Here is a 71520-nt window from a genome sequence, read left to right on the forward strand (position 1 = left end):
CATAGTGGGATGAAGCGGCTCGGGCTAACTTTACATGACCGCGTTCATGAGATTTGCTCCACGCTCGACATGCAACTTGTATTGCATAAGTGGCTTTGCGGGTGTCTCGTCTCTCCTACTATAGTGAAGATTCAATTTACTCTTCTATTGACAACACTAGTATCACCGTTGTGGTTCATGTTCGTAGGTAGATTAGATCTTACTCGAAAACCCTAAACCACGTAAAATATGCAAACCAAATTAGAGACGTCTAACTTGTTTTTGCAGTGGTTTGGTGATGTGATATGGCCATAATGTGATGATGAATATGTATGAGATGATCATTATTGTATTGTGGCAATCGGCAGGAGCCTTATGGTTGTCTTTAAATTTCATGTTGAGTAGTACTTCAAAGTAGTTGTAATAGTTGCTACATGAGGTGAACAACCATGAAGACGGCGCCATGGACCTTGACGCTACGCCGATGATGATGGAGATCATGCCCGTTGATGATGGAGATCATGTTCGTGCTTTGGAGATAAAGATAGAAGGCGCAAAGACATAAGGGCCATATCATATCACATATGAACTGCATGTGATGTTAATCCTTTATGCATCTTATTTTGCTTAGATCGCGACGGTAGCATTATAAGATGATCCCTCACATTAATATCAAGATAATAAAGTGTTCTCCCCTCGTATGCACCGTTGTACAGTTCGTCGTTTCGAAGCATCTCGTGATGATCGGATGTGATAGATTCAACGTTCACATACAACGGGTGTAAGCCATGTTGCACACGCGGAATACTTGGGTTTGCTTGACGAGCCTAGCATGTATAGACATGGCCTCGGGACAACGGAAACCGAAAGGTTGAACACGAGTCATATGGATGATATGATCAACATGTTGATGTTCACCATTGAAGCTACATCATCTCACGTGATGATCGGTTTTGGTGTAGTGGATTTGGATCGTGTACCACTTAACAACTATGAGGGATGTTGTATTAAGTGGGAGTTCATTAGTAATTAGATTAAAACATGAACTAATTATCATAAACATAGTCTGAGTAGTATTTTGAATTAATTTTGTAGAATTGGCATCCGTTTTCTACCATGCGTTAGTCTTGTTATTGAGATTGAAATACTGTTAAATCTGACAAATAACTTTACTGACCGGTACCGTATTGTTAAAGAATCAAGAAATGATTAAGTCCTATTGCAAACTTTTAGTAAACCTCACATTGTTGATTCAAAGAACAATGGTTTCAATTAGTACTTAAAATCATCTTGTCTCCATGAAACTTGAAGTTCAAATCCGTTTGAAATTAAAGTAAGGAGCTGGAAATTTTGTTTTCAGAAATAAGCGAGGTATGAGATATATGTGATATCTAAGACCTTATTGCAAGGTGATAGAATATAATTTGGTGAGAGTACATAAACTCATAATTTTTATGGGAATATACGAAGGTTGAAGACGCCAGGCGTCCCAATCCTCCAACTATTGGGGCACTAACAATATTCGCATATCCATGAAGTTATCGTCCTTAGTATGCACCGTTGCTAAGACTCGTCGTTTCGAAGCATCTCGTGATGATCGGATGTCATAGATTCCACGAGTGCATACAACGGGTGCAAGCCGATTTGCACATGCGAATACTAAGGTTAAACTTTACGAGCCTAGTATGTACAGACATGGTCTCGGAAAGTCATCATGATATGATAAAATTATGAGTGAAATTGTTCATCATATTACAAAGTTACTAATAGTGAAATCAGGAACACTTGTCATATGATGATCAACTTCAAAGTAAGAACCTCAAGGTTATTGGTATTTGACCAACAAATCTAGAAGTCTATGATGTTGAAGTGTTTTTCCGAATAATGAGGAAAGCTAAAAGAGAAACTATAAAAGATATTTTGGCGAGATAGAAAGAAAAGAAAAGACTAGAAAGTCTAGCTCGTGTGTATATACATGATATACATGTTATGGATGTATTCCTTGTTTTGTCACACAATGAAATTCTTGGGTATTTGTACCGGATTGGTTGGTATGAGATGTCATACAATACAACACAATACAAGAATACAATGGCCTAAGTGACTGATAAGGAATATGGTAATAATGCACGTCTGGAACATAATAAAGTGTTATTATGTTTGTCGTTGGTATTATACCTAGCCCTTAGAATTTATAATAAAGAACTTAATAATTGTTATTTTGCTCTAGTCAAATGAAAAACAATGAGTTGTTCAAATTATGACATTACTCCATGTACGATGGATAAGTTATTATAAATCTTAATGATGAAACACACATACATAACACTGACGCTAAAATGCCATAAGGCAAATGATTTGAATTCCACTTATTTGTGGAACCGTGATGTCTACGTTCCCCCTCCTTTCCTGTAGACAGTGTTGGGCCTCCAAGTGCAGAGGTTTGTAGAACAGCAGCAAGTTTTCCCTTAAGTGGATCACCCAAGGTTTATCGAACTCAGGGAGGAAGAGGTCAAAGATATCCCTCTCATGCAACCCCGCAACCACAAAGCAAGAAGTCTCTTGTGTCCCCAACACACCAAATAGGTGCACTAGTTCGGCGAAGAGATAGTGAAATACAGGTGGTATGAATATATATGAGCAGTAGCAATGGTGCCGGAAAATAGCTTGTCTGGCGTGTAGTTGATGGTGGTAGTATTGCAGCAGTAGTAACACAAGAAAAACAAGAAACAAGCAGTAGTAACTCAGCAGTATTTAGGAACAAGGCCTAGGGAATAGACTTTCACTAGTGGACACTCTCAACATTGATCACATAACAGAATAGATAAATGCATACTCTACACTTTTGTTGGATGATGAACACATTGCGTAGGATTACACGAACCCTCAATGCCGGAGTTAACAAGCTCCACAATAATGCTCATATTTTAGTAACCTTTAGTGTAAGATAGATCAAAAGACTAAACCAAGTACTAGCATAGCATGCACACTCGTCACCTTCATGCATATGTAGGAGGAATAGATCACATCAATATTATCATAGCAATAGTTAACTTCGCAATCTACAAGAGATCATGATCATAGCATAAACCAAGTACTAACACGGTGCACGCACCGTCACCTTTGCACACATGCAGGAGGAATAAAACTACTTTAATAACACATCACTAGAGTAGCACATAGATAAATTGTGATACGATGCACATTGCAATCATAAAGAGATATAAATAAGCACTTCACTACGCTCTTCAACCGTGAATAAGTACTTCGTGAAATATAGCCTAAGAGACCCACACGGTGCACACACTGTCACCTTTACACACGTGGGACAAGGAGTCTCCGGAGATCACATAAGTAAAACCCACTTGACTAGCATAATGACATCTAGATTACAAGCATCATCATATGAATCTCAATCATGTAAGGCAGCTCATGAGATTATTGTATTAAAGTACATAGGAGAGAGATGAACCACATAGCTACCGGTACAGCCCCGAGCCTCGATGGAGAACTACTCCCTCCTCATGGGAGCAGCAGCGGTGATGAAGATGGCGGTGGAGATGGCAGCGGTGTCGATGGAGAAGCCTTCGGGGGCACTTCCCCGCTCCGGCAGGGTGCCGGAACGGAGACTCCTGTCCCCCGGATCTTGGCTTCGCGATGGCGGCGGCTCTCGGGTGTTCCGGATGCTTCCGGGCAAAATAGGAACCCGGGCGTTGATTTCGTCCAATTCCGAGAATATTTCGTTACTAGGATTTCGAAACCAAAAACAGCGAGAAAACGAGAACCGGCACTTCGGCATCTTGTTAATAGGTTAGTTCCAGAAAATGCATAAATATGACATATAATGTGTATAAAACATGTAGGTATCATCAATAAAGTAGCATGGAACATAAGAAATTATCGATACGTTGGAGACGTATCAGCATCCCCAAGCTTAGTTCTGCTCGTCCCGAGCAGGTAAAACGATAACAAAGATAATTTCCGAAGTGACATGCCATCATAACCTTGATCATACTATTTGTAAACATATGTAATGAATGCAGCGATCAAAACAATGGTAATGACATGAGTAAACAAGTGAATCATAAAGCAATGACTTTTCATGAATAGCACTTTCAAGACAAGCATCAATAAGTCTTGCATAAGAGTTAACTCATAAAGCAATAATTCAAAGTAGAGGTATTGAAGCAACACAAAGGAATATTAAGTTTCAGCGGTTGCTTTCAACTTGTAACATGTATATCTCATGGATAGTTGTCAATGCAAAGTAATATAATAAGTGCAATATGCAAGTATGTAGGAATCAATGCACAGTTCACACAAGTGTTTGCTTCTTAAGGTGGAGAGAAATAGGTGAACTGACTCAACATAAAGGTAAAAGAATGGTCCTTCAAAGAGGAAAGCATCGATTGCTATATTTGTGCTAGAGCTTTGGTTTTGAAAACATAAAGAGAGCATAAAAAGTAAAATTTTGAGAGGTGTTTGTTGTTGTCAACGAATGGTAGTGGGTACTCTAACCCCCTTGCCAGACAAACCTTCAAAGAGCGGCTCCCATTTTATTTTATTTTTGGGTGGCACTCCTTCCAACCTTTCTTTCACAAACCATGGCTAACCGAATCCTCGGGTGCCCGCCAACAATCTCATACCATGAAGGAGTGCCTTTTTATTTTAGTTTTATTATGATGACACTCCTCCCCACCTTTGCTTTCTCAAGCCATGGCTAACCGAATCCTTCGGGTGCCGTCCAACAATCACATACCATGGAGGAGTGTCTATTTTTGTTAATTAATTTGGGACTGGGAATCCCATTGCCGGCTCTTTTTGCAAAATTATTGGATAAGCGGATGAAGCCACTAGTCCACTCGGTGAAAGTTGCCCAACAAGATTGAAAGATAAACACCACATACTTCCTCATGAGCTATAAAACATTGACACAAATAAGAGGTAATAACTTTTGAATTGTTTAAAGGTAGCACTCAAGCAATTTACTTTGAAATGGCGGAGAAATACCATGTAGTAGGTAGGTATGGTGGACACAAATGGCATAGTAGTTGGCTCAAGGATTTTGGATGCATGAGAAGTATTCCCTCTCGATACAAGGTTTAGGCTAGCAAGGTTATTTGAAGCAAACTCAAGGATGAACCGGTGCAGCAAAACTCACATAAAAGACATATTGTAAACATTATAAGACTCTACACCGTCTTCCTTGTTGTTCAAAACTCAATACTAGATATTATCTAGACCTTAGAGAGACCAATCATGCAAACCAAATTTTAACAAGCTCTATGTAATTATTCATTAATGGGTACAAGGTACATGATGAAAGAGCTTAAACAAAATCTATATGAGCACAACAATTGCCAAGCTTCACATTATTCAAGACATTATACCAATTACTACATGTAGCATTTCCCGTTTCCAACCATATAACAATTAACGAAGCAGTTTCAACCTTCGCCATGAAAATTAAAAGCTAAGAACACATGTGTTCATACGAACCAGCGGAGCGTGTCTCTCTCCCAAACAATCATTTATTCAAACAAAAACAAAAACAAAAACATACGGACGCTCCAAGTAAAGTACATAAGATGTGACCGAATAAAAATATAGTTTCAAGAGAAGGAACTCGATACTTTGTCGATGAAGAAGGAGATGCCTTGGGCATCCCCAAGCTTAGATGCTTGAGTCTTCTTGAAATATGCAGGGATGAACCACCGGGGCATCCCCAAGCTTAGACTTTTCATTCTTCTTGATCGTAGTATATCATCCTCCTCTCTTGACCCTTGAAAACTTCCTTCACACCAAACTTCAAGCAAACTCATTAGAGGGTTAGTGCATAATCAAAAATTCACATGTTCAGAGGTGACACAAACATTCTTTTCACTTCTGGACATTGCACATAACTTCTGAAAGTTAATGGAACAAAGAAACTCATTCAACTTAACAAAAGCGGCAATGCGAAATAAAAGGCAGAATCTGTCAAAAACAGAACAGTCCGTAAAGACGAATTTTAAGATGGCACCAGACTTGCTCAAATGGAAAAACTCAAAACTAATGAAAGTTGCGTACATATCTGAGGATCGCGCTCGTAAATTGGCAGATTTTTTCGAATTTTCTACAGAGAACTGTGCCCAGATTCGTGACAGACAGCAATGATGTTTCTGCGCAGCGATCCCAAATATAACATCAACTTTGACATAGAAACTTTACTTGGCACAAAAACATGATAATGAGAGGTTGCTACAGTAGTAAGCAACTTCCAAGACTCAACAAAACAAAAATTGCTGTAGTAAAATAAACACATGGGTTATCTCCCAAGAAGTTCTTTCTTTATAGCCATTAAGATGGGCTCAGCAGTTTTAATGATGCACTTGCAAGAAATAGTATTTGAGGCAAAAGAGAGCATCAAGAGGCAAATTAAAAACACATTTAAGTCTAACATGCTTCCTATGCATAGGAATCTTGTAAATAAACAAGTTCATGAAGAGCAAAGTAACAAGCATAGGAAGATAAAACAAGTGTAGCTTCAAAAATTTCAGCACATAGAAAGGTGTTTTAGTAACATGAAAATTTCTACAACCATATTTTCCTCTCTCATAATAACTTTCAGTTGCATCATGAGCAAACTCAACAATATAACTATCACATAAAGCATTCTTATCATGAGTCTCATGCATAAAATAATTACTACTCCCAACATAAGCATAGTCATTCTTATTAATTGTAGTGGGAGCAAATTCAACAAAGTAGCTATCAAATATAGGAGGTATATTGTAATCATAATCAAATTTATCCTCCATAACAGGTGGTAATAAAAGACTACTATCATTATAATCATCATAAATAGGAGGCAAAGTATCATCAAAGTAAATTTTCTCCTCAATGCTTGGGGGACTAAAAATATCATGCTCATCAAAACCGACCTCCCCAAGCTTAGAATTTTCCATAGCATTAGCAACAATGGTGTTCAAAGCATTCATAGTAATAACATTCCCATTATCATGCATATAAAGTTCCATGGGTTTTTTAATTCTCTCTTCAAACACATCATGTCCTAATTCAAGATAAAGTTCATAAAGATCTCTCATATTTTTGTTGTTTTCCATTATGCCTAACTAGTGTAAACAAGAAACCAAATGTCGCAATTGCAGAGTCTAAAGGAAATAGCTTCGAGTACTTACAACGGCGCCGGAAAATAGCTTAGTAGCCGAGGTCCGGAGTGTGAGTACCTTTTACCTTTCCTCCCCGGCAACGGCGCCGGAAAAGTGCTTGATGTCTACGTTCCCCTCCTTTCCCGTAGACGGTGTTGGGCCTCCAAGTGCAGAGGTTTGTAGAACAGCAGCAAGTTTTCCCTTAAGTGGATCACCCAAGGTTTATCGAACTCGGGGAGGAAGAGGTCAAAGATATCCCTCTCATGCAACCCCGCAACCACAAAGCAAGAAGTCTCTTGTGTCCCCAACACACCAAATAGGTGCACTAGTTCGGCGAAGAGATAGTGAAATACAGGTGGTATGAATATATATGAGCAAGTAGCAATGGTGCCGGAAAATAGCTTGCTTGGCGTGTAGTTGATGGTGGTAGTATTGCAGCAGTAGTAACACGAGTAAAACAAGTAAACAAGCAGTAGTAACTCAGCAGTATTTAGGAACAAGGCCTAGGGAATAGACTTTCACTAGTGGACACTCTCAACATTGATCACATAACGGAATAGATAAATGCATACTCTACACTTTTGTTGGATGATGAACACATTGCGTAGGATTACACGAACCCTCAATGCCGGAGTTAACAAGCTCCACAATAATGCTCATATTTTAGTAACCTTTAGTGTAAGATAGATCAAAAGACTAAACCAAGTACTAGCATAGCATGCACACTGTCACCTTCATGCATATGTAGGAGGAATAGATCACATCAATATTATCATAGCAATAGTTAACTTCGCAATCTACAAGAGATCATGATCATAGCATAAACCAAGTACTAACACGGTGCACGCATCGTCACCTTTGCACACATGCGGGAGGAATAAAACTACTTTAATAACACATCACTAGAGTAGCACATAGATAAATTGTGATACGATGCACATTGCAATCATAAAGAGATATAAATAAGCACTTCACTACGCTCTTCAACGAGTGAATAAGTACTTCGTGAAATATAGCCTAAGAGACCCACACGGTGCACACACTCGTCACCTTTACACACGTGGGACAAGGAGTCTCCGGAGATCACATAAGTAAAACCCACTTGACTAGCATAATGACATCTAGATTACAAGCATCATCATATGAATCTCAATCATGTAAGGCAGCTCATGAGATTATTGTATTGAAGTACATAGGAGAGAGATGAACCACATAGCTACCGGTACAGCCCCGAGCCTCGATGGAGAACTACTCCCTCCTCATGGGAGCAGCAGCGGTGATGAAGATGGCGGTGGAGATGGCAGCGGTGTCGATGGAGAAGCCTTCTGGGGGCACTTCCCCGCTCCGGCAGGGTGCCGGAACAGAGACTCCTGTCCCCCAGATCTTGGCTTCGCGATGGCGGCGGCTCTCGGGTGTTCTGGATGCTTCCGGGCAAAATAGGAACCTGGGCGTTGATTTCGTCCAATTCCGAGAATATTTCGTTACTAGGATTTCTGAAACCAAAAACAGCAGAAAACAGGAACTGGCACTTCGGCATCTTGTTAATAGGTTAGTTCCAGAAAATGCATAAATATGACATATAATGTGTATAAAACATGTAGGTATCATCAATAAAGTAGCATGGAACATAAGAAATTATCGATACGTTGGAGACGTATCAAACCGCCATTTAGGTCATGTTAGAAAGGAACGCATGAAGAAACTCCATGCAGATGGATTTTTGGAGTCACATGATTTTTGAATCATTTGGCGCTTGCAAATCTCTTCTAAAGAGAATGACTTAAATACCGTTCATAGGCCAAAAGTTGAACGGGCAACTAACTTAGGTGAAAAATACATGATGATGTATGTGGTTCACTGGGCATAGTTGTGTGCGGGAGATTCTTCTACTTCATGAAAACTTTCAACAATGAATTGAGTATATATATGTGGATATATTCAATAAGGAAGAAGTTTGAAACATTTGAATGGATTCAAATAAATTTCAGCATGAAGTGGAAATCATCGTAATAGAAAAGTCAAATATCTATGATTGGATCATGGTAGAAATATTTGAATTACGAGTTTTAGCGAACATCTAAGAGAGTTATGAAATTGTTCTACAACTCACATTTCTTGGAGTATCATAATGATGATATAGTATCCGAGATATGTATCCAAACCTTGTTGGATTAATGATGAGATAAAATATTATGACGCCATTATATTTTTGTGGATTATGCTTTAGTGACTACCGCTTTTACACTCAATAGAGCATCATCATGATCCGTTGAAATGACACCATACGAGTTATGGTATGGGTATAAACCCTAATAGTCTTTCTTTAAATTTTGGTCTAAAAGTTTACAACCAAAATCGGATGAATGTCTTTGTTGGTTATCCCAGAGATTTAATTGGGAATTCTTCCCACGAGACAAAGACAAAAGTGTTTGTCAATGTTTCTTATTTCCGAGAAATTGTTTCTAGTGAAGTATTTGAGTGGGAGGACAATATAATTTGATAAGGTTTATGAACCCGAGCATAATGATCGAGTAGCGCAGCATCGGAATTTGTTTCGGAAGCGGCCACGACGATCATGGCTCCCATGACTACAAAGTGTTTTAGCCATGGAGATCGAAGTACATATTGAACCTTGTAGGTATGGTTTACTTTGTGATCAAATAAATGATTTGTGAACAAAGGATTGATTTTGAATAATGATAAACCAACTACAAACAAAGAAGTTATGATGGGCCCTGACTCCGTTAAAATAGCCATGCGCCATGAAATCCATAATAGATGAATACTTTTTGAAAGTAAATGGATCTATAGACTTGGATGAAATATCTTTAAAGAAGCTCGACTTGTCGAAAAATTGTTTACGACAAAGTTCAAAGAGTTGACTACGATAAGATTAGATCTTCCGTAGCAATGCTTATAGTCTATGTGGTTTATTCTAGTAATCACTACATATTTCTTTTATGAGATATGCTAGTAGGATGGCAAAATACATTACTTATCAGAAGTATGTATTAAAGGTGTATACAAAGTACAACCAAGAGTTTTGCCTGTCCGTAGAATACTAGATAGGTATACAAACTTCAATTGGATGAAGTGAGTATCGCGGAGTTGGAATCTTCACCAGATGAAATAGTCAAAGAGTTTTTGATTTCATCAAGAGACGATGAAGAGGCTTGTATTTGCAAGAAATTAAGTGGGAGCGCTGAGACATATTTATAATACTTTATGTAGGTGACATATAGTTGGTTATAAATGATGTAATTATATACTTGATTAAAAGGTTTCATTGAGAAATTAATTTCAATGAAAGGATATGGACTCGAAACATATTTAGTGTCAAGATCTATGCGAGATAGATTGAAACACATAATAAGTTTAAGTCAAAGTACATAGAATGGATATTGAAGTAGTTCAATATATAAATATTAAGAAAATGTTCTTATCATGTTAAGTTTTAACAAGACTTGAATGTATCTGACACTCAATGAGTAAAAACACATGAGTGATTATAGATCACGAATAAAATGTACACAATCAGATGTCATGTGCTATAAAGTGTTATGAGCATATACCAGAATGATTCATATGATGATCATTGGACGACAGTAAGAATATCCTTGAGTACTTTAGAAGAACTAAGGATATATATATATAGTTTTATATGAGGAAATGACAAACAAGTCGCTGTAAGGTGTTACACCGATATTGGTTTTGTCACATATAAAATATAATTTCAATATCAAATTAGACTAAGTGTTGTTTAAAAGGTAGCACAATGAGCTAGAAGTTGTCTATGCTAGATTTAGAAGAGTTCTAAATATTGTGATGGATTCTACAAAAGAAGGCGAGTATGTCATTGTTTTGACAATGACAAAGGATGTTAAGTCAAGAGGTTCTTTGAGAACTTGGTGTAGTTCCGACAGAGTCAGAACTTTGAAGCTATATTGTGTGTGACAATATTAGTGACATATTTCAGACCGCGGAATTAAGGTTCCACCAGAAGACCAAACATATTTAATACCGAATCATTTGGAAATGAGTGATGCGTTGAGACGCAAATGAATTACAAAATACATACGTTTCCGAGCGTGTCAGATCCGTTGACTAAAACCTCTCCCGTGAGCAAAACATGATAAAGCACCAGAAGGCCAAGGTGTTATATCTTTACATATGTAAACTAGATTATTGACTCTAGTGCAAGTGGGAGACTGAAGGAGATATGCCCTAGAGGCAATAATAAAATGGTTATTATTTATATCTCTATGTTTATGATAAATTTTTATATATCATGCTACAATTGTATTAACTGAAACATTAGTACATGTGTGATATATAGACAACAAGAAGTCCCTAGTATGCCTCTTAAACTAGCTTGTTGATTAATGGATGATTAGTTTCATAATCATGAACATTGGATGATATTAATAACAAGGTTATATCATTATATGAATGATGTAATGGACACACCCAATTAAGCGTAGCATAAGATCTCGTCATTAAGTTATTTGCTATAAGCTTTCGATACATAGTTACCTAGTCCTTATGACCATGAGATCATGTAAATCACTTATACCGGAAAGGTACTTTGATTACACCAAACGCCACTCGCGTAAATGGGTGGTTATAAAGGTGGGATTAAGTATCCGGAAAGTATGAGTTGAGGCATATGGATCAACAGTGGGATTTGTCCATCCCGATAACGGATAGATATACTCCGGGCCCTCTCGGTGGAATGTCGTCTAATGTCTTGCAAGCATATGAATAAGTTCATAAGAGACCACATACCACGGTACGAGTAAAGAGTACTTGTCAGGAGACGAGGTTGAACAAGGTATAGTGTGATACCGATGATCAAACCTCGGACAAGTAAAATATCGCGTGACAAAGGGAATTGGTATCGTATGTGAATGGTTCATTCGATCACTAAAGTCATCGTTGAATATGTGGGAGCCATTATGGATCTCCGGATCCCGCTATTGGTTATTGGTCGGAGTGAGTACTCAACCATGTCCGCATAGTTCGCGAACCGTAGGGTGACACACTTAAAGTTGGATGTTGAAATGGTAGAACTTGAATATGGAATGGAGTTCGAATATTTGTTCGGAGTCACGGATGAGATCCCGGACATCACGAGGAGTTCCGGAATGGTCCGGAGAATAAGATTCATATATAGGAAGTCATTTTATATGTTTGAAAATGATCCGGTGCATTTATGGAAGGTTCTAGAAGGTTCTAGAAAAGTCCGGAAGAAAGTACTTTGGAAGGCGGAGTCCCGGAGGGACTCCACCACCCATGGCCGGCCAACCCTAGAGGGGAAAGTCCAAGGTGGACTTTCCCCAAGGTGGCCGGCCACCCCCCTTCATGGAAAGGTGGGAGTCCCACTTGAGGTGGGAATCCCACCTTGGGTAGGTTTCCCTACACATGGAAGGTTTTGGGTTGGGGTCTTATTCGAAGACTTGTACACCAACTCTTGGGTGTTCCACCTATATAATGAGGGCCAAGGGGAGGGGGCCGGCCACACAAAAGCCACCACCTTGGCCGCCCCCTATAGTGGCCGGCCACCCCCTCTCCCCAAACCCTAGCGCCCCGCTCCTCCATCATATCCCGCACGCTTAGCGAAGCTCCGCCGGATTTCTCCACCGCCACCGACACCACGCCGTCGTGCCTGTCGGATTCAAGAGGAGCTACTACTTCCGCTGCCCGCCGGAACGGGGAGGTGGACGTCGTCTTCATCAACAACCGAACGTGTGACCGAGTACGGAGGTGCTGCCCGTTCGTGGCGCCGGAACCGATCGTGATCAAGATCTTCTACGCGCTTTTGCAAGCGGCAAGTGAACGTCTACCGCAGCAACAAGAGCCTCCTCTTGTAGGCTTTGGAATCTCTTCAAGGGTGAGACTCGATAATCCCCTCGTTGCTACCGTCTTCTAGATTGCATCTTGGCTTGGATTGCGTGTTCGCCGTAGGAAAATTTTTGTTTTATATGCTACGTTATCCTACATGAAGATCATCCAGCGGATCTCGGAAGCCAGCAACGGAGAAGCAGCGTGGCTTCCACGGAGGTCCAGCCGGCTACTGATGCACCGGAGATCCAAATTACTGCACCGGAGCCTCCTCGCTACCCCGTGGACGATGTAAAGGCGATGAAAGAATGTCATCTGCATTATCCTACTGGGAACATGTCCACGAAGGTAGCCATCGGCAGTGCTTTGCCATGTGAGCCTGGAGCACTCCACCACAACAACCCCATTGCAGATGGCTATGCTCGTGTCACGGTGGAGGAAATAGTCCCAGGGTTTGAGGACCTGGAGATTGACATTGCTACACCCGAAGGGGAGAGAAGACTTGGAGGTGTCAAGCGCCAGTTTATTCTCTGGAAAAAGAAGTTTATCAAGTTTCCAGACGAGACGCCAAGGCGAACAAGTCCACCCCCCTCCGGTGGTGGTGGCGGCGGCGGCGGTGGTGGTGGTGGTTCACCTACACCTCCTTCACGTCAGCCGACGTCGCCCCCCAATTCACCTCCGGCGGGTAGCGGACGCCGCCCCCGGTCCACCTCCGGCGAAGAAGCGGCCGCCCCCGGCAAAGAAGCTGAAGCAGTCCTGGACTATTAACCCGGAGCCTTATGTACCTAAGATCACAAAGGTACCGGAGCCATCACTGAAGCCTCTCATCCGGAGACCTTATGACCTTAGTGTGGAGGAAAATGCAGCGGTCGTGGCTGCTCAGCATGAGAAATGGATGGCGGAATGCAAGAAGAAAAGAGAGCCCGAGCCCAAGCCAGTATATTCTGACAAGCAAAAGAGCTGGGCTAAGTCATTTTTGAACACACCGTCCCAAGCCGCGAAGAATCTGCCTGACGACTATTCACGTGAACTTCGTAGGCAAGCACTCATGTTGAAGGAGAAGCAAGAGTTGGCGGAGAAGCATGAGAAGAAAGCCTCGGAGGAGGCCGAGAAAGAATTAGAAAGTAAAAAAAAAGGGGAAACAAGTTGCCCAGCTCGGGGAACAGAGTAAACAATCCATCGCCCCTCTCATAGTGAAAGCCGCCGGTGAGGATGCCCCCGATATCATAGCAGCTGCGGCAGCACATGGATTGACTGTAGCGAGTGCCAAAGAACAAGCGGCCAACTTTGGTCTGACTCTTCGTGCAGTGTTAGGCCTTGATGATGCGCCAGTAATGAAGGACGTAGTAATTACATATGTGTCGAATGGGCCTCTCATCGAGCCTGCGCAAGGAAAAGGATCTACCTCCACAAATGACAAGTCCGCTAAATTGGTACAAGGCTTACATAAAATTAAAAAACGCCAAAGACTATATTTATGCGGAAGTTAGACCTGAGCATCACTTCAAACATTACTATGTACAAATTCATCGGAGTGAATTGTTCCAGCTTTTCAATCTGCGCGAGCTCGACAAATCTATCATCAGTTGCTACGTTCTGTAAGTGATTTATTTCTACCCCATCTCGTTCATTGCCTGCACTATATATATATATTGTCCTAACTATCTTGTTGTGTATGCAGAATGAAGAAGCGGGAATGCATAATAAGGAACATCCATGATGTTGGGTTCATTGACCCACAAATCGTTAATTCATATGTGTTAGAACACCACCCCGCCGACGTGGAGGAAAACCTGTGGCAGTTTTTTTCAAGGCAGGAACTCAAAAGTGATATTCTATTTCCTTACCATTTTGGGTGAGTGTTTCTGTCTTGAGCACATTCTCTTTTGTTTACTCCATGCAAGGTATGTGGCTAATCGATGAGTTAATTATGCATGATCGTGCATGTATCGTGTCCGCAGGTTCCACTGGATTCTCGCTAGTAATTCAATTTCACGACTCCACAGTTCTCGTCCACGACTCTCTGAATATGAATGCAAAGCTTTGGGCCGACATGAGAAAAATGATGCAGAAGTAATTATTTTCATTCACTTGCGCTCTATATCGATCGGCCTATTTCGTTCATTTTCTAATATCAAGTAACTAATAACTCTCTTGTTCATTTAATTTTCTTTGCCTCGTAGGGTTTGGACACGGTTCGTAAACACAAAGGTTGGTGAATTCAAAAAAGAGCTACAATTTAAAAGGGTAGTGTCTGGGACTGGGGATATTCAGCCAAAGGGGACCAATCTATGTGGATACTATGTTTGTGAGATGATCCGGAGATACACCTCTGAGCGGGTTTCGTGTGAGAACAACATCAAGAGGAATAACCTCCGAAAGACGCTTAGTCTAGAAGCTCGCTTCCGACCACTTCAAGAGGAACTAGCTGGATGGATCGCGAAGGAAGTCATCGATCCTAGAGGAGAACACTATGTAGAGGACGTAGAACTTCATATGCAGTAAATCATATGTATGAAAACTTGTTCAAAATTGTATATGGTCATCCGATATTGAATATATATTGTCAATTCCTCTTGAATTCCTTTTGGTTCTAATTTCAAATTTATTTGTTCATATGCATGTATATGTAGTACCGTAGAATATGTGAAACTCCTTCAAAATTAAAATAAAACAGAAAAGAAAATAAAACAATACAAACTAAAAAGAAACCAGGTTTAGGGGGGGGCTAAAGCCCTAAACCTGCGGCGGTCTTTAGTCGCGGTTGGCCAGGAGAACCGCGACTAAAAGTCCTCCGCCCCGAAGGACTGCTGGCGGCCACGTGGAGGCGCCTTTAGTCGCGGTTCGTAAGGAACCGCGACTAAAGGGGGGTGGGCTTTAGTCGCGCTTGCTTGGTCGCGGTTGCGCAACCGCGACCAATGGCAGTTGCGAACCGCGACCGAAGCCGTTTTTTCCACCAGTGCACGCTGCCCCAAACTAATCTCGTGGTCATGCTTAATGTTCTTCAAAGTTTCCATGCTTCGGGAAGAGGCCTCCAAAGTGTTCTTCAAAGTTTCCACGCTGTCCAGACAGGTATAGTTGGGAGTGGAACACAACCCAAAGTGTTTGTCTGGTAAAAAATATCCGAAGTATATGACACCACCACGAAACCCTGTGGCTGTAATATCATTCTTTTATTGCAAAATCCAGAGCTAACTCTATCCCAGTTTTTAAAACAGTATACATTCAGCTGCAGGAGTCTCACACCCCATATGACCTGGACAAGATTCAAACTGCTGATAAGCTCGTCACAAATGACCTCACGAAGGCTTTCATAACTCTAAGCATACTTACAGAGAAAAAAAAAATCCTAAACCAATAGCAGCATCACCATAAGATTCACGCTTGTTTTCTAAAATACATGAGCAGAAGAACTTGTTCAAGACATCTGAGATCATGGTAAAGAAGTTCCAGTCGTTGATCCAGAATAGAGATACCTAGATTATTCATTTACAACAGCAAATTGATGAGGCCAAACATCGAAAATCGAAGCTGGAGAAGAAATTGAAACAAAGGGGCATGGGACAGTCTTTCAAATCATTTTAAAAAACATCCAAATTAGTTATCCATTTACTAACTGCATCTTTAAGAGCATCTTTTAAATCATTGTGGAATCTCAGTTCATACAGAACACCCACCGTGCAGAAATACTATCTTTCCTATTGTGCTGGAAAGTCTGTATAGTGGTGCTTTCATTGCTTACTGAAAAATTATATTCACAACCATTTACTATATAAGAAGGGTAAAGAAGTGCAGACCAGTTCAACGTAACCTCATTTTGTTCTCATTTTTCTTCTGCGAGAAAATACCGGCCTGAAGCAATTAGAAAAAAAACTATTAACATGGAATAGAAGAAGCAGAAACTAACATAGCCATCAACCACACAAGACTTCTATGAAACTACAAATAACACAAGAACTAAATCGAAGGACTGTCCAGAACAGGGAAGGGAGGAGACACACCTGGTTGCAGGGGACGCGAAACTTCTTGAGCCGCATTTTGCGAGAAACAATAGCCAGAAAGTTTATCCTCGGTCAATTGATGAAAATATGAATTGGAACTTTGGATAGTATGATTGGTTTAGGATATTCATCAACAACATATATCTTATTTAAAGCAGTATACATTCAGCTGCAAGAGTCTCACACCCCATATGACCTGGACAAGATTCAAACTGCTGATAAGTACACCGGTGTGACATCAAACTTCACATGCATAGATAAAGCTTGCAAATTATAGTGCAGAGATCCAAATTGCATAAGATAAACCCAAGTTCCAGCACAGAAATCTTGTAGAACGGTACATATAAATACAATTAAGAGGGTAGTTTTGTATGCCTACTTAAATAAGAGTCTTATGTTTTTCTCATAAGCTCCTGCTGGTGTAAAATGGATAATGAGGTGAACTTCCACATTTTTGGCACATAAATTTATCTGGGACATTAATGGATATAGTAAAATGCCTGTGTGTTACAATGTTGTTTATATGAAGCTCATCATTCTCGCTTGCAATCTAATAGGTGACAGGCAGACTTAACGAAATACATACCATGCTTTTCTGCGCTCTAGGCCTAGATATCCAAACATACCATGATTTTTTGCACTCTAGGCCCAGAAAGGCCCTCACTTCTTCGTTGCTTTATGGTCCAGGGATTTCATTATACTCGCAACAAAAGCACCTATAATTTGGGTTTTCTAAGATCCTCTACCTTGGAATCATGAGATCCCAGAAATGTTGTTTCTACCTTGGAACTGCAGTAACCAAATTCAAAGAATATCAAAACATAATTTTTCATAAAGTACCACACCAATAAAGTGCAGTACGGTTAAAAATTTATTCAGCGCGTGGTTCACAAATTTGACAGACATTAAAGAACTGACATATCGATGAGTAAATTCAAGGTACATGTATCCACGAGCAAATGCCGTACCAAGTATGATTCCTCTGATCATACGACTGGGATGATAATTATCGAAGGCGTAATCGATGAGTAAATTCAAGATACATGTCTCCACGAGAAAATGCCGTACCAAGTATGATACATTTGATCATACGGCTGGAATGATAGTTATCGAAGGGGTAATCTATTTCATCTGTTATCATGTTATCAGGCCTGTTGCACCATAAGAAATTGTGTCATCAAGTATATGTATCATGTAAGAGATGCCTTCCAGAAATTTCCATGGATACAAGTCATGCAATACAATTTGTAATTATGTAGCAGCAGGATTTAAATGTTGTCCAGGTAGACGATCCTTTTTAGTGCTTGTCTCTGTGAAGCTCATCAGTTAACTTGGAAGCCACAGGTTCTGCACATCGGTAAAACACCTTCCGAAGAATGAAATGACAAATAATATGTGCAAGGAAAATGCCCACGCGCCAGCAACACCCCAGCCTAACTCAGATTCATGACAGTTTCAGTACAAACCACAACAAAAAAGAGCCGCAAATCCATAGGGCTCGACTGTCTCCAATAGAACTAACATGCAAATATGGATCAAAATCGCAGGGAAATCGTGCAATACGACCAACGCCATCTCGCCATGACTCTGCCGCTGTTCCACCGACCTCGTCGGAACCCCGCCGTCTCACCATGTATTCGCCGCTGTTTCATTGTTATGACCGCTTCGCTATAATCTCGTTCCGCCGAATTTGCCAGAACTCTTTGTGGTTTCTAAATAATTATTTAGTGTAGATTTTCTGGGAACCTTCTATAAGATCAGAGTTTTGAGAAGAGTAGTATAATTAATATCCCATCTAATGTAATTGGTGGTGACTTTATAAGAATGCATATGCTGGTTAGGTTGAGAGTCAACCAAAATTAGGGAAACAAATGAGCATGAAAATTGAGTAGCATGTATCATACTTGGGATATCTACTTATGAAGGAATACATATCTACGTACTTGGAAGCTTTCAAAGTAAGAGTTACCTTAAAGCTTCTGAATATGAGTGTCAGCGGTCTTGAAGATACCACCATATGTGCTTCTGAATAATGAGCATGAAAAAGAGAACAACATGCAGTGAAATCTCAGTTAATTGAATAACGCAAAATCAGCCGAAAAGTCTCTTTGGCACATGAGCTCCAGTGATACCAGTATTTCAAAAACATATTTATGTAATTCCAAAAAATCTGAATTAAATGCCTACATATTTATAAACATTCCGAAGGTATGCTGTAAATTTCAGATGAAAATATGTTGTATTTTGAGCCATACGAAAAAGACAAATTTCTGACAAAAATTTAAAGTTTCCATCCCTATAAATTTGTTATTTTTCCTGAGCTCAAAATACAAGACAATTTCTACCAAAAATTTATACGAGTATTCAGAACATGTGTATGTATTTGTGGAACAAAATTTATGATCTTTTGAAACACATAAATATAATTTTTAAATATTACAAAAGTCAGGAGCACTGACACCTGGGTGCACCAAATCTGCTCTCAAAATCAGCAATTTAACAACACGTGTGATACGACAAAAGTATTGTATTCACAAAAGACAATGGATGATCATGTGATATACAAAGCTGGATATCTATGAACGAACATGCCTTGTACAAAGCAGGCTGGCTACCGGGCCCATTATTGATTGATATGATCTTGGATGAGTAATTCCCGTCAAGGACCTGCTGCTAGCTCGCAGCTGTCGGACCTCGTGCCATTAAATCCGTAGCTCAGATGTGGCTCTGGCCTCTAGGATGAACTTCTCCTCTGCATTTCACAAATTGACATCATAAACTATGGTTCTTTCCGTGGCTTAAGGAAACAAACAACCACATTGTAGAAGATTGAAAACGTGTCGATTCTTATTACCTGCGGCACTGAATATTCGCATGCTACCTATCAAGAGCGATAAACCAATGTTCATTGATGTGCAAATGATGAGTCAGTGAATCAAACATGAACTGAAGAAATATATGTCTGAAAAAATTCAATACAATGTATAAGCATGGTACAGACGGAAGAACACACGTACCAATCACCTGGAACTGAACCACCGCAATAAGAAGCAGTAGGGAGGATCTGCACAAAGGAACCTGCTCTTCTTGAAGAGCTTGCTCCTCAGTCATCACCGCCGGCACATGCACCTTCTTCAAAATCTAGCCGGCCAAAGGACCCGGCAGGTGTCGAGGACTCCATCTTGGAGGGCTTGCAAAATCAGGCCCAGGCCTACTTCGCCGCCTCCGCGCCATCGATAACCGCCGCCATGGCAACCGGTTGATCCCCACCGCCGCCGAACGTCGGGCGAGGTCTCCGCCGACGCCGGCGATCGCGGAGGTACGAAGATGGGGAATTTCAAGAGAGGGTGTACGATCTCGGGCAGCTATGCCCAAATCCATGCCTCTAGTCGCGCTTCCATGCTGCTGTTTGGCTTACGATCTACGGAGGGTAGCGTGTCTCCCTGTGTCCGAGTGCGGATCCGGATGCGCTGTGTGAGTCGCGTCGGATCGTGCAGGATGGAAGCGGCTGCGCCGGGAAGACTCGCGCGACGGCGGCGGGCAAGCTCGTGCAGCGCGGCGGCTCGGGTCATGGAGCAGGGGAGGAGGATCACGAGCTCAGGAGCGAGGTTTCGGGTGCTGTGTTCATGTTCCATCACGACAAGGTAGCTGGGCTTCAGCCCAGTTGAGGCCGTGCGGAAAAGAGACGCTCGACGAAGCGTACGACGAAACGTATTGTGATGGCAAAATAAGGAACCACTTTAGTCTTTTCAAGTAGTAGAGATTCAGTACCACCACCCAAGTACTTATACACTAAGCATTTCTTGTACAGTGAGTTGAGTTATATAGGTAAATTTTAATTTTAAATCAACAAGCCCGTCTAGCTCAGTTGGTAGAGCGCAAGGCTCTTAACCTTGTGGTCGTGGGTTCGAGCCCCACGGTGGGCGCTTGTTTTTTCCGTCACTGGGTTCAGTTCATCTATCTGTACCATGTGATTTATCATTTTTTTTATCACATCATATTCTTTTTGCTACGAATTATGTCAACCTTTAGCCCCCTTTTTCCGTTGGGCAATGGCGAATCTGCGACGACGAACAAAGTTTTGGTCTGGAATCCTGAGACGTGTTTGCTTCCAATTGGCCTATTCGGCCGCCTGCTGACCCTGCAACGGCCAAGCTCTACCCAGCAACAAAGCCAAAGGAAGGAAAAAAGATAGTACCCCAGTTATTTTTCCCTGGTGAAAATATCCCGATGGCGTCGACCACGGCCGCAGCCGTGCGCCGGCTCTGCGCCGCCGGCGAGGTGCGGTCAGCCCTAGCGCTGCTCGCCCGTGGCGCGAAGTCGGGCGACGCGGCGCTGGACGTGGCCGCGTGCACGGCCCTCGTCCACGGCTGCTGCAGGAGCGGCGACTCGGCGGAAGCGCGTAGGGTGTTCGACGCAATGCCGCGCTTGGGCCTGGCTCCCAACGAGGTCACCTTCACGGCTCTGATCCACGGCTACTTCATCTGCGGACGCAGAGAGGAGGGTTTCGCCTTGTTCCAGGAGATGTTGAGTCGTGGAGTCGAGCCCAATCTCTACACCTACAACATCCTGATCGGGGAGTGGTGCAGGACAGGGGAGTTCGAGCGCGCCCGCCGACTGTTCGACGAAATGCCCGTAAAGGGCGTCGCCCGCAATGTTGTCAGCTACAACACCCTCATTGCGGGGCTGTGCAGACACGGCAAGCTGAAGGATGCCGCCCAGCTGCTGGAAATCATGCGAGCGGAGGGTATCCGCCCGACCGTCGTGACGTTCAACATTCTCGCCGACGGGTATGGCAAAGTTGGGAAGATGTCCAACGCTCTGCATTTCTCCAACCAAATGAGGGCGGCCGGATACCAACCCACCGCCGTGACGTACAACGCGCTTATTGCGGGGTTCTGTCGTGCCAGAGACATAGCCCGCGCAAACAGGGCGCTGTCCGACATGAAGGAGCGAGGGTTGGCGCCCACAAAAGTGACCTACACCATACTGATTGATGCGCTTGCCCGAGACAATCACATGGACAAAGCTCTTGAGATGTTTGCGCAGATGGATAAGACTGGTTTAGAGGTGGATGTGCACACGTACGGTGTTTTGGTGCATGCTCTCTGCGCGGAGGGCAAGATGAAGGATGCCAGAAAGCTATTCCAGTCGATGGCGGAGAAAGGTGTTAAGGCGAACAATGTGATATATGACATGTTGATTTATGGCTATGGACGGGAAGGGAGCTCTTACAAGGCTATGAAATTAATCACGGAGATGAGAAAGAATGGATTGGTTCCAAACTCTGCTAGCTATGGACTGACGATCCGTAGTCTTTGCAATGACGGCAAATGTTCGGAAGCTCAAAATCTGATTGATGACATGCTGCGTGCTGGTCTACAAACAGGTGAATCGGTGTGCCAAGCGCTATTGGATGCCAAGGCAAGACAGAGAAGCTCGAGTGATGACTCTTTTCCTTAGGCGGGCAGGCATACCACTTGTTCTCAAGTCATATGTTGTCATAATATATCTTTTGAGAAAGAGGAAGATGAAGCTCACCTTCGAATGGAATCTGATATGCTTTACAAACTGCAGCAATGCTCAGTGGTTTGCTGGACATTGTCAGAACTCCATTATGGGCGTAACTGCGTAAGCAAATCCCCAGCCACAAAATGAAGATCCATGTGTTCAGCACCCGCTTCGTGATAAAGGTCAGTGCATCTGTACTTGCCTAATTTATTTTTGCTGTGCATGTACATTTGTTTTGTATATCAATATCAGGGACCTAGTCATATGCAAATCGGATAATTTGTTTTTCATTTTTCCAAGGTCAACAGTAAACATGCTAATGAACTCGTTTTTTTCCTTCTTTTTCTTTCTTTTTGAAGACAGATTATTTGCCAACTGCTTCATATTTTCTCAGGACAATAGGAAATTTATCTTTACATTAAAGCTGGGGTTCCTTATTTCTGTGTTTCTGATTTGACAGGTAATACGTTCATCCTCTGAGTTGAAGTGGTAGCCGGTGCCTCACATACTTAATTTAGTCAAATGTTAGTGCAGGTATGTATCTGGTGGATATGTATGGTTCTCTGAAACATTTTTTCTTTTAACAAGCAGGAGTTTGCAGTCAATGCTTGAAAAAAAACAGGAAAGTGCTTCGGGAAAAGAAAAAAAAATCCCAGCCACCACTTGCTCTCCAGCTATCTAATTATTACATGTGCCCTCTTGCCTGGCATTTTGCTTCAGGAACTTCAGTTCATCAAATGGCACCCCTTCCTCATTCATATGATCACTTGAACGGAGGGTATTAACATAGGTTCCAGGGATGCTAATGGCTGCAAGCACAACTGCTTGCCCAAGATTTTCAGCATATACCTGTGTTCTTGTCAATGTATAGTTGAACCTGCTATGATTGTGTTCCAGTATGTTCACATAACTAAGCTTTTGAATGTAGTGAAATCTGCCATGGTACTGTATTTTTTTTGTTGACTGATTCTTGTGTTGTGGAATGCTTAGCTTTTTCTAGCTCTTAGGGTGTAGTTGGCCACTGGAAAGAGAATACGAGCTTTGTAATATTTTACCTGGGAGTCAAATATTGCGCTAATGAACAGATGCAATGAGGAGGTTCAAAGCTCAAAGCCTTAAGTAAATTTAGATATTCCACCAACATTATACTATTTCAGGACGAAATTTTCTCAGTGATTACTAAGCCTGGGAGCAATTTTTGTTCTCATTTCCTTTTCACTTATAGCTATGATAATTTAGTATTGAGTTCTGACTCTTACAAGTTAGATTTCCTTAGTTAACCATTGTGTGGCATGTTTCATTAATCATCTCTGTCCATGTCCATGGAATATTCACGACAGTGCTATGCGAAAGTTGATTTCTGTTGCGCTGCTTGGAACTCCTTTTCGAAATATGAGAACATGATAGAATAGTGAAGAATGTAATCCATGTATGCTTTCGGAGATGTCTGCTTCAGTACTATTGAATAAAGTTCAAAAAAGTTAAGTCTCATGTTTGGATTTACACTGCCATTGAATTAGTATCATTCCAAGTTTTGCTGGTGCTTCTGTTTAGGCACAGCTGTACAAATTTGGATGTTGTTGCGGGGCTACACCTCTGCTGTGATGATGTTTCGGTTTAATCACGGCTGTACAATTTCAACTCGCCAGGGTAATGCGGTTGTGTCTTATTTAAGGCTGTAGACAATGGAAGCAGACCAGGTTATAGATGTTGTTGATCTTTTTAGCTCACAACTGAACATGGATATCTTTTCTAGAAGAATTATGTGTCGTTTACAACCCAGGAAAATGTTAGTTAAATTCAGTTTGAATGACACTTGGAGCTGCTGGCAACTTGTGTGATTCATGGCAGAGAGTACAATATAAGGTGAACTTATTCAAGGAACAAACACCATCTGGGTAAATCACACTTTAGCTATTTCCTTGAGATGCATAGTAGAACAATTTGAGATTTTGTTCTCTTGCTTATTTTCAGTCTCTTGCAATACTGCTTAATTACTTCCTCTCATAACATGGTACATGCCACATTGCCACCCCTTTTAATTAATCCATGCTGTATTTTTTTCTTGTAATTTTTAGTACAAGAGTCACATGTTCTGTTTTCTGCACTCTGCCAATACAGAGCTAGCAAGTTCCTTTTCCTTTTTTTTTTTTGTTTTTTTTTTGCATATTTTAGCTACGTCTAGATCAGATGGAGCGATGATTCTCAGTTATCATCTAACTGTTCTTATTGGTTCTGGGGCATTAGTGGATGTAATCAGCTCAACAAATTTAAAGAGTGCCTAGGCTTTGAGTTAGATTGTCGATAAAGTGACCGCCTTTGAAATATACATTCTGGATCAGATAAAGTGCCTAGTCTTCGAGATTTGCAGCATGCTCGATTATTCCTTGGTCATGCATATTTTTGGGCCAGCTCAATGGTTTGAAAACTGGACTGATACCATATTACATGTACAAATATATGTGGGAGCGTGTTAGCAAATGGTTTGTTTTGATTATGCTGGAGAAAGACTAGCTAAGTTGGGTTGCTGCACATGATTGTTTATTTACATAGATTTTTGTATTTACTTACTTGCAGTCAGTATTTACCGAAAAAAGCACAGATGTTATTTCTTTAATACTTCTCGTGTCCGCTGAGATTACTTCAAAATTGATCGGAAAATTTGGTATTCCATGAATTATGGCATTTGGCACTTCAAAATAAGTTGGGAACTGAGAAATGTTTGTAGGACAAGGCACGTATGCTTAGTTGTGATGTACGGTGCTTAATACGTGTACCAGTCTCTGGCTACGCATCATCTTATACGAGGTAAAAACGGAGGGAGTACCTAAAATATCGCCGATGGTTGGCTCGTTGCGGTGCTCGATGTATTCATGCCATGCCAGGAAGGAGAAGGGACGGCGCAGATGATGTGGAGGACCTTCGACGGCCAGATGCAGCTTAAGCTAGCCGATCCAATCCCACGGTCGCAGCGCACAGAATAATTAATTAGAGGACGGGAGGAAGCCGCCGCCTCTTGAGAAAAGCCCTAGCCGCCCCTACTCAGCCTCCTCCATAGATCGGTTCCCCTTTCTCCGGCCGGCTTCGCCGGCGTCGGGAGGAGTGGGGAACCCGATCTATGAGTGGAGTTTTCAATAAAAGTAGTCTTTTCGGTAGTCTATGTTAGGTTTTTGGTCGCCGTTTTCTTGTTGGTTTCCCCGCAATGGAGATGGCATCGTCTGCAATAAGTGATCTTCAGCCTTTCGTTCGACGACGAGATCTCCTTCCCGACGTCAATGGTGGTGCTGAAAGATTACAATTATCTAGGTATGGGTGTTCAGATCTTTCTTCGCCAGATCGATCTTGGATCTTTTCTCATGGTTGCCGCGAGGAGGATTATCCTCGCAGTTCTTGTCCCGGTTGCTACGTCCTCGACAATGGTGATTCGTATTCTCGGCTCTCCATCAACGTCGACAAGGCGGATCGGTTTTTATTCCCCGACATACCGGTGTTGGTACTCTTGCCGATGTTGATTGACTACTTTAATGGTTGCGCGCGTGCACGCAGCCTTGGCATTGCGGCTCAAATTAAAATTATGGGAGAACCTTCGTTGGTATTTACAGGTCTATGGTTTGTTATCTATCTTTGGCTGCCTTCAGAAAAGTACAAGATTATATCTTGGAAGAAGAAAGAGTTTGAAGACCTCGAAGATTTGCTAGTATCTTTTAGACTTTATTTTGTAATCGCTGGAGACAGCTCGTGTATCTCTACCATGTACTATTTGTTATTATGAATATATGTGGTATTGATTGTCAAAAAAAATTAGAGGACGGGAGGAGTCGTTAGCCGTCAGGCTTAAACCCGCAACGGTAACTGGCGACGTTGGCGGCCGGCCAGCCGCTCCCTCCCGAACCGGGCCCAGGCCTGACGGCGCCGTCAACCCGCCGCCATGGCAAGCTGCCGTCCGCTGCACGTTTCCTTCCGGCCTCCGACCCGTGTTGGTTTTTCCGTATTGCACCCCTACCTTCTGCGAATTTATGCTTCTACTAACAATGCTTCAATGGACGTTACGTGCAACGATTAGCAGTTTGATGTTGTCTCCTATACTTTTTTTCCCATGCTTCCTCCATTCCAGTGAGTCAGTGACCCACACTTTAGATTCGCATTTATCTACGACTACACACTAAAGCATCTAGATATGTACGAATCTGGATAAATTCGAGTCACTTAATTTGACACGCATGAACTATATAATTATATGATATACGCTGACTCAGTATGCTATCCGATTTGTATGCCGCATGTGCCTCCTTGTTGTCCCGGACTGCCGGCTTTCTTAGTTGTCACCCTGCCTCCAGCACAATGTACCCTCTCACACACACACACGCTCTCTCGTTCCTTTATGCTCCTTTCTCCTCGTCTCGATGTGTCCGACCTTCTTTACCCTACTACTCTTGTTGGACCGCTCAACTTTGAAGCGGACTCATCCTCAGAGGCGCCGACCTGCATCAAAATAGGGTGTTTCACGCGCCAAAACATGTGGTGGCCACTTGTGTCAAGCTGGGGTGTGTCATCAAACAATCATCAGGCCGTTTGAGGTGGTTAGGCTGAAACGTTGTGGACTGACTCTATTCATCCCTCCTACTTCTATAGTCTTTTCTGAAGTCGTTGACATTGTACCCTTGAATTGATCTAAATCTTCTAACACCAAACCTGTAACAACAGACATACACTTTCTAACTAACTGAGCGTTCATCATTCGTTGGAAGCCCTATGTGTGGTGGTCAGGCTGATCATTGTTGATCGACTCTATTCCTCCATCCTCCCCTTCTCCTCCACAGTCTTCTTTGTTCTCGACAATTTCTGAAACCCTCTTCTTCCCCTCCCAAGCACCTAGATCGACGGCTCTCACTTCGTCGCGGTTTAAGCCCATCGTGTCAATACATTTTTTGATGATCCTAGAATTGTTTTTGTGCACAAGAAAAAAAATCATGCATTTATGGCCAATGTTGTTTCATTCTGAATGTAGATTTTGTAGATCCCAATACAGATCATTTCTGTTCTTCCGCACATAGAAGTTGTAACGGAATCGTATCTCTTGTCCGTATCTGACCTGATACGGAACAAACCCAGGGGCCAAGTCGGAAAAAGGGCGGGGGCAGTAACTAATTCCGGGTCGGGCTCGTCCCCTTCCCCATCCCTTCAACGGGCGAGGTTTTTTGAAAGCAATCCTCTCTCTCTCCTCTCCATCAACAACAACAACTGCCCCCGACACCCAACGGCAGCCGTAGAGCGAGGAAGCGCAAGCGGGGATAAAAAGCTTCGCTCTTTAACGCCCCCCGCCCCCTCCTAGGGTTTCGAGCCACCGCTCCCTCCCTCGCTTCGCGCCAATCTCCCGCCCCGCCTCGCCCCGATCGATTCGCCCGCGCCCCCCGATTCGATCCGCTCGATCTGGGATGCGTTAGATTCGTAAGGCTCGATCTGTGCCCGGCGGCTCCCGTGGGGTCTTCTTGATCTGAAGTTCCACGATTTCGCCCCTGCTAGGTTGCCGTTGCCGTGGTGGGCGGTTCATGGGAGCCATGATGACGGAGGTGGACCACGAGGGCTGCGTCGAGAACCGGGCCGCCTCGAGCTCGTCCGTGTCGGAAGGGAGCAGCTGCGGCGGCGGCGCGCTCGCGCGGATGTCGCCGCCCGTGTCCACCTCGGTCAATTCCATCTCCGCGCTCAAGTAAGAAACCCTTTCTCGCTAAATTTGCCCTTATCCGGGGGATCTGGGCCAGCCGGTCTGTTGGGTAGCGCCGGTTGCTTAATTGGTCCTCATCGGAGGGATGATGTATGCTCGTGCTTGATGAGGTGGGCGCGTTAGGGCTTGAGTGAAACGGGCCTTTGTGTGGTGGATTCGGTGGTGGGTTGTGGTTTTACCAGCGGCAATTGTCTTGCTTGATGGGCGCTTTGGGTATAATTTTGAGAAAAAACCCCATGAGATTCTCTTTCTTGGTCAAGAAGTGGCGCAGGAGCAGTACCATGGCTGTTTGGGTGGAAAAGATGGGGGTTTGTGGGTATCCGTTAGATCCTCCAAGCATTCTAGGTCATTAGAATTTCAAGCTTGAAACATGTTCCTTTTTGTGGGTATCCATTAGATCCTCCAAACATGTTTCAGCGTGTTATCGTGGTGAATTCGGTGTGAAATATGTTCCTTTTTCATATCGTTACTAAGTGTTCAATCCATTGTGACTTGGCTGGTTTAGTTTAGTTTGTGACTTTCTGTAATTGATGTAATTTGTAAAAGATGCCCATTTTCAGTGCTGAAGCTGGTTAAACCATGTTACCGATGCCATGCGGTACTTGTCATTTTGATTGATGGGAAAGTTCATTTTTGTTACGCGGTTGTTGCTGAGGTTTTAGTAGCTTTAGTATTAGTATGCCTTGTATAGCTGGAGACGCAATTTACTCCTTCTTTGGCAGCATTTGTTTCAACAATATAAGGGTTGAGTTTTATTTTGTGCTATTCTAGTGTCATACCCTTGTTTGAAACGCTTCATCTGTGGTGACCAATTTCCTGTATTGGATAATCTTTCTCGATTGAATTATCCCCTGGAGACAGTTTCAATCATCAGTATGTAGTCTTGTTTTATGGGAAGACAATCTTTCCCTTTGTGAAATGTGTCTTCAGGTTGCTGTATGTTCTTTAGTAGCTGCAGCATATCCCACACTTCATTGGGCATTCGTTACTCGGAATAAGCAGATTCTGGCATCTCAAGGTTCTGGGTGGGGAAATCGTACGCTGTTGTGTATCTGTAGATTGTGCTTGATATCATGATATGCATCTTCTGGGTCTACTATAATGTTCCTTAATGCCTTGAACTGACAACATTTCACCTTAATGTTGCTGACAAAAACTTCCTTGTATTAGGCGAACAAGTGGGCCTATAAGGCGAGCTAAGGGTGGCTGGACACCACAAGAGGTAACTATCTCACTTCCTCTTTTATTAAGACTAGCCTATTACATGCAATACAAACCTATATTCAAGGTGTACATATGCCAATGTGCAAATAGAACGATCTTCTTTGGTTTGTGTATCTAATTTATATATCTATCTAACATGAAATTCATCTGTAATATCATCCTCTGTGTAATTTTCTCTCAGTTTGCTGTGTCTATCATTCTTACTGTTCATGGTCTGGCCATTGGAAACTAGATTTTTATATCACAAGAAATTTCTCCTTTCATCCTATTTGGAAAGTAATTTCACTGTTTGGTTCCACTAAACATGGGATTGCTGCTAATTGGCATCAACATATGACAACAGGATGAAACATTGCGGAAGGCAGTTCAAGCTTTCAAGGGTAGAAGCTGGAAAAAAATAGGTTTGCCTTTTATTTGCATTGTACCAACTCATATTCTCAGTTGTCCTTGCATTAGTAAACTGCAATTTGTGCTTGCTTCCATTTGCAGTAGGATGTTGTAGTAATTTTTAGTCTTGAATGCCACTATTGAACATGGATTTGAATCTAAGATTCTGGAAGCCTGTGAAAGTAAACTGTGACTCTGTAGAGTTGCTGATCTTGAGAGAATTTTTGATATGTAGAATACCTAACACTGTTAACCTACCAATGATTAAAGTCCATGATATTAAGAAGCTGAATTTGTTGAAAACCATAGCTGTAAATGCATTTAGGATGTTGCTAATGACTTAGTCCACTGGCATGGGACCCAACTGCATGTTACATATTTAGCCAATATCATTTGAGGAAAAAGGGTAAGCAGAAATTAAGACGAGTTACTGACGCTCTTGTAGTTGGACAGTTGTTCAATGCCGAAGCATGTCACTTGTCTCTGTGTGGTAATTGCCTAGTTGGTATGACCTTATGAATTCATATCGTACAGTTTAACTAGTTATAGGAATGCCATACTTCTTTTGCCGTTCTTCAGTACATATAAGTAGGTTGAACTCACAGAAGGTACCATTATCTACCTATGCAGCTGAATTCTTTCCAGATAGGACAGAGGTACAATGTTTACATCGATGGCAGAAGGTTCTTAACCCTGAACTTATCAAAGGTCCTTGGACTCAAGAGGTTTGACAACTGCGCTCCTGACTTAGCTCGTCCAGGAAAAGCTTTTGCATGTTCTATCTAATAAATGTTATATTTATGACCTTTTTCTACAGGAAGATGACAAAATTATTGACCTTGTTAACACGTATGGACCAACAAAATGGTCCGTCATAGCAAGGTCACTACCTGGACGTATAGGCAAGCAATGTCGAGAGAGGTATTCTTTTCAATGGTTTCATTTGATTTGCTGAAATGCATTTTCCATCTTCATGCAAGACATGCAGAAAATTTTGCTAATACAGAAATACACTGTTTACATGAAGAATTGCAAAACCTGAATGGCTTAACATTTTGTTAGGATAAGCACAAATATCCTGCGTTAGTCTCCTGGCTTTTAAACTGTTAATTATGTAGAACTGTTTTCCTATTGAGTTTAATTGGCTAAGCTTATCATAATAGAGTACAAAACATGGAGCTAATTTTGAGTTTATATGATCTTAGGTGGCATAATCATCTTAATCCGGACATACGGAAAGATGCTTGGACTGCTGAGGAGGAACAGGCACTAATTAATGCCCATCGGGTGTATGGAAATAAATGGGCAGAAATAGCAAAAGTTCTTCCTGGAAGGTACTGCTAAATAGCTTACACCCTGTTGGTAATTTTCTATGTAAGCCCAGCAGCGTGATGTTGAAATCACATTGAGTTCCTATTAACAAACTATGTTATTTCATTAACTTCAAATGTTCAGTAATCACCCTATTTCAGTACCTGGCCTGCTATGAATGTGGAATAACATGGGCAGTTATAGTGTTTTAGGTTTACTGGTCTAGTTGCAACACCATTAGATTTTCTCTTTTACAATGATATAGAATGTAAAAAGACCCCCACCAACCACTTCTTTATTGTTGATTATCTGCGATGACCTTCTGCTGTTGGTTCTGATAAAAAGAATTGCAGTTACAAGGTTATCATAATGGAATACAATGGATGTAAAAGATCTAAATAAGCAATCGAATACTGTAAATACTATCTTCAAGGTTCTGTTCTTGAATGGCGATAGATCTATAGCCACATGTATCACTCATAATGCACAATTTGATTTAGTTAGTTTGATTTTAAATTTCTGTTTGTAACTGTTCCTATTTTTGTTATGGTCTTAACTCTTGATTGCCTCCTCATAAGTATGAGTTGAGTTTTCTGTTTGCATCTTTACTCCTTAGTTTTCCCTGTTCATTTCACAAGATTATGTAGTCTTGCTGACAGTATGTTGCTCTTTCCAGGACTGACAATTCTATAAAGAATCACTGGAATAGTTCTTTGAGAAAGAAGTTAGACGTCTATAGCACAAGAAATATTCTGGCTATTCCGAGACTACTTGGTCATGATGACTTCAAGGATAAACAGAAGCTGGTGGCTTCTGTGGGCCATCTTGATCTGAACAAAGTGCCCAGCATCACTTCAAAAGCCCTACCTGAAATAGCTCATCGTTCTAATTGTAGCCCACTTGCACAGGCATACAAACTGGAACATACCAAGGACTGCTCAGGGTTCCTAGCTCTTTCTATCTTACCAACTGCACAACCACTTGCTTCATATGAATCAGCGGTTGATGGTTCTGCTGTTACTTTAGCGGTTCAAGGTTTGGAAAGTGATTCTGTTCGTGACAAGGGCTTGGAAATTGTTTCTGTTCAAGAGAAGGGACTTGATGTTGATTCCACCCTAAATACCCTTGGGGAGTCTGGTACCACTCAGCTAGAAGCTGTACCAGCGAAAGGTGAAGAATCATCTTTGAGGAATGAGGTGCAGTCTAGCCTCGGTCCTCTTTGTTACCAGATTCCTAACATGGAAGATGTAGCCCCTCAGAGCTCCTCGCTCTTTTCTGCACATCATACCGTGCATCAGACATCCGAACATTGCAGGGATGGGGTACTGCCACCAAATGGTTGTACTACTCCAACCCAGGGAACAACGTCAAGCCAGTTTAGTGTTGATTCAATATTGAAGATCGCTGCTGACAGTTTTCCAGTCACTCCTTCAATATTAAGAAGAAGAAAACGGGACAGATCAACACCTGCTAGTGACTTCAAGCTTGGTGAACTGAACACTGATAGCTTCTACACTCCTGCTGGGAAGCGGACTGCTACAGGTTGTACCCCAGAGTCGTTTAAAACAGCATCCTTTATGCCACTGGGTTCTCTTGATGGGCTAGCAAGTTCTGTGAGGGGATTTGATGTTTCACCTCCTTACCGGATAAAGTCAAAAAGAATGTCCGTCACAAAAACAGTGGAGAAACAATTAGATTTTTCATCAGATGGATTGGGTACTTGTGGTTCGGAGGTTGTAACAAAAGCAGTTGAGAAGCAAGTAGATTTTTCATCAGATGGGTTGGGTACTTGTGCTTCGGAGGTTCTGAACTCACCTTGCCAGAATTCTCAAGGCACAAATCCTTTCAGCGAAACCCCGATAATAAAAGAAAAGGAACATAAGGGGCATGCCATGCAGCTGGAAACTTTAGCCAAGAACATCGCGTGTACAACCAATTTGGATGTAGCCTAATTCTACAATGCGCAGGTAAGCTGCCACAAATATCTTTAACACTGCACTCCTCTTTTAACGCTTGAGTTTTGAGAAAGCTGTAGGGATTTTCTGAACACAGAGCTCTTTTTTTCCAAATGCGTGTTTTGGGTTGTGTTGCTCCGGTTAGATTGTTGATCATGAAACATGTGTATAATTGTTTTTTCCCTTGTCTTGTAGGAGCTGTTGTCAATGTAGAATTGTTGATGAAGTCTGACAGTTGAGCAAGAAGGCCTTGTAAGCTCACCGATGAGATGGGCTCTGTAGGATCAAACCAAAATGCATACTAAATGCAACTCCTGAGAGGAAAATGACTTGGACGACTGGATCAAAGTACTGGATATGGAAGGACCGGCGCGTCTCTTAACAAGGGTCTAGGAACACGTTCTCTAAATTTGGTGGAGCTCTATAGAAGATTTTATTTTGCTCGTTGCACCTTTGTATACTTGATAGAAGAAATAGGGATTCGGATTGTAGAAGCCCAAACTGTGTAGAAAGGTAAACCATAGCTTTAGAAGAAGAAACACATAGCTGAATAAGGGTCTCAATTGGAATGGAAGGGGCCAAGGGGTGTTAAGTTTTTTTTGGCAACTTTTGTAATGATGAAATCTTTTTTTATTACTGGACAAAGTCTGGCAATAGTTTTGTTTGTCAAGAATGTATTCATCAGGCTTGATTTGTTGCTTGAGGTGTTTTATTGTTTGTCAAGAAAGTATTCATCATTCTTGTTAGTAAGTACTCCTTGTTCATCAGCACAGGAACTACCTGACCGATCGATTGACTAAAGGTGGGTGGAAAGGCAATATCAACAGCAAATAGATGGTCCTCTGGTTTTCGAAAATAAAAGGAGAGTGGCATTTTGTAGATCGAATTACATGTAGCTCTTTTTTTTTTGAAAAAATTGAAAATGGCATTTGAAACTTCCAAAAAATTCTAGTACTTATTTTTTCAGTTATGGATAATAATGTATTTTATAAACATGCAAATTTTTAACTCAAATACCTTATGTTGAATATAAATACACTACCTAGTCTCTTTACATCAGTTCGGACTTTTGGTTCAATTTGTCTAGTGCAACAATATCAGAGCTCCATTAACCTATGTCTCTCGTTCTAGTCAGTGTAAAAATTAAAAAAAAGTGGAAATCTAAATTAGTGAACACTGAACAGTATAAACTTTGGAAACTCTAAAAATCATCAGATTTTGTCATTTCTCAAAAACTTTTGAGCTGAGATTTTGCAGGTCAGTAAAACACAATATTACATTTTTTCAGATTTTTGTGGAACTTTAAAATGTCATTTTCTTGTTTTCCAAAATTTGGCCTACATACATTTGTATTCCGGGCTGTTTGCCTCAAGTTTCGCCAGGCATGGCAGTCTGGCAGACCGCAGCAAATTGACGGTGCTCTGGTTTGAGACCGACCAGTTGGCTTCGCCGCCGCATCGATCCTCTTCTTTCTTCCCCGCCAAGATGATGAGCCACCTGTTTCCGCCGCCGGTTTTACCTCCGGCCTTCTCGATATAACCGCCCGCCCCAGGCCGCCAGGCGCACACCAAATTAAGCGACCGAACAAACCACAGTCCTGCATCGCGACGGCAGCCTCCGATTCACCGCACAAGCCAAGCAGCCAATGGCTCCCAGGAAGTTCTTCGTCGGCGGCAACTGGAAATGCGTAAGCTCCCGTCTGCCACCCTTCGTCATTTCGATTCCAAAACCGGAACCATTGGCGCCTGGTGTTGATCTGTAGCAATAATGGCGTCTGCCTGCGACGCTACGTGCAGAACGGGACCAGCGACGACGTGAAGAAGATCGTCACCGTGCTCAACGAGGCCGAGGTGCCCTCCGAGGACGCCGTCGGTAAGCCAACCCTCCGACCGATCGATCGAGGGTGCAGTTTCCGTCTGGGATCGAGCCGATTGATTCGGCAGCGCTGATCAATGTGCGTACCTGGTTTTGGATGCAGAGGTGGTGGTGAGCCCGCCGTTCGTCTTCCTGCAGCAGACCAAGGGGCTGCTGCGCCCCGACTTCGCCGTCGCCGCGCAGAACTGCTGGGTGCGCAAGGGCGGCGCCTTCACCGGCGAGATCAGGTGAACTGGCACTCGCTTCCCCTTTTGGTCTGAACTTCTGATGCTTTGCGACTAATTTGGCAATGTACGTGAGTAGCCAGCCACGGCGAAATCTGTGCCACCAAATTGGGCCAAATTCCTTTCCTGTGATTAAGGTTTTTCTCGATCCGCGACAGCGAGTGTCAGTTCTCTGATTGACGAATGCCATCTTCTCATTGCAGTGCTGAGATGCTGGTGAACCTGCAGGTGCCTTGGGTCATTCTGGGGCACTCTGAGAGGAGAGCGCTGTTGAGCGAGTCAAATGATGTGAGTGCCTTTTGAACTGTGCGTCGTTTGTTCAATATCACTGGTTGATCAGTTGTCTTGGCTGTCCACTTCCTTTTGAACCTTTTGCTGTCAGATCTGTCCCCCACTCCCCTGGACCTTAGAAATAAGTTTACTCTGGGTTTATGTTTGAAGAACTAATTATACTACTGCAGTATCCTCTAGTGAGACACTTTTAAAGATTGTGGGCTGCTACTAGGAGTCTAGGACAGGACCAAATAACTTGCTATGTTGTAAACCCCTTTCTGTCATGGCAAAACTGGTCCAGGCCAGTTGGGTTTGAGTTTTATTTCACCATCTGCGTAATATTGTGAGGTTGCATACTTTTCATCAAGATGTGTGCACCTCTATTTTTACCTTATTGAAAGTATCCAATTGTTTCTGTAACAGTTTTATTATTCATGGCAGTTTGTTGCTGATAAAGTTGATTACGCTCTCGGTCAAGGACTCAAGGTAATTGCTTGCATTGGTGAGACCCTCGAACAGAGAGAAGCAGGAACAACAATGGAAGTTGTTGCTGCTCAAACTAAAGCTATTGCAGGTAACCTTTATTTGCTGTAATTCGAGGAGATTTTGATACATGGATAAATTCTACTATCTCTAATTCATGGAAATTGTATTTGCTTATTTGCTCTAGCATATACGTAAAGCCTTAGGCCCATCACATAGCAAGGCCGAAGAGGCCCATCCATACCTCTTTGCATATGTTTTTCTGGTCATGGAGCATATATTGATGATAATTTCAACACCTTAATTATCAAACATTGGATAACCCTCTTAATTGTATCATTTATTTTTAGTGGATGATGTAATGTTGGTTAAGGTAATAAAGGCTGCCTTAATTTAAAGAAAAATAAATTGAATGATTGATCAGTTCCAGCTAGTGGCGTGTAGGCTTCATTGCGACTTTGCGATAGTGCCGGTTTATTATTTTATTATCTTCGGAGTAAAATAGCCAAAATGTATCCTGTTGTACTTGTACTCTTTCCTTGAAGACTAATATTGCATATCAGGAAACAGAATACCCTGACAGAAGTCTGAAAACTACTTGTAAATGTTAATGGCACTGTGAATTAGTAATAGATTTATTACTTGAGCTAGGACCTAAGTCAAACACAAACAAATACTGTACTTCCAAATTTGTTTTTATACCAAAGGAATATTATATGAATCCATTTATACTTTCGTGTCTTCATTGTGGCCGTTCTTTTGTATTTTTTTTTATCATCTATTAAAATTAACGCTTCTCTCTTCGCCTGTTTCACTTTTAATTGTTGTCTTCTTTTTTCAGAAAAAATATCAGACTGGACAAACATTGTGTTGGCATATGAACCAGTTTGGGCCATTGGAACCGGCAAGGTTGCATCCCCTGCTCAAGCACAGGAGGTATACTTCTTAAATATGAGTAATAATCACAATTTTACACGTTGTTTTGTTGCATGTTGCTGTTTGCCTGCTTCAATAAGACAGTTGAGCCTTCCTACTCCTCCGTCCATAAATAAGTGCATGTTAGCTTTGTCTTAAGTCAAATTTTATTGAATTTGACCAACTTTTTCACACAAAAATAGCAATTTTTCATATGTTGTGAAACTACATGTCACGATGAATCTAATGATACTAATTTAGTGTCATAAATGCTGCTACTTTTTCGAGGGGAGTAGGTCAAATTTAATAAAGTTTGACTAACCCAAATGTGCACTTATTTGTGGATGGAGGGAGTATGTCCTGTACCTCCCTTTGCTTTGGCAAATCACTTTCAATAATGTCTCACTGTTATAATTCTGATGTCTTGAAACTTCAATGGTATACTAGGTTCATGATGGTCTGAGAAAGTGGCTCCACGCTAATGTTGGTCCTGCAATTGCTGAATCTACCAGGATTATCTATGGAGGTACTACCTGCAATAGCTTTACATTCTGCTGCGATGCGAAACTAACAGTGAATCACACACCGGATTTAATTGGAATGCTGTTCTCTGTGTACAATATTACAGTTTATTCCATACTGCCCTAAAATGACATAGCCACTTACGTTCTTGTTGAATGTCTTTCCAGGTTCTGTAAATGGGGCAAACTGCAAAGAACTAGCAGCTCAACCTGATCTTGATGGATTCCTTGTTGGTGGAGCTTCACTGAAGGTCTTACTCGGATTCCTTTTTAATATCTTTATGAAAATAATGCATAGGGAGAAATGCACACGTTTGGATAACCTAACTAGACGTGGCATATTATACAGATGAAGTCAATACTGGACAGTATCTCACACTCTATTGGCTAAGCTTTACAATATTACTCATGGACCGTGAACTTTGTTTTCTGTTTATGCAGCCTGAGTTTGTGGATATCGTCAAGTCTGCCACCGTGAAGTCTTCTTCTACCTAGTTTTTGAGACATGCAGGGAGTTGCTTGTAGGAGTGATTCTACTTATCTTTATATATAAGACTGTTTGACTAGCTTGTTCTAGTTCGAGTGCACTGATATGTCGTATTAAGAGGAATAGAGGATGTTGCATGCTTACATGTCCTGCCTGTGCACAAATTTGACAAATTTGCAGCAGCCTGTTGACACTATATTAGGCGTACGATTTCTTGTATGACTCACACATCTGGAGTTCTTGCTCACCAGGTGAAGAAACCGACTTCATAATGATTTTTGTCTGAAATCTGCTATGCTAATAAATTACTGTAGTCTGTTAGTCAGAAAAAATGTTCATTGCAAACCATAATTGAGAACTTGTGACCAAAATTGATAAGTGTAATCGTGTCACTCGAACTCATCAGTGACTTAGTTTACCTCTTGCAAGTCAGCAAGTGCTTGTCCAGTGCATCTATCCTATTCCCTCCGTCCCATAAAACATGTCTTAGATTTGTGAAATTATTGGGACGGAGGGAGTACTTAATATTGTGAACAACCAAGTCAGACAATGCAACATCGCCTGCACCTTGATGCCACTGAGGGTTGCCTGATATAAAGGGATGCTTGATTCACAAATCACTATCAATGATGCTTTTTTTGGCTGGTTGCATCCGTATTACCATTAAGGTATTGTGTAGTTGCAGTGGCTAGATGTAATTGGTATCTTCTTGATATTAATATATTCCTTTTATTGAAAAAAAAGATCTTAGAGGTACTTTTTTTTCACTACCGAATCTCCCTGGTGTTCTATTTGACGAACAATCCCCTTCAGTCTGTCTAGTTGCGTGTGGTGTCACGAGCCGTTAATTTCTACTGCTTTATCTGCCACACACCATCTTCGAGTTCGTTTATTTTTCTTCTTTCATCGATTCGAGTGAGGGTTTTTTGGTGATGCCTTTTAGGCAAGAAAGCACACACGCGTAGTACGGGGGCAGATCCAAGAAGGGCGGAGTGTGGGTATTTCCGCCATTGGTAGTAGCAGTCGGTTTCTCACCTCGCCACATACGTAAGCGATCAACCCTTCAAAACATGCACCGTAGATCGAGTTTCGCACGCGTCTAGGTTATAGCAAGATAGCAGGCGTTGTCTACCACCTTTCTTTTTTTGAAAAGGTTTGCCAGCTTATTAATAATCAACAGTAGTCAGTCACAGTAGGAGCTGTGTCTCGGTAAAAAAATCAATAGTATTAGTATACAGAACACCAAGTAATTAAAATTATAAATATATCCTTGGCAGCGGCGGAGTTAGCACATCTGGAGAGCCCGAGCAAAGTCTCTCAGCTCTAACCATGTCAGGCGTGTGCCAACGGAAATTGTCGAGGAAACCTGTAGTACTCAATGAAGCTCTCTTTGAAGGAGCCCGGGCAGCTGCCCAGGGTCGCCAGGAGGTGGCTCAAGCATTGGTCCTTGGACAACCTAGCGACTACATGTAGAGCAAGCGGAAGGGTGCCACCTTCCTCGTCCCTTCCTCACCGGAATCATACAGAACATATCGTAGTAGAGGTTGTGGTAGTAGACAGGCCGAAAGTCATCGTGGCTTAACCCCCAATAACAACAATAACCAATGATGAGAACTGTAAATAAGAAACCACACAAATGAACATGAACCGGATCCCAAGAGATCCGCCAGGAAGACCACAACCCCACACGCCCTCGCCGATGCTAGAAACACCACAGGAGGCGGGGAGAACCTTATGTTGTCGTCTCACCATCAAAAAAAGAAAGAAATAGAAACTAGCTAAAACAAGAATGATAACCCTTGTGTCAACGAGGGGCCGTGGTCTACCGCTCTTCCGATGGAAACCCTAGATGGGTTCTAGATCGGCCTTCTCTCACCCTTGCGGAACATACCGGTTCATTGTAACATGGCTGCCTTCGTTCATTATCGACCACCCTGGTTGGTACATGTATTTTTTTCGATAATGGTTGGTACATGCATGCTTGAAAAGAATCAAACCATCCAATAATAATCATGTGTTCTAGTGTTCATGAATTAATTTATTCAAGTTGGTGTCAAGCACATGTCTTGCTAGCGAAGATGAGTTACTATTACTACATACTCTACCGTCGATCGTGTGGCCAACTGGTAGTGGTGGGTAGTTCACGGTTAGAGCCAAGGCCCGTTTCTAGGAAGACGTTGGGTGAACAGCAGTTCAGGATCCAAGTCTTCCAGAAACTAAAAGAAAATGACTAGTTGTGGTAGGAAACGGTGAAGGCTCCACCTTCTTTTCGTGCGGGAAGGGAAGGAGTGGGGAAGCTAAGGGAAGACTTGAACTGGTCTTTAAGTCTTGTATCATACTGCGGATGCTCCAGAGTTTTGACTTCTTGTTAGAGCGGCCAGCCAAGGAGCCAAATGTGTATTAATACGCCAGCATCGCGCCGGTTACGGTACCTTGATTCCAAACGCGAGTTGACATCGACACAGAGAGATCGACCAGTCCCAGAAGAAAGAGAGGAAGAAACCAAGGGCGGAGCAGCAGGCTGGGAGAGGGAGGGACGCGAGGTCAATAGAACAATGGGGCGAGGTCTTCTGGAGGTTCTTCTTGTTGACGTCAAGGCACTCGCCGGCAACGATTTCCTGGGTGAGTCAGTGGAATTACCACCACGCATGTTCTTGTTTAGGCTTCGATTTGCTCATCTGTTTTTACCTGTACTTGCAGGGAAGCTAGACCCGTATGTGGTCGTGCAGTACCGGAGCCAGGAGCGCAAGAGCAGCACTGCCCGAGGTTCGTAATGCGCCCAACAGCTCTCTGATTCTGAATCCTCAACTCCATACCGCTGACTTCGTCAATCCACGAGCCACTGTACTTGTGAAGTGCTGAATGAACAAACCGTGTGCGTTGTATGTAATGCAGACGAGGGGAGGGACGCGAGCTGGAACGAGAAGTTTAAGTTCCAAATCAACTCCACCTCGGCCAACGCGCAGCACAAGCTCATCTTCCGGATCATGGACCACGACAACATGTCCAGCGACGACTTCCTCGGCCAAGCAACGTGAGTACTCAATTCCTATACCTGCGAAGAAACAGATATAGTTAAAGAGAGAAATATGAATCTAAGTCTTGAATCTGTCTGGTGTTGATGCAGGATCAACGTAGCTGATCTAATCAGCATAGGCATGGAGAAAGGCAGGTCGGAGATGATCCCGGCCAAGTACAGCGTGGTCACGGCCGACAACTCGTACCACGGCGAGATCAAAGTTGCCGTCACCTTCACCGCCAAAAAGGTATAGCAACGGGCTGATCTCGATGGATGGACCGTGAGTTTTGCTTTTGATGCTGATGCCAAACTAATGCCAGGCCGAAGAAGACGGCGAGCAGGTTGGAGGCTGGATGGACAGCTTGGAGGATTAGAAGGTGCGAACTAGGACACAAAGCTGGAAGCTAGAGCTCGTTTGCTCGACTGGCTTTAGTAACGAACCAATAAGAGTAAATTTTTTGATTGCTCTTTTTTTTTTGCGGGTAAAAAAAAAAAAAAAAAAAAAAAAAGAGCTATGTTACGAGCTAAAAGATCGAGCCGGCGAGTCTCGCGAGCTACTCGCTACGAAGCTGTGTGTACGTGTTATGGGAAGAATATCCTGCCGTGTCCTTCGGTTGTAATATTAGTGGTCGATCCATGTTGCAATATTGTATAGTTACTGTGCAATGTGTTCAGCTTTTGCATATGGCTGATGCCATCAGTTATTAGTGTATGTAAGTTGCATTTGTAGCTCTCTAGATGTATATATCAAATGTAAAGTAAACGAAAATGTCAAATGAATGGATCAATTCATGTTCTCTTTATTTGTGACATTGGTATATATACACATAGTGAAAATAAACAGAATGAATGGACGAAGGTCACCTGTTGTACTAATTCTAGCACTCTCTTTGTATATTTTCGCTCATATATATATGCATCATCTTGAAAAAGGTCCTACTAAATCTCGTGGGAAATTTAAGGAGAAGATTAACTACTCACTATGCTATTAAAACTCCTTTAAACCAAGTGAGAAAATAAGGAGAAAAATTATGTAACTTATAGCAATTATTGTCTCCTGGTAACTTATATGAGAAAGCTTTAAAAAAACCTATAAGCGAGTTCAGAGAACAACGAATATGTTTTGTATACTTCCATTAAAACTTCATTGGGGGAAAATAGAACATAAAACATATAATGTAATAACCAGGATTATTAAGGTTATTAGTTAATTTTATAGATGGTAATTTAAATTCATAATCCTTTTGCTTAAGTAAAATTTGAGTAAATAAGATAGACTTTTGTGCTGATTTCTCAGTTTGAGAATTATATGATGTATTGTTTGTATGCATACATCCCTTAACCAGGCATATATAATTTGCTTAACTATTTTAACCACCTATTTTTTTAGAAAAGCATTTCTATTTTACAATTTATATGATTGTGTATAATCGGTTTGCTGAATATGACTTATCGTACTCATCAGCTCCCCCATGTTTTTTTAGACGAAGAGATCGTTAGCAGAAGATTGCGTCGATCGGAGATTAGGCTGGACCAGCGGGTGGGAAGCGATTAGAGAATCTAGTTGTAATTCCTATGTAATTGTAATTTTTTTGATAAAATGATGTATTTGAGTTTCTCGAGATCCACTGTGCTGGTTTAAGCCTGCATTTTTAGCCTTGACCGCATATAAGCCTCTCGGTTTATAGGCGCGCGGCGGCTGTCTCGTTCAGGCTCGGTCTCGGGGCGTGACAGTTAAAGTGGTATCAGATCTCTAGGTTTTAGGACGCGGGAAAACATTGGGTAGATCATAGATTTTGCGACTAGTAGACGTTAAAAATATTATGTTGTTTTGTGCAAGTGATTAGAAAAAAATAGATACTTGTTGTGGACTCCTAAATTTTCTTGACCAACCTAGTTTTGGTATATACATAATTGATCCCGAGTTGGAAAAATGAAATGCACTGCTTTGGTGCTGTTGTAGGCTCTTTTCTTTTGTTGCATGTAATAATTGCTTATATTTTCTGGCAATGCTTTTAGTTTGCAAGTTTAATAGTTTGATTGCATGAAATAATCTTCAACTGAGTGTAAACTTATAAGTTTGTTGCTTGAATTTTGAGGATGAAATTCTTATAAGGTGAGGAGGATGTAATAACCAAGATTATTAAGGTTATTAGTTAATTTTATAGATAGTAATTTAAATTCATAATCCTTTTGTTTAATAAGTAAAATTTGAGTAAATAAGATAGTCTTTTGTGCTGATTTCTCAATTTGAGAATTATATGATGTATTGTTTGTATGCATACATCCCTCAACCATGCATATATAATTTGCTTAACTATTTTAACCACCTATTTTTTAGAAAAGAAGTTCTAGTTTGCAATTTATATGATTGTGTATAATCGGTTTGCTGAGTATGACTTGTCGTACTCATTAGCTCCCCCATGTGTTTTTAGAGAAAGAGATCGTTAGCGGAAGATGGCATCGATCAGAGATTAGGTTGGACCAGCGGGTGGAAAGTGATTAGAGAATCTAGTTGTAATTCCTATGTAATTGTAAAGAAATTGGTAAAATGATGTATTTGAGTTTCTCGAGATCCACTATGCTGGTTTAAGCCCGCATTTTTAGCCTTGCACGCGTATAAGCCTTTCAGTTTATAGGCGCGTGGCGGCTATCTCATCCAGGCCCGATCTCGGGACGTGACATATAATCTTGTGTCGGATATTATCTTGTTAAGAACCTTGTTGAGAATCTTGAGAGTAAACTTGTTAAGGGAAAAACTGTGGAATATACTACAGGGATAAGTTATAATTCAGGAAGATATCCACTCAACCCTTGAAAATCTCGTAGTCCCTTCTATTTGTACCAATTACATGAATACCGAAGTTTTACGGACTTGAATAGATCAACAAGGTTATTTCATGACTTGGCTAGCAAGATGTTTATCTCCACTCTACCGGAGTCTATGTTAATACAACAATGAGAAGCAACATTCTTAGTGATATTCATCGATAATGGTTAGTGATTCAATGGAACCAATAAATCATGAATGTTGTATATGTTTTATAATTCCATGAATCCATATATACTAACATGAAGCCTCCTTTTAGAATTATTGGTTGATGCAGTCCCAATAGTAAGTTTGGAAGACATCAATCTACTGGTTGTCCCACCTTGTCGGTACATGAAGCATGTTTATGATCAGGCGTTTTGAGGATCATAAGATTGGAAAATATCATCTAGTCCGGTGATATACTGATATCGAAGTTCACATTTATCTGCAATTAAATGAATAGGTAAATATATTTGGTTCCTTGGAGAGACCAAAATGTACTCTTGATTCATGTCCTCTGGTGTTTTGTAGGTCCAATGACACTGAGATGTGGAACATCGGGTCTCAATATCTGTTCTTAATTTTCCTATGGAGTGGATGGATATGTATCTATCTACAAAGATCAAACAACCATAAGAGTTTAAATGGATATGACTTGTCCATATTGAGCTTTTCCAAGGATTTCTAGATATAGACACTGTGAATTACGATGCTTGAGTCTTCTCAAGAAAATTTTAGTTCTATCAAAACTCTTTATCTTAATTCCGTCTATATGTGATCACGTGATTCATCAATATGTTTTGTGATGCTAACACTCATCAACGTATATTGATATAATTAACGTGCGGTGCACTAATGAGTATTTGTTGATGAACACCCATGAACAATCATAATTGTTGGAGTGATCCTTTTGTATTAGTAATTCACTAAGTCGGTTGTATTGTTTCTGTTACGACAAAGTTAAGTCATGTAATGCCTTATTGAGCTTACATGATACGTGTTGTGTATTACGGTTGGATTCAAAATTTGGAGTCCCATGAGACCTTTATGTTTGATTTAAGTGAAAATAAATATGTGGTACTACATCCATCAACTGCATAGGTATATGATTTGCACTATCATTCAAATAAGTTATTGGAAAGTGATTCCACCTGTGTTTGGAGAATGTTTTTTTTTTTTGAGCAAACCACGTAATATCATTAGCTTAAAACTTGGAGATTACAGCAAACGTGGCCACCTCTGGAAAGATCCAAATGACAGCAAACACAAGAAATTGCACAAAGACTCCTAGAAAAAGAAAAATTACAAAGATAGCTCTCCGGGTCCTTGAGCACATCCACATCGCGTCCAATCGCAATCTCCGCCGCCCCCACGGCATCGCCACCGGAGAAGAAAAAGATGGACTAACCACGACCCCAGCCCAAAGGAGATACCATCGGAGATCTACTCCTTTGTGGACCTCAATAGTCGGCTGCTGCAAGCAGCAGCGCCGTCGCCTTTGGAGCTCATCGTCCGGGGAGGAAGCCCCATCACTCCTCAGAGCAAAGCTCCACTGCCTCCCAACAACCACGTCGAGGGAGAACATCGGGGCCACGGCCTTCATACCTCGCGTCCCGCTCTTGTGCAGCAGTCTTCTGGACGAAGCCGGCACACACCGCCGACCATCTCCTAGACTCTTCACGCCAGATTCCCGTACGGATCTGGAGACACACCACCGCGGGAGCAGCAAATTAGAGAGAACAAAATCCCACCTTGGTAACGCCGAAGCTGCCTCGACGTTGCCGCCAGGGAGACTCATCCGCCCGCCAGGATGACGAATCCCGGCCGCGGAGACTTTATTCGCCACCGCCGGCACACCAGCAGCACACACACCCATCTCACGCCTATCTACATGCTGAGATCGAAGATCCTAGGTTCCTCTACCCTCCCGCCGCCTAGGCAGCAGATGGGGGGGAGAGGAACCCGAGATCTCGCCGGCGGTGAAGGTGGAGAAAAGAAGTCGCTCCGGTTTCGCCTCTCTCGACTATAGAGAAGGGAAAGGGAGAGAACCTGTTTGGAGAATGGGTTTTGGGTATCTGTGTGAACCCTTGTGCAGCAAGCCTTGCCATGTGTTTTACCACCTTTTTGTCCTCATTTTTATAGGCGAAAACTGGTGTAGGTATTATTTTGTGAGTACCTTAACATTTATTAAGTGGGGCCATTTCTGCTTGGATTACATTTTTGAACTAATTCTAGTCCTAGAGTGTTTTTGAAAACATTGCAAGGGTCATGGCTGGAGTATTTTAAAGATATTTTTAATCATGGTAGAGAAATGTATATAATTTTTTTATATTTTCAGTTATGGATTTTCCAGGTTATTTACATTATATTTCACATTATATTTCACATTAATGCTTTTATAATCATGAATTTCATTGTCTTAAGTACACGGATTCGAGGCAGAATGTCTTGGACATTCCAATTAATTTCATGGCATTATTATTGCTACTCGAAATATGCCCCTCATGCTTGGAAATGATCTCCATTTAATATGTGGCCGATGTACTCACCTTGAATAACTCTCTCTATTAAGGGTTTGCAGTATTTATGATTGATGAAAATAAATTTACATGGATCCCAAAATTTATGTGGGAGTCATTCGTACATGCTGAGGTGGTACTATCTATATGTAACCGAATTATCACAAATATGAAATGCTTGATTGATTTTTACGTACTAATTACAGAGGGGGATACTACAATGTGTTCTACGTAGCAGTTGAATTAAGTCGCTATCATGTAAAATTGTATGATGCTAGCATGAGGTTGGTAAGTTACATTAATTCACCAGTAAGGGTCATGAATACGAGCTTAATTCTATTAATTAAAGATTCATCCTATCCATTACGAGTGTGGACATATGAGATTGTGTACTCAACTTATATACATAGGGCCATACAATAATAACTGAGGGTACAAGAGTATAATCCTACAACTTGTCCATTCAAACTTATTTAATTAGATTACATGAGCTTGTAATTTAAGAAATTGACTCATTTTTATGGTTTCGTGTGGATAATAGTGACACATGGGACCATCTTGGAGATGAGTCTAATAAAACCATGAGAATTAAAAGGTCCACACAATGTTCGGATGGAACCACAAATATTGCCTTAATTCATTCAAAGTATTAGGGTGGTTCTGCTTGTATTTTAAGGTGAGCCCTTGAACAGAGAGAAGCAGGAACTACAACAAAACTTGTTGCTGCTCAGACTAAAGCTATTTGATGCAAATTGTATTTGTTGTTATTCCAAGGAGATTTTGATACATCAATAATTTATATTCAAAATTCCTAAAAATTGTTATGTTGCTTACTTGGTTTCATTGGTATTAAGAGTAACTTTTCTAGATTTAATAGAGTAATTATTTTATAGAAATGTGTTAAGAGTATTGCTCTGGTATATATGTTTAGCTTAGGCCGATATCATATCAAGGTCTTTAAGGCCCATACCTGTTGCTCTGTTATTGTCCTCACTAAAATATGATTTGGACATTCTTCCTAATTTTCAAACACTTGGATGATTGACCAATTCCAGCTAATGACATATATGCTTCGTTGTGCGAATCCTCTTCATTATTTTATCATCTTAACATAAAAATAGCTAACACTGAGTTATCCACTGAGTTGTGACCTCTTCTCCTGAAGATTAGCATATCATACCTACCAGGGAACCTGATTTAAGTTCAAAAAATGATTTGTAGTTTGTGTGCAATATTGGTAATTGCTAATACTGCAACAAAATAGTACTGGATTTGTTAATTGAACTAGGAGCTAGGTCATAAAAGCAAACTAATATTAAATGCTTATCCATTTATATACCTCCGTTTCTTTTTATACATTCATATACCCAGGCACTTCGATGATACATTTATATACCCTCATTCCTTCATTGTTGCTGTATTTTTGCATATTGTGCCACCAACTGAACTGAAAGGCTTATCTTTTCGGTTTCTTCACATTTTTTCTCTTTCTTATCTTTTTTTTTTTGGAAAAAAGCATCTTACTGAACAAACGTTGAGCTGACATATGAACCTTAACCCGTTTGGGCCACTGGAATCAGCAATGTTGCCTTCTCTGCTCAAGTACGGGAAGTACACCTTCTTATAAGAGCAATAAGCACTATTATTTCACATGATATTGTTTCTACTAGACATTTTGTTTACATGTCGTTGTTTACCTGCTTCTATAAGAGAGTTGAGCCTTCCTATATGTGATACATTCTCTTGCTTTGGCAAATCACTCTCAATATTGCCTTATTCTTATTATTATGTTATGATGAAACTTCAATGGTATACTAGATTCAAAATTGCCTGAGAAAGTAGACCCACGCTAATTCTTGAGCCAGATCGAACAACGGAGGAGTTGCTAATGGTGGTACCTCCTTGAAGGCATTGTTTTTGGAGGTCTTGCGCTTGGTTGGCGGGCGACTTGGCGGCATATGCTTTGGCTTCTGGGTAAATCCGATGTGAAAACGTTTTACCTGCACGGTTACCTTGCTAGCTTTGATAGAGAACTTAGGAGGATACTTTGGTGGTGTTACTTGTAACGTGCATTACAATTGTTGTTCAAATTCATGTCTTTAGTGCTCGGGTGCTCGTCATACTTGTCCAAATAGGATCGAACCCCTTATACTCTCGTTTCATTTCGTTCCTAAATGGGGAAAGATGCAAAGATCTCAAGATGATCTTGATGGATTCCTTGTTGGCGGATCATCACTAAAGATCTTATTATGATGTCATTCTAAGATCTCTATGAAAATAATACGTAGGGAGAAATACACATATTTGGCTTAACCTGGCCCCATGCCTTACCTAACTAGATGTGACATGTTATTTTTTTTCGAAATGGGCCTCTGCATCAATCGATGCATACGGCTCCAGACGTGACATGTTATACAAATTAAGTCATTACGACACATTATCTCACACTCAATTGGCTAAGCTTTACAAAATTAAGTCTTCTTCTACCTAGTGTTTTTAGATGCAGACAGTTGCTTGCAGGAGTGAATTCTAATTATATCTTTTTAAAGACTGTTTGACCAGCCTGTTCTAATTATAGTTCATCGTGTTGTATCACAGAGCTTGCTGCATGATTATGTTTTCCTGTTTTTGTCTCCAACCAAAATTGGATTTTATACATGTGCTTTTTGGATAAAGGGAATATATTTCTTGATGTAGTGAAGTACCCTTAGATTTGATTACTCTGTAGTCTGTTTGGTGGATTGATTCCACGGTCTGACCTTCGTGATGATTTGTCAGTCTGAATTTTTATGTATAGCTACGAAAATTCAAAACGTTTGTTGAGAAACATTTGAATCCGGAACGTGAACTTGAGAACGAAATGGAGAGGTACAAGGTGTTACTGCTATAGCGACTGTCATCAGAACCATCATTGGTTTGTTTACGCCCCACAATAATCCGTGTTTCAGCTTTTACCTCTTGGAAGCTAGCCAGCAAGTGTTTGTCCCAGTGCATCTGTTCTATTGAAAATAATTAACAACCAAGTCACGGAACAGCGCCTTGAAGCAGCTGCTGGCTGCCTAGCCTTTAGATAATTTGATACGTACAATGATGCTTGCTTCAGAAATCACTGTCAATGGTGTGTTATTTCTGTTGATCTTAGGAGTACGTTTTCTCCACAACTGAATCTCCCCTTCTGGTTTCTATTTGAGGAACAATCCCTTTCAGGCTGTCTTGGCGTGTGGTTCCAGCCAGGTTGAGGTCAGAGCCAAACGTCGGGATATTCTAGACCCAGTAATTTCTATGGTGCGAATCCATCAGCGACCATGGTCAGAGTACGTTTCTTCCATCTCACGCGTTGGGGTCCTTTCAAGTTCCATGGACGTCCGTTGGCCAACAGAGCGCGCACGTAGCAACACTCGGTTTCTCGCCTCGCGCATATGTATGTTGATAGATCAAAATTTTCAGTACGCGCTAGAGATTGGCATGCGTCTAGATTCTAGGCAGACTCGCGTCGCTGTCCATCACCCTGGACTCCTGGAGTAGAGGCTAACTCAGAGGGGTAAGAACAATAATCAAAGAATTATCAATCAACTAACTATTCAAAATCGCGATACCACACCCATGTTCTTGCCAGCAGCGAAGACTGGTTCTACTATAGCTGTCGAGCGGCCAAATGGTATCAGTAGGTAGAGCCGTTTCCAACAGAATCGTTGGTGAACGGCTAGAGCGGAAGCCCATTTCCAGGAAGATGTTGGAAACTGTAGCAGCACGGAACTACTCTTCGAGAACAGAAACGGTGAAAGCTCCACCTTCTTTTCGTGCGCAAAGGGAATGGCCGAAGGAGGCTTGAACTGGTCCTAGCAGTCTAGAAAGGTAAAGGATTTATCGCGTTAGCGACGGCTCCAAAGTTTTGACTTGTTATGAGAACGGCCAGCCAAGGAAAGCAAATGCACATAAATACGGAGGCCCGCGCCGGCTGGTGGTATCTCAATTCCAAACGCGAACTGATCAGAGCACGGCGGAGAGACCCGGACGAAACAAAGTCTCTATAGAAGAGAGAGCAGCCGTCCGGGAGAGAAGAGGCAGAGAGAAGATAGTCTTTGGGTTTCGAGAGGAGATCGAGAGACAGACGATGGGGCGTGGTCTTCTGGAGGTGCATCTCGTCGACGCCAAGGGCCTCGCCGGCACCGATTTTCTAGGTGAGTCCGTCAAATTACCACCACCAATGCTCTTGGTCTGGCCTAGAATTTGTGCGCGCTCGGGGACGGAGATTCATCAATCTTCTTTTACTTCTACTTGCAGGGAAGATCGACCCATATGTGATCGTGCAATACCGGAGCCAGGAGCGCAAGAGCAGCACCGCCCGAGGTTCGAAGTCCTTCCTCAACTCTCTGATTCTGAATCCTCAGTCGATGAGGAACACTAATTGTCATCTTCCCTAAACGAAACCAACCGTGTTGGATGTAATGCAGACGCGGGCAGGAACCCGAGCTGGAACGAGGTGCTCAAGTTCCAGATCAGCTCCACCGCGGCCAACGTGCAGCACAAGCTTATCCTCCGGATCATGGACCACGACAACTTCTCCAGAGACGACTTCCTCGGCCAGGCAACGTGAGAACGCTGCTCCCATATATAGCTGTCGATCCAGCCAGGAAAGCAAAAGAATCTGAATCAAATATCTGTACTGTCCATTGCAGGATCAACGTAACTGATGTGATCAGCATTGGCATGGAGAAAGGCAAGTCGGAGATGAGCCCGGCCAAGTACAGCGTGGTCACCGCGGACAACTCGTACCACGGCGCCATCAAAGTTGGCATCACCTTCACCGCCGCCACAAAGGTAAACAAATGCGCCATTGATTCTTGTTCAATTCGTTTGAGATCACTCGTGGGCTCTGAGTCCTGATTCCATGTTGATTCCCCATTTCAGGTTGAAGATGATGGAGTACAAGTTGGAGGCTGGATGCACAGCTATCGCGATTAGAAGATGTGATTCCCGTTCGGTCGTACATAGCAATTTTTAGTGTCGAATGTTGCAAGGACGTAATGTTGCAAGCTATACCAATGTGTCGTCTTCTGTCTGTGATCGACGTGATTCCAGGTGTATGTACGCCGCCTTTGTAGCTGTTTAGATGTAAAGTCGGAATTTAGAACAGGTTAGGGTCCTCAAGTCCGTTAAATTGTAATTCTGATTCTTTTAAAACTAGAACACTTTGTCCATTGCTGAAATGATTGTTTTTTTGTTTTGTTTTTTGAAATGCTTGTTGATGCAGAGAGGCCGGGGCGCGTTCATGTACCCTCTATGGTTTTCTTTACTCTGTGTGTGGGTTTTCATCCCTCCATGCAGCGTCCTTTGGTTGGCTCCATCAACCGTATTTCACCGGAGGAGGTCAGAGAAAGAAGAAACGATAGCCTAATCTCTGCTTGACCAAAAAAAGGAAGAAAATGAGTCAACGGGCTGCGCATTGGGCGCCATGCTGACAGGGAGAGCATGAATAACAAAACGGATGCCACATTATCTGACTTGGCCCAAGGGGGTTCCATGCCAGCTCTGGAACAGATAGACCCACCTGCCCTCCCAGCGAGGCTGTAACAAGAAAAACAGGACACAATTCCTTATTTGACAATTGGATAAAATGTGATTTCCTATTTAGAAAAAAACCCATTTTAACTTGCTCTAATTCATTTTTTCTAATGTGGCACCCTGATACATTTTGAGCACTAAGGGTGTTAATAGGAACATGAAAAGACTATTTCCCCCGGTGGCAAGAAAAGGAGAGGACAAAATCAACATTAGTGTGACATATACGTGGTAATGATTAAATGGTCAAGGAACCGAATTTAATTAAAAAAACTTGGTCAAGGGAAAATTGGGAAGACCCAGCCCAATCATTTGATGTCAGATCCCTGGACAATGTTCATGTATACATAGAAAATGAATCATACAACACCTACTGGTTTTTTTCAAAGTTTTGTATTTCCTAATTGTCATACCTAGAGCTTAGAGGTTAGGGGTATCTTTAGGGGCTTCTCCTAGTCACATTTTATCCTCTATTAATTCTATCAAAGAAGTGGATCATCAGACAACGCTAGTAATGTTACAAAGAAACAAAGAGAAAGTTACAAAAATGTGAGTCTACTATTAGCAATTTGATTCTTGATAAAGCTATATAGGTTGGTGCGGACTTAGAGGAAGAGGACCAACAAGGCTCGGAAGGTTACAAGGACCTCACTCTTCCTGCTAGTTCTCATCTTAACTAAAAAAAAGGTTTACAGTGAAGGGTAGTTTTTTTTAATAGCATGGTTTTAGAGATCAGGCAAAACATTCAGTAGTACATGAAACTATAAGAGATCTCATAACTTGGACTTCTTCGCTATTACAGAAACATGGATAGACAACTTTTCAGCATTGTTTCTAAAGAATTTCATGTGGCCTATATTATATGTGGTATTGCCTCTACCCCCTCTCAGTAGATTCGGGGGCATTTTTGGTGGGACTTAATTTCCAAAATATACTGGTTAAAAGCTTTGTTACTGGACATCGGTGTGTTAGGTTTCATCTTTCTTCTAAAATTAATAGGTTTGAATGGTCTTCAGTATTGATTTATGGCACTTCTCAAAAAACACAAAAGGGTGACTTTTTGGCTAAGATGGTTCGTATTTGTGATGATGATTCTTTCCCTATGTTAGTTGGGGATTTTAATATTAAAAGATGCCATGAAGGGAAAACTAATGATAACTGTGTCATTGAGGTGGCACATATAGTGATTATACCAACTAAAACTGCGTTCATGTCGGGGAGGCATGTCCTGGAAAGGTTGTTAATTCTTTATGAGACTATCCATGAACTTCATAGGAAGAAAATGGATGTTGTATTAATAAAGATAGATTTTGAAAAGCTATACAATAGGTGATGCGCATGAAAGGTTTTGATACTAAATGTTGCCAATGGATGGATCATTTTGTTATATTAAGGTCAATGATGACATAGACCATTATTTCCAGACAAAGAAAGGATTGAGACAAGGTGACCCGTTGTCACCTATGTTGTTTAATCTAGTTCCAGATATGTTTGCAATTTTAGTTGCACCTGCCAAGGAGGATGGTCAAGTAGATGGTTTAATGTCATATTTAGTCCATGGTGGAATTTACATGCTAGAGTATGCAAATGATACAATCATTTTTATGGAACACGATCCAGAAAAGGCATTCAATATGAAATTGATTCTATGTATCCTTGAGGAACTATTATGACTGAAAATTAACTTTATAAAAGCAAAGTTTTCTCTTTTGGTAAAGCGAAAGAAGTCGAGAAAGAGTACATTAACCTCTTCGGATGTGAGGTTGGATATTTCCCTTTCAAATATTCGGGAATCCCTATTCACTATCATATTTTAAAAAGTAGTGAACGGAAGACTATCTAAGATCAATTTGAAAGAAAACTCGCTAGTTGGGCGGGGAAATTACCCTATTAAAGGGATCGGTCAGTGCTAATTAATTCAAATTTAACTATCCTACCAATTTTATGTTATCCTTCTTCGAAATACCTAAAGGGATCCGAAAAAGATTGGATTTCTTTAGATCGAGATGTTTCTAACAAAGCGATGGATATAAGAGAAAGAATAGACTTACTGAAGGAGATATGCCCTAGAGGCAATAATAAAGTGGTTATTATTTATATCTTTATGTTTATGATAAATGTTTATATATCATGCTATAATTGTATTAACCGAAACATTAGTACATGTGTGATATGTAGACAACAAGAAGTCCCTAGTATGCCTCTTAAACTAGCTTGTTGATTAATGGATGATTAGTTTCATAATCATGAACATTGGATGTTATTAATAACAAGGTTATATCATTATATGAATGATGTAATGGACACACCCAATTAAGCGTAGCATAAGATCTCGTCATTAAGTTATTTGCTATAAGCTTTCGATACATAGTTACCTAGTCCTTATGACCATGAGATCATGTAAATCACTTATACCGGAAAGGTACTTTGATTACATCAAACGCCACTGCGTAAATGGGTGGTTATAAAGGTGGGATTAAGTATCCGGAAAGTATGAGTTGAGGCATATGGATCAACGAGTGGGATTTGTCCATCCCGATGACGGATAGATATACTCTGGGCCCTCTCGGTGGAATGTCGTCTAATGTCTTGCAAGCATATGAATAAGTTCATAAGAGACCACATACCACGGTACGAGTAAAGAGTACTTGTGAAGAGACGAGGTTGAACAAGGTATAGAGTGATACCGATGATCAAACCTCGGACAAGTAAAAATATCGCGTGACAAAGGGAATTGGTATCGTATGTGAATGGTTCATTCGATCACTGAAGTCATCGTTGAAAATGTGGGAGCCATTATGGATCTCCAGATCCCGCTATTGGTTATTGGTCGGAGTGAGTACTCAACCATGTCCACATAGTTCACGAACCGTAGGGTGACAGACTTAAAGTTGGATGTTGAAATGATAGAACTTGAATATGGAATGGAGTTCGAATATTTGTTCGGAGTCCCGGATGAGATCCCGGACATCACGAGGAGTTCCGGAATGGTCCGGAGAATAGGATTCATATATAGGAAGTCATATTCCAAGTTTGGAAATGATCCGGTGCATTTATGGAAGGTTCTAGAAGGTTCTAGAAAAGTCCGGAAGAAATCACCATGGAAAGTAGAGTCCCGGAGGGACTCCACCTTGCATGGCCAGCCAACCCTAAAGGGGAGGAGTCCAAGGTGGACTCCCTAGGGTGGCCGGCCAACCCCCTCATGGAAGGGGGAATCCCACCCCAAGTGGGATTCCCACCTTGGGTAGGTTTCCCTACATATGGGAGGTTTCATTGTTGGGGTCTTATTCGAAGACTTGGATACCAACACTTGGGGATTTCCACCTATATAATGAGGAGGAGAGGGAGGGGGCTGCCCACTCTTGGCCGCACCACCTAGGGCTGCCCTTGGCCGGCGCCCTAGCCTCCCCTCTCTCCCCAAACCCTAGCGGTATCTCTCCTCCACCACATCCCGCACGCTTAAGCGAAGCTCCGCCGGATTTCTCCACCACCACCGACACCACGCCGTCGTGCTGTCGGATTCAAGAGGAGCTACTACTTCCACTGCCCGCTGGAACGGGGAGGTGGACGTCGTCTTCATCAACAACCGAACGTGTGACCGAGTACGGAGGTGCTGCCCGTTCGTGGCGCCGGAAGCGATCGTGATCAAGATCTTCTACGCTCTTTTGCAAGCGGCAAGTGAACGTCTACCGCAGCAACAAGAGCCTCATCTTGTAGGCTTTGGAATCTCTTCAAGGGTGAGACTCGATACCCCCTCGTTGCTACCGTCTTCTAGATTGCATCTTGGCTTAGATTGCGTGTTCGCGGTAGGAAATTTTTTGTTTTCTATGCAACGTTTTCCTACAGTGGTATCAGAGCCGTGTCTATGCATAGATGGTTGCACGAGTAGAACACAATGGTTTTGTGGACGTTGATGCTCTTTTTATCTTTAGTTTGAGTACTTTGCATCTTTGTGGCATAGTGGGATGAAGCGGCCCGGACTAACTTTACATGACCGCGTTCATGAGACTTGTTCCTCGTTTGACATGCAACTTGTATTGCATAAGAGGCTTTGCGGGTGTCTCTCTCTCCTACTATAGTGAAGATTCAATTTACTCTTCTATTGACAACATTAGTATCACCGTTGTGGTTCATGTTCGTAGGTAGATTAGATCTCTCTCGAAAACCCTAAACCACGTAAAATATGCAAACCAAATTAGAGACGTCTAACTTGTTTTTGCAGGGTTTGGTGATGTGATATGGCCATGATGTGATGATGAATATGTATGAGATGATCATTATTGTATTGTGGCAACCGGCAGGAGCCTTATGATTGTCTTTAAATTTCATGTTGAGTAGTATTTCAAAGTAGTTGTAATAGTTGCTACATGAGGTGAACAACCATGAACACGGCGCCATGGACCTTGACGCTACGCCGACGATGATGGAGATCATGCCCGTTGATGATGGAGATCATGTTCGTGCTTTGGAGATGAAGATCAAAGGCGCAAAGACTAAAGGGCCATATCATATCACATATGAATTGCATGTGATGTTAATCCTTTATGCATCTTATTTTTCTTAGATTGCGACGGTAGCATTATAAGATGATCCCTCACATTAATATCAAGATAATAAAGTGTTCTCCCCTTGTATGCACCGTTGCACAATTCGTCGTTTCGAAGCATCTCGTGATGATCGGATGTGATAGACTCAACGTTCACATACAACGGGTGTAAGCCATGTTGCACACGCAGAATACTTGGGTTTGCTTGACGAGCCTAGCATGTACAGACATGGCCTCGGGACAACGGAAACCGAAAGGTTGAACACGAGTCATATGGATGATATGATCAACATGTTGATGTTCACCATTAAAGCTACATCATCTCACCTGATGATCGGTTTTGGTGTAGTGGATTTGGATCGTGTACCACTTAACAACTATGAGGGATGTTGTATTAAGTGGGAGTTCATTAGTAATTAGATTAAAGCATGAACTTATTATCATAAACATAGTCTGAGTAGTATTTTGAATTAATTTTGTAGTATTGGCATCCGTTTTCTACCATGCGCTAGTCTTGTTATTGAGATAGAAATCCTGTTAAAATCTGACAAGAAACTTTACGGATTGGTACCGTATTGTTAAAAGAATCAAGAAATGATTAAGTCCTATTGCAAATTTTTAGTAAACCTCACATTGTTGATTCAAAGAGCTATGGTTTCAATTAGTACCTAAAGTTATCTTGTCTCCATGAAACTTGAAGTTCAAATCTGTTTGAAAAGTAAGGAGCTGAAAATTTAGTTTTCGAAATAATCAAGGTATGAGATATATATGATATCTAAGACCTTATTGCAAGATGATAGAATATAATTTGGTGAGACTACATAAACTCATAAGTTTTATGGGAATGTACGAAGGTTGAAGACGCAAGGCGTCCCAATCCTCCAACTATTGGGGCACTAATAATATTCGCATATCCATGAAGTTATCATCCTTAGTATGCACCGTTGCTAAGACTCGTCGTTTCGAAGCATCACGTGATGATCGGGTGTGATAGATTCTACGTGTGCATACAACGGGTGCAAGCCAGATTTGCACATGCGAATACCAAGGTTAAAAATTTACGAGCCTAGCATGTACAGACATGGTCTCGGAAAGTCGTCATGATATAATGGATAAAATTATGAGTGAAATTGTTCATCATATTACAAAGTTACTAATAGTGAAATCTGAAACACTTGTCATATGATGATCAACTTAAAGTAAGAACCTCAAGGATTATTGGTATTTGACCAACAAACCTAGAAGTTAATAATGTTAAAGTGTTTTTCTGAATAATGAGGAAAGCTAAAAGAGAAACTTTAAAAGATATTTTGGCAAAAAGAAAAGAAAAGACTAGAAAGTCTAGCTCAGGTGTATATAAATGATATACATGTTATGGTTGTATTCCTAGTTAAGTCACACTATGAAATTCTTGGGTATAAGTACTATATTGGTTGGTATGAAGTGTCATACAAAAACAACGCAATACAAGAATACTATGGCCTAAGTGACTGATAAGGAATATGGTAATAATGCACGTCTGGAACATAATAAAGTGTTATTATGTTTGTCGTTGGCATTCTACCTAACCCTTAGAATTTATAATAAAGAGCTTAATAAATTGTTATTTTGCTCTGGTCAAATAAAAACAATGAGTTGTTCAAATTATGACATTACTCCATGTACGATGGATAAGTTATTATAAATCTTAATGGTGAAACACACACACATAATACTGACGCTAAAATGCCATAAGGCAAATGATTTGAATTCCACTTATTTGTGGAACCGCCATTTAGGTCATGTTAGAAAGGAACGCATGAAGGAACTCCATGCAAATGGATTTTTGGAGTCATTTGATTTTTTGAATCATTTGGCGCTTGCAAAATCTTTTCTAAAAAGTAATGACTGAAATACCGTTCATAGGCCGAGAGTTGAACGGGCAACTAACTTAGTGAAAACATACATAATGATATATGTGGTTCACTGGGCATAGTTGTGTGCGGGAGATTCTTCTACTTCATGAAAACTTCCAACAATAAATTGAGTATATATGTGGATATATTCAATAAGGAAGAAGTTTGAAACATTTGAATGGATTCAAATAAATTTCAGCATGAAGTGGAAATCATGGTAATAGAAAAATCAAATATCTATGATTGGATCATGGTGGAAATATTTGAATTACGAGTTTTAGCGAACATCTAAGAGAGTTATGAAATTGTTCTACAACTCACGTTTCTTGGAGTATCATAGTGATGATGAAGTATCCAAGGGATGTATCCAAACCTTGTTGGATCAATGATGAGATAAGATATTAACGCCATTATATTTTTGTGGATTATGCTTTAGTGACTACCGCTTTTACACTAAATAGAGCATCATCATGATCCGTTGAAATGACACCATACGAGTTATGGCATGGGTATGAACCCTGATAGTCTTTTGTTAAATTTTGGTATGCATAGCATAAGTAAATAAGTTTACAACCAAAATCGGATGAATGTCTTTGTTGGTTATCCCAGAGATTTGATTGGGAATTCTTCCCACGAGGCAAAGAAAAAAGTGTTTGTCAATGTTTCTTATTTTCGAGAAATTGTTTCTAGTGAAGTATTTGAGTGGGAGGACAATATAATTTGATAAGGTTTATGAACCTGAGCATAATGATCAGAGTAGCGCAACATCGGAAATTGGTTCCGGAAGCGACCACGACGATCATGGCTCCCATGACTACAAAGTGTTTTAGCCATGGAGATCAAAATACATATTGAACCTTGTAGGTATGGTTAACTTTGTGATCAAATAAATGATTTGTGGACAAAGGATTGATTGTGAACAATGATAAACCAACTACAAACAAAGAAGTTATGATGGGCCCTGACTCCGTTAAAATGGCTATACGCCATGAAATCCAAGATAGATGAATAATTTTTGAAAGTAAATGGATCTATAAAATTGATGGACTTGGATGGAATATCCTTGAAGAAGCTTGACTTGTCGAAAAGTTGTTTACGACAAAGTTCAAAGAGTTGACTATGATAAGATTAGATCTTCCGTAGCAATGCTTATAGTCTATGTAGATTATTCTAGTAATCACTACATATTTCTTTTATGAGATATGTTAGTAAGATGGCAAAATACATTACTTACAGAAGTGTGTACTAAAGGTGTATACAAGATACAACCAAGAGTTTTGCTGATCCATGGAATACTATATAGGTATACAAACTTCAATTGGATGAAGTGAGTATCGCGGAGTTGGAATCTTCACCAGATGAAATAGTCAAAGAGTTTTTGATTTCATCAGAGACAATGAAGAGGCTTGCATTTGCAAGAAATTAAGTGGGAGCGCTAAGACACATTTATAATACTTTATGTAGGTGACATATAGTTGGTTATAAATGATGTAATTATATACTTGATTAAAAAGGTTTCATTGAGAATTAACTTCAATGAAAGGATATGGACTGAAACAAATTTAGTGTCAAGATCTATGAAGATAGATTGAAACACATAAATAAGTTTAAGTCAAAGTACATATGATGGATATTGAAGTAGTTCAATATAGAAATATTAAGAAAATGTTCTTGTCATGTGAAGGTTTAACAAGACTTGAGTGTATCCGACACTCAATGAGTAAAAACACATGAGTGATTATAGATCACGAATAATATGTACACAATCAGATATCATGTGCTATAAAGTGTTATGAGCATATACCAGAATGATTCATATGATGATCATTGGACGACGGTAAGAATATCCTTGAGTACTTTAGAAGAACTAAGGATATATATTTTTTTTTGTATGAAGAAATGACAAACAAATCGTTGTAAGGTGTTACACCGATATTGGTTTTGTCACATATAAAATATAATTTCAATCGCAAATTAGACTAAGTGTTGTTTAAAAGGTAGCACAATGAGCTAGAAGTTGTCTATGCTAGATTTAGAAGAGTTCTAAATATTTTGACGGATTCTACAAAAGAAGGCAGAGTATGTCATTATTTTGACAATGACAAAGGATGTTAAGTCAAGAGGTTCTTTGAGAACTTGGTGTAGTTCCGACAGAGTCGAACTTTGAAGCTATATTGTGTGTGACAATATTAGTGACATATTTCAGACAACGGAATTAAGGTTCCACCGAGAAGATCAAACATATTTAATGCCAACTCATTTGGAAATGAGTGATGCGTTGAGACGCAAATGAATTACAAAATACATACGTTTACGAGCGTGTCGGATCCGATGACTAAAAACCTCTCCCGTGAGCAATACATGATAAAGCACCGGAAGGCCAAGGTGTTATATCTTTACAAATGTAAACTAGATTATTGACTCTAGTGCAAGTGGGAGACTCGAAGGAGATATGCCCTAGAGGCAATAATAAAGTGGTTATTATTTATATCTTTATGTTTATGATAAATGTTTATATATCATGCTATAATTGTATTAACCGAAACATTAGTACATGTGTGATATGTAGACAACAAGAAGTCCCTAGTATGCCTCTTAAACTAGCTTGTTGATTAATGGATGATTAGTTTCATAATCATGAACATTGGATGTTATTAATAACAAGGTTATATCATTATATGAATGATGTAATGGACACACCCAATTAAGCGTAGCATAAGATCTCGTCATTAAGTTATTTGCTATAAGCTTTCGATACATAGTTACCTAGTCCTTATGACCATGAGATCATGTAAATCACTTATACCGGAAAGGTACTTTGATTACATCAAACGCCACTGCGTAAATGGGTGGTTATAAAGGTGGGATTAAGTATCCGGAAAGTATGAGTTGAGGCATATGGATCAACGAGTGGGATTTGTCCATCCCGATGACGGATAGATATACTCCGGGCCCTCTCGGTGGAATGTCGTCTAATGTCTTGCAAGCATATGAATAAGTTCATAAGAGACCACATACCACGGTACGAGTAAAGAGTACTTGTCAAGAGACGAGGTTGAACAAGGTATAGAGTGATACCGATGATCAAACCTCGGACAAGTAAAAATATCGCGTGACAAAGGGAATTGGTATCGTATGTGAATGGTTCATTCGATCACTGAAGTCATCGTTGAAAATGTGGGAGCCATTATGGATCTCCAGATCCCGCTATTGGTTATTGGTCGGAGTGAGTACTCAACCATGTCCGCATAGTTCACGAACCGTAGGGTGACAGACTTAAAGTTGGATGTTGAAATGATAGAACTTGAATATGGAATGGAGTTCGAATATTTGTTCGGAGTCCCGGATGAGATCCCGGACATCACGAGGAGTTCCGGAATGGTCCGGAGAATAGGATTCATATATAGGAAGTCATATTCCAAGTTTGGAAATGATCCGGTGCATTTATGGCAGGTTCTAGAAGGTTCTAGAAAAGTCCGGAAGAAATCACCATGGAAAGTAGAGTCCCGGAGGGACTCCACCTTGCATGGCCAGCCAACCCTAAAGGGGAGGAGTCCAAGGTGGACTCCCCTAGGGTGGCCGGCCAACCCCCTCATGGAAGGGGGAATCCCACCCCAAGTGGGATTCCCACCTTGGGTAGGTTTCCCTACATATGGGAGGTTTCATTGTTGGGGTCTTATTCGAAGACTTGGATACCAACACTTGGGGATTTCCACCTATATAATGAGGAGGAGAGGGAGGGGGCTGCCCACTCTTGGCCGCACCACCTAGGGCTGCCCTTGGCCGGCGCCCTAGCCTCCCCTCTCTCCCCAAACCCTAGCGGTATCTCTCCTCCACCACATCCCGCACGCTTAAGCGAAGCTCCGCCGGATTTCTCCACCACCACCGACACCACGCCGTCGTGCTCGTCGGATTCAAGAGGAGCTACTACTTCCGCTGCCCGCTGGAACGGGGAGGTGGACGTCGTCTTCATCAACAACCGAACGTGTGACCGAGTACGGAGGTGCTGCCCGATACGTCTCCGACGTATCGATAATTTCTTATGTTCCATGCCACATTATTGATGTTATCTACATGTTTTATGCACACTTTATGTCATATTCGTGCATTTTCCGGAACTAACCTATTAACAAGATGCCGAAGTGCCGATTGCTGTTTTCTGCTGTTTTTGGTTTCAGAAATCCTAGTAAGGAAATATTCTCGGAATTGGACGAAATCAAAGCCCGGGGGCCTATTTTTCCACGAAGCTTCCGGAAGTCCGAAGACGAGACGAAGAGGGGCCACGGGGTGGCCAAACCCTAGGGCGGCGCGGCCCCACCCCCGGCCGCGCCGGCCTATGGTGTGGGCCCCCGTGCCGCCTCTTGAATTGCCCTTCCGCCTACTTAAAGCCTCCGTGACGAAACCCCCAGTACCGAGAGCCACGATACGGAAAACCTTCCAGAGACGCCGTCGCCGCCGATCCCATCTCGGGGGATCCAGGAGATCGCCTCCGGCACCCCGCCGGAGAGGGGAATCATCCCCCGGAGGACTCTACGCCGCCATGGTCGCCTCCGGTGTGATGTGTGAGTAGTCTACCCCTGGACTATGGGTCCATAGCAGTAGCTAGATGGTTGTCTTCTCCCCATTGTGCTATCATTGTCGGATCTTGTGAGCTGCCTATCATGATCAAGATCATCTATCCGTAATTCTATATGTTGCGTTTGTTGGGATCCGATGAATAGAGAATACTTGTTATGTTGATTATCAAAGTTATGCTTATGTGTTGTTTATGATCTTGCATGCTCTCCGTTACTAGTAGATGCTCTGGCCAAGTAGATGCTTGTAACTCCAAGAGGGAGTACTTATGCTCGATAGTGGGTTCATGCCCGCATTGACACCTGGGACGAGTGACGAGAAAGTTCTAAGGTTGTGTTGTGCTCGTTGACACTAGGGATAAAACATTGATGCTATGTCTAAGGATGTAGTTGTTGATTACATTACGCACCATACTTAATGCAATTGTCTCGTTGCTTGCAACTTAATACTGGAGGGGGTTTGGATGATAACCTCGAAGGTGGACTTTTTAGGCATAGATGCGGTTGGATGGCGGTCTATGTACTTTGTCGTAATGCCCAATTAAATCTCACTATACTCATCATGATATGTATGTGCATTGTCATGCTCTCTTTATTTGTCAATTGCCCAACTGTAATTTGTTCACCCAACATGCTCGTTCGTCTTATGGGAGAGACACCTCTAGTGAACTGTGGACCCCGGTCCAATTCTCTTTACTCGAAATACAATCTACTTGCAATACTTGTTTTACTGTTTTCTCTGCAAACAATCATCTTCCACACAATACGGTTAATCCTTTGTTACAGCAAGCCGGTGAGATTGACAACCTCACTGTTTCGTTGGGGCAAAGTACTTTGGTTGTGTTGTGCAGGTTCCACGTTGGCGCCGGAATCCCTGGTGTTGCGCCGCACTACATCTCGTCGCCATCAACCTTCAACGTGCTTCTTGACTCCTACTGGTCCGATTAAACCTTGGTTTCTTACTGAGGGAAAATTGCCGCTGTGCGCATCACACCTTCCTCTTGGGGTTCCCAACGGACGCGTGTCGAACGAAAAGACAATACTTTAACCACGCGCATCAAGCAAATTTCTGGCGCCGTTGCCGGGGAGATCAAGACACGCTGCAAGGGGAGTCTCCACTTCTCAATCTCTTTACTTTGTTTTTGTCTTGCTTAGTTTTATTTACTACTTTGTTTGCTGCACTAAATCAAAATACAAAAAAATTAGTTGCTAGTTTTACTTTATTTGCTATCTTGTTTGCTATATTGAAAACACAAAAAAATTAGTTTACTTGCATTTACTTTATCTAGTTTGCTTTATTTACTGTTGCTAAAATGGCCAACGCTGAAAATACTAAGTTGTGTGACTTCACAACCACAAATAATAATGATTTCTTATGCACACCTATTGCTCCACCTGCTACTACAGCAGAATTCTTTGAAATTAAACCCGCTTTACTCGAATCTTGTTATGAAAGATCAATTTTCTGGAATTAGTTCCGATGATGCTGCTGCCCATCTTAATAATTTTGTTGAACTATGTGAAATGCAAAAATATAAAGATGTAGATGGTGATATTATTAAACTAAAATTGTTCCCTTTCTCATTAAGAGGAAGAGCTAAAGATTGGTTGCTATCTCTCGCCTAAGAATAGTATTGATTCATGGACTAAATGCAAGGATGCTTTTATTGGTAGATATTATCCCCCTGCTAAAATTATATCTTTGAGGAGTAGCATAATGAATTTTAAACAATTAGATACTGAACATGTTGCTCAAGCTTGGGAAAGAATGAAATCTCTGGTTAAAAATTGCCCAACCCATGGATCGACTACTTGGATGATCATCCAAACCTTCTATGCAGGACTAAATTTTTCTTCACGGAATTTATTGGATTCAGCTGCTGGAGGTACCTTTATGTCCATCACTCTTGGTGAAGCAACAAAGCTTCTTGATAATATGATGATCAACTACTCTGAATGGCACACGGAAAGAGCTCCACAAGGTAAGAAGGTAAATTCCGTTGAAGAATCTTCTTCCTTGAATGATAAGGTTGATGCTATTATGTCTATGCTTGTGAATGATAGGACTAATATTGATCCTAATAATGTTCCGTTAGCTTCATTGGTTGCACAAGAAGAACATGTTGATGTAAACTTCATTAAAAATAATAATTTCAACAACAATGCTTACCGGAACAATTCTAGTAACAACTATAGGCCATATCCTTATAATAATGGCAACGGCTATGGTAATTCTTATGGAAATTCTTACAACAATAATAGGAATTCACCCCCTGGACTTGAAGCCATTCTTAAAGAATTTATTAGTACACAAACTGCTTTTAACAAATCTGTTGAAGAAAAGCTTGGTAAAATTGATATACTTGCTTCTAAAGTCGATAGTCTTGCTCGTCGATGTTGATCTTTTGAAATCAAAAGTTTTGCCTAATGGGAATTATCATAATAAAATTGTTACTACAGCAAATGTCATTCAAGTTAGAATTAATGAGAATATAAGATTAATGGCTGAACTGCGTGCTAGGTGGGATAGAGAAGAAAATGAAAAACTAGCTAAAGAGAAGAATATAGCTAAAGTTTGGACTATTACCACCACTAGTAATGCTAATGCTACACATGTTGCTGCACCTCCTACTCATACTAATAAAAGAATTGGTGTTAGCAATGTTTCCACTTCTAATGCAAAGCGCGAAAAACTGCTCGAAACCGCTAAAACTGCTGAAACCGCTCGTGATAAAGCTGCTGAAATTTTTTCCAACATTGGGGATGATGATCCCATTGCTTTAGATTATAATGGTTTGAATTTTGATGATTGCCACATCTCTGAAGTTATAAAGTTCTTGCAAAAACTTGCTAAAAGTCCTAATGCTAGTGCTATAAATTTGGCTTTCACGCATCATATTACAAATGCTCTCATAAAAGCTAGAGAAGAGAAACTAGAGCGCGAAGCCTCTATTCCTAAAAAGCTAGAGGATGGTTGGGAGCCCATCATTAAGATGAAGGTTAAAGATTTTGATTGTAATGCTTTATGTGATCTTGGTGCAAGTATTTCGTTATGCCTAAGAAAATTTATAATATGCTTGACTTGCCACCGCTGAAAAATTGTTATTTGGATGTTAATCTTGCTGATCATTCTACAAAGAAACCTTTGGGTAAAGTTGATAATGTTCGCATTACCGTTAACAATAATCTTGTTCCCGTTGATTTTGTTGTCTTGGATATTGAATGCAATGCATCTTGTCCCATTATATTGGGAAGACCTTTTCTTCGAACTGTTGGTGCTATTATTGATATGAGGGAAGGTAATATAAAATATCAATTTCCTCTCAAGAAAGGTATGGAACACTTCCCTAGAAAGAGAATAAAGGAACCTTATGATTCTATTATTAGAACAAATTATGATGTTGATGCTTCATCTCTCGATGTTACTTGATACACACTTTCTGCGCCTAGCTGAAAGGCGTTAAAGAAAAGCGCTTATGGGATGTTTTTACCTACAGTACTTTGTTTTTATTTTGTGTCTTGGAAGTTGTTTACTACTGTAGCAACCTCTCCTTATCTTAGTTTTGTGTTTTGTTGTGCCAAGTTAAGCCGTTGATAGAAAAGTAAGTACTAGATTTGGATTACTGCGCAGAAACAGATTTCTTTGCTGTCACGAATCTGGGTCTAATTCTCTGTAGGTAACTCAGAAAATTATGCCAATTTACATGAGTGATCCTCAGATATGTACGCAACTTTCATTCAATTTGAGCATTTTCATTTGAGCAAGTCTGGTGCCATTTTAAAATTCGTCAATACGAACAGTTCTGTTTTGACAGATTCTGCCTTTTATTTCGCATTGCCTCTTTCGCTATGTTGGATGAATTTCTTTGATCCACTAATGTCCAGTAGCATTATGCAATGTCCAGAAGTGTTAAGAATGATTGTGTCACCTCTGAATATGTCAATTTATATTGTGCACTAACCCTCTAATGAGTTGTTTCGAGTTTGGTGTGGAGGAAGTTTTCAAGGATCAAGAGAGGAGTATGATGCAACATGATTAAGGAGAGTGAAAGCTCTAAGCTTGGGGATGCACCCGGTGGTTCACCCCTGCATATATCAAGAAGACTCAAGCGTCTAAGCTTGGGGATGCCCAAGGCATCCCCTTCTTCATCGACAACATTATCGAGGTTCCTCCCCTGAAACTATATTTTTATTCCATCACATCTTATGTGCTTTTTCTTGGAGCGTCGGTTTGTTTTTGTTTTTTGTTTTGTTTGAATAAAATGGATCCTAGCATTCACTTTATGGGAGAGATACACGCTCCGCTGTAGCATATGGACAAGTATGTCCTTGGTTCCTACTCATAGTATTCATGGCGAAGTTTCTCCTTCGTTAAATTGTTATATGGTTGGAATTGGAAAATGATACATGTAGTAATTGCTATAAATGTCTTGGGTAATGTGATACTTGGCAATTGTTGTGCTCATGTTTAAGCTCTTGCATCATATGCTTTGCACCCATTAATGAAGAAATACATAGAGCATGCTAAAATTTGGTTTGCATATTTGGTTTCTCTAAGGTCTAGATAATTTCTAGTATTGAGTTTGAACAACAAGGAACACGGTGTAGAGTCTTATAATGTTTTCAATATGTCTTTTATGTGAGTTTTGCTGCACCGGTTCATCCTTGTGTTTGTTTCAAATAAGCCTTGCTAGCCTAAACCTTGTATCGAGAGGGAATACTTCTCATGCATCCAAAATACTTGAGCCAACCACTATGCCATTTGTGTCCACCATACCTACCTATACTACATGGTATTTTTCCGCCATTCCAAAGTAAATTGCTTGAGTGCTACCTTTAAAATTCCATCATTCACCTTTGCAATATATAGCTCATGGGACAAATAGCTTAAAAACTATTGTGGTATTGAATATGTAATTATGCACTTTATCTCTTATTAAGTTGCTTGTTGTGCGATAACCATGTTTATCGGGGAACGCCATCAACTCATTGTTGAATTTCATGTGAGTTGCTATGCATGTTCGTCTTGTCTGAAGTAAGGGCCATCTACACTGAGTTGAATGGTTTGAGCATGCATATTGTGAGAGAAGAACATTGGGCCGCTAACTAAAGCCATGATTCATGGTGGAAGTTTCAGTTTTGGACAAACATCCTCAAATCTCTAATGAGAAAAGAATTAATTGTTGTCAAATGCTTAAAGCATTAAAAGAGGAGTCCATTATTTGTTGTCTATGTTGTCCCGGTATGGATGTCTAAGTTGAGAATAATCAAAAGCGAGAAATCCAAATGCGAGCTTTCTCCTTAGACCTTTGTACAGGCGGCATAGAGGTACCCCTTTGTGAAACTTGGTTAAAGCATATGTATTGCGGTGATAATCCAGGTAGTCCAAGCTAATTAGGACAAGGTGCGGGCACTATTGGTACACTATGCATGAGGCTTGCAACTTATAAGATATAATTTACATGATGCATATGCTTTATTACTACCGTTGACAAAATTGTTTCATGTTTTCAAAATCAAAGCTCTAGCACAAATATAGCAATCGATGCTTTTCCTCTATGAGGACCATTCTTTTACTTTCAATGTTGAGTCAGTTCACCTATTTCTATCCACCTCAAGAAGCAAACACTTGTGTGAACTGTGCATTGATTCCTACATACTTGCTTATTGCACTTATTATATTACTCTATGTTAACAATATCCATGAGATATACATGTTACAAGTTGAAAGCAACCGCTGAAACTTAATCTTCTTTTGTGTTGCTTCAATACCTTTACTTTGTATTATTGCTTTATGAGTTAACTCTTATGCAAGACTTATTGATGCTTGTCTTGAAGTGCTATTCATGAAAAGTCTTTGCTTTATGATTCACTTGTTTACTCATGTCATACATATTGTTTTGATCGCTGCATTCACTACATATGCTTTACAAATAGTATGATCAAGATTATGATGGCATGTCACTCCAGAAATTATCTGTGTTATCGTTTTACCTGCTCGGGACGAGCAGAACTAACCTTGGGGATGCTGATACGTCTCCGACGTATCGATAATTTCTTATGTTCCATGCCACATTATTGATGTTATCTACATGTTTTATGCACACTTTATGTCATATTCGTGCATTTTCTGGAACTAACCTATTAACAAGATGCCGAAGTGCCGATTCTGTTTTCTGCTGTTTTTGGTTTCAGTAAATCCTAGTAAGGAAATATTCTCGGAATTGGACGAAATCAAAGCCCGTGGGCCTATTTTTCCACGAAGCTTCCGGAAGTCCGAAGATGAGACGAAGAGGGGCCACGGGGTGGCCAAACCCTAGGGCGGCGCGGCCCCACCCCCGGCCGCGCCGGCCTATGGTGTGGGCCCCCGTGCCGCCTCTTGACTTGCCCTTCCGCCTACTTAAAGCCTCCGTGACGAAACCCCCAGTACCGAGAGCCACGATACGGAAAACCTTCCAGAGACGCCGTCGCCGCCGATCCCATCTCGGGGGAAACAGGAGATCGCCTCCGGCACCCTGCCGGAGAGGGGAATCATCCCCCGGAGGACTCTACGCCGCCATGGTCGCCTCCGGTGTGATGTGTGAGTAGTCTACCCCTGGACTATGGGTCCATAGCAGTAGCTAGATGGTTGTCTTCTCCCCATTGTGCTATCATTGTCGGATCTTGTGAGCTGCCTATCATGATCAAGATCATCTATCCGTAATTCTATATGTTGCGTTTGTTGGGATCCGATGAATAGAGAATACTTGTTATGTTGATTATCAAAGTTATGCTTATGTGTTGTTTATGATCTTGCATGCTCTCCATTACTAGTAGATGCTCTGGCCAAGTAGATGCTTGTAACTCCAAGAGGGAGTACTTATGCTCGATAGTGGGTTCATGCCTGCATTGACACCGGGACGAGTGACGTAAAGTTCTAAGGTTGTGTTGTGTCTGTTGCCACTAGGGATAAAACATTGATGCTATGTCTAAGGATGTAGTTGTTGATTACATTACGCACCATACTTAATGCAATTGTCTCGTTGCTTGCAACTTAATACTGGAGGGGTTCGGATGATAACCTCGAAGGTGGACTTTTTAGGCATAGATGCAGTTGGATGGCGGTCTATGTACTTTGTCGTAATGCCCAATTAAATCTCACTATACTCATCATGATATGTATGTGCATTGTCATGCTCTCTTTATTTGTCAATTGCCCAACTGTAATTTGTTCACCCAACATGTCTGTTCGTCTTATGGGAGAGACACCTCTAGTGAACTCGTGGACCCCGGTCCAATTCTCTTTACTCGAAATACAATCTACTGCAATACTTGTTTTATTGTTTTCTCTGCAAACAATCATCTTCCACACAATACGGTTAATCCTTTGTTACAGCAAGCCGGTGAGATTGACAACCTCACTGTTTCGTTGGGGCAAAGTACTTTGGTTGTGTTGTGCAGGTTCCACGTTGGCGCCGGAATCCCTGGTGTTGCGCCGCACTACATCTCGTCGCCATCAACCTTCAACGTGCTTCTTGACTCCTACTGGTCCGATTAAACCTTGGTTTCTTACTGAGGGAAACTTGCCGCTGTGCGCATCACACCTTCCTCTTGGGGTTCCCAACGGACGCGTGTCGAACGAAAAGACAATACGTCAACCACGCGCATCACTGCCCGTTCGTGGCGCCGGAAGCGATCGTGATCAAGATCTTCTACGCTCTTTTGCAAGCGGCAAGTGAACGTCTACCGCAGCAACAAGAGCCTCATCTTGTAGGCTTTGGAATCTCTTCAAGGGTGAGACTCGATACCCCCTTGTTGCTACCGTCTTCTAGATTGCATCTTGGCTTAGATTGCGTGTTCGCGGTAGGAAATTTTTTGTTTTCTATGCAACGTTTTCCTACACTTACTCCATGGAACACCATTTGCAGACCCAAAGATCAGGGCGGACTAAGAGTTGAAGTGCTTGAGATCAAGAATAAGTGTTTATTCAGAAAATAGTTTTACAAACTCTTAACCAAACAAGGTGTGTGGCAATAGCTAATATAAAAATAAATATCTTTAGCCCAAGTCTTTGTCCCACGTAAATTTGAAACCTACAGACCCCCCTCCCCCCACACACACACACATTTTTGGAAAGGCCTTTTAAAACAAAAGGAGAGTTTTTTTGAACAAGGTTCCTTAAAAGTAGGAAATGGGGAATACACTCGATTTTGGGAAGACACGTGGTTAGGGAACATGTCTCTTTCTCAACAATATTTTTCTCTTTATAACATAGTAGAAAGGAAACAATTTCTAGTTCCTAATATTATGTATCAAAGCCTATAAACATAGGTGGATCTTACGGGTAAGAAGGGGGAAGGATGGACCAATTATGTACTCGATTAATGAATATCCAGTTGATCACACAACCGGATATTTTGGTTTGGAATCTAACAACATTCAGTAAGTTCATTGTCAAATCATTGTATCTGGATTACATGAATGATCATACAAAATTCCTTCACAAATACATTTGAAAAATGAAAGTTTCACTTAAGATTATGATCTTTAGGTGGTTGTTGCACCGTAAAGTTGTACTTACAAAAGATAATTTTGCGAAAATAAATTGGTAAGTTACAACCAACGGAGAAGCACGATAATATGGCTAGTGGGTGCAACCGGATAGAGAAGGTTCCACGGGATTTATAAAGCTAGTCTAGTTGGCGTTTTCATCTTAGGTTAACATGTTAGTGCAGAGTCACTTCATGTCCTCTC

At 41.2% G+C, this 71520-nt stretch overlaps 5 protein-coding genes and 1 non-coding gene across 9 annotated transcripts; all 6 read left to right on the top strand.

The window, feature by feature from the left end:
* Positions 1 to 20825: 20825 nt before the first annotated feature.
* Positions 20826 to 20898, top strand: TRNAK-CUU. Its single transcript has one exon. It is a non-coding gene; the product is annotated as a tRNA-Lys (tRNA).
* Positions 20899 to 21202: 304 nt separating this feature from the next.
* Positions 21203 to 23433, top strand: LOC124668038 (pentatricopeptide repeat-containing protein At4g11690-like). Of its 4 annotated transcripts, XM_047205244.1 has the most exons (3): positions 21203 to 22665; positions 22944 to 23017; positions 23204 to 23433. In XM_047205244.1, exon 1 carries the CDS (start codon positions 21203 to 21205, stop codon positions 22433 to 22435), a length of 1233 nt encoding a protein of 410 aa, XP_047061200.1. In that variant the 3' UTR covers positions 22436 to 22665; positions 22944 to 23017; positions 23204 to 23433. The 4 variants fall into 4 exon arrangements, with proteins under 4 accessions (XP_047061200.1, XP_047061198.1, XP_047061199.1 ...); XM_047205242.1 differs by having other exon boundaries at positions 22944 to 23433; XM_047205243.1 differs by lacking the exon at positions 22944 to 23017 and having other exon boundaries at positions 23075 to 23433.
* A 4417-nt stretch (positions 23434 to 27850) lies between these two features.
* LOC124660626 (transcription factor MYB3R-2-like) lies at positions 27851 to 33785 on the top strand. The gene is made up of 9 exons (XM_047198458.1): positions 27851 to 27931; positions 28007 to 28190; positions 29376 to 29427; positions 29773 to 29830; positions 30447 to 30541; positions 30634 to 30737; positions 31022 to 31150; positions 31804 to 33094; positions 33278 to 33785. Exons 2-8 carry the CDS (start codon positions 28033 to 28035, stop codon positions 33077 to 33079), a joined length of 1872 nt encoding a protein of 623 aa, XP_047054414.1. The 5' UTR covers positions 27851 to 27931; positions 28007 to 28032; the 3' UTR covers positions 33080 to 33094; positions 33278 to 33785.
* A 942-nt stretch (positions 33786 to 34727) lies between these two features.
* Positions 34728 to 38004, top strand: LOC124661565 (triosephosphate isomerase, cytosolic-like). The gene is made up of 9 exons (XM_047199429.1): positions 34728 to 34769; positions 34879 to 34954; positions 35061 to 35184; positions 35385 to 35469; positions 35896 to 36028; positions 36779 to 36873; positions 37300 to 37378; positions 37542 to 37624; positions 37815 to 38004. The coding sequence occupies exons 1-9, from the start codon at positions 34728 to 34730 to the stop codon at positions 37866 to 37868; spliced, it is 771 nt and encodes a 256-aa protein (XP_047055385.1). The 3' UTR covers positions 37869 to 38004.
* Positions 38005 to 40315: 2311 nt separating this feature from the next.
* On the top strand, positions 40316 to 41329 carry LOC124661567 (elicitor-responsive protein 1-like). The gene is made up of 5 exons (XM_047199431.1): positions 40316 to 40482; positions 40561 to 40626; positions 40756 to 40894; positions 40988 to 41126; positions 41200 to 41329. Exons 1-5 carry the CDS (start codon positions 40416 to 40418, stop codon positions 41251 to 41253), a joined length of 465 nt encoding a protein of 154 aa, XP_047055387.1. The 5' UTR covers positions 40316 to 40415; the 3' UTR covers positions 41254 to 41329.
* Positions 41330 to 50195: 8866 nt separating this feature from the next.
* Positions 50196 to 51411, top strand: LOC124661569 (elicitor-responsive protein 1-like). The gene is made up of 5 exons (XM_047199433.1): positions 50196 to 50391; positions 50495 to 50560; positions 50665 to 50803; positions 50890 to 51031; positions 51122 to 51411. The coding sequence occupies exons 1-5, from the start codon at positions 50325 to 50327 to the stop codon at positions 51173 to 51175; spliced, it is 468 nt and encodes a 155-aa protein (XP_047055389.1). The 5' UTR covers positions 50196 to 50324; the 3' UTR covers positions 51176 to 51411.
* Positions 51412 to 71520: the final 20109 nt, after the last annotated feature.

This window comes from Lolium rigidum, chromosome 6, assembly GCF_022539505.1.
Source record: "Lolium rigidum isolate FL_2022 chromosome 6, APGP_CSIRO_Lrig_0.1, whole genome shotgun sequence".
Taxonomy (NCBI): Eukaryota; Viridiplantae; Streptophyta; class Magnoliopsida; order Poales; family Poaceae; genus Lolium; species Lolium rigidum.

Excerpts from the sequence above, each read along its gene's own strand:
- LOC124668038 (XM_047205242.1), top strand. The coding sequence starts at position 21,203 with ATGGCGTCGACCACGGCCGCAGCCGTGCGCCGGCTCTGCGCCGCCGGC.
- LOC124660626 (XM_047198458.1), top strand. The coding sequence starts at position 28,033 with ATGGGAGCCATGATGACGGAGGTGGACCACGAGGGCTGCGTCGAGAAC. Across the intron at positions 29,831-30,446 it reads TAGAAGCTGGAAAAAAATAG|CTGAATTCTTTCCAGATAGG; the intron begins GTTTGCCTTTTA and ends CTACCTATGCAG. Across the intron at positions 30,738-31,021 it reads GGCAAGCAATGTCGAGAGAG|GTGGCATAATCATCTTAATC; the intron begins GTATTCTTTTCA and ends ATATGATCTTAG.
- LOC124661565 (XM_047199429.1), top strand. The coding sequence starts at position 34,728 with ATGGCTCCCAGGAAGTTCTTCGTCGGCGGCAACTGGAAATGC. Across the intron at positions 37,379-37,541 it reads TACCAGGATTATCTATGGAG|GTTCTGTAAATGGGGCAAAC; the intron begins GTACTACCTGCA and ends ATGTCTTTCCAG. Across the intron at positions 37,625-37,814 it reads TTGGTGGAGCTTCACTGAAG|CCTGAGTTTGTGGATATCGT; the intron begins GTCTTACTCGGA and ends CTGTTTATGCAG.
- LOC124661567 (XM_047199431.1), top strand. The coding sequence starts at position 40,416 with ATGGGGCGAGGTCTTCTGGAGGTTCTTCTTGTTGACGTCAAGGCACTC. Across the intron at positions 40,483-40,560 it reads CGCCGGCAACGATTTCCTGG|GGAAGCTAGACCCGTATGTG; the intron begins GTGAGTCAGTGG and ends CTGTACTTGCAG. Across the intron at positions 40,895-40,987 it reads GACTTCCTCGGCCAAGCAAC|GATCAACGTAGCTGATCTAA; the intron begins GTGAGTACTCAA and ends GTGTTGATGCAG.
- LOC124661569 (XM_047199433.1), top strand. The coding sequence starts at position 50,325 with ATGGGGCGTGGTCTTCTGGAGGTGCATCTCGTCGACGCCAAGGGCCTC. Across the intron at positions 50,392-50,494 it reads CGCCGGCACCGATTTTCTAG|GGAAGATCGACCCATATGTG; the intron begins GTGAGTCCGTCA and ends TTCTACTTGCAG. Across the intron at positions 50,804-50,889 it reads GACTTCCTCGGCCAGGCAAC|GATCAACGTAACTGATGTGA; the intron begins GTGAGAACGCTG and ends TGTCCATTGCAG.